Source organism: Mesoplodon densirostris, chromosome 3 (genome assembly GCF_025265405.1).
Source record: "Mesoplodon densirostris isolate mMesDen1 chromosome 3, mMesDen1 primary haplotype, whole genome shotgun sequence".
Lineage (NCBI taxonomy): Eukaryota > Metazoa > Chordata > Mammalia > Artiodactyla > Ziphiidae > Mesoplodon > Mesoplodon densirostris.
Genome location: NC_082663.1, coordinates 2,633,983 through 2,706,071, shown reverse-complemented (window position 1 = coordinate 2,706,071; position 72,089 = coordinate 2,633,983).

The following is a 72,089-nucleotide window of genomic DNA, read 5'->3' as shown; positions in this document are numbered from 1 at the left end:
AAAAAAAGAAGAAAAATGTGCAAATTATCAATATCAAGAATGAAAGAAGTGATACCATGTCACAAGATTAAAGGGATAATAAGGGAAAATTGCAAATAACTCTACACTAAGAATATCAACAACTTACAAAATAGGGTCTAATTATTGAAAAAAATGACAGAAGTGACTTCATCAAAATTAAAAACGTTGTTCTCTGAAAGACAAGATTAAGTTAGGAGACTCACATATAAATTACATATTGAGAAAACACATATCTGAATATGGACTTGTGTCCATAATATATCTATATCTATATCTATCTCTCTATCTTATCCATCTATCTATATCCAGAAAATATAGGAAATAATATATATACCTTCAAAACTAAACAGTAAAAATAATCCAGTTAAATTGGGCAAAATATTTGGACAGACATTTCACAAAAGAGGAAGTAAATAGCACATAAAAAGATGTACACTATCATTAGCCATTACAGAATGCAAAATAAAACCATGATGAGCTAGTATTCCATACCTATTAACATGCCTAGAATAAAAAAAAACACTATTTCAAGTGCTAGTGAAGATGTGGAGAAACCAGGACATATATTGCTGAGTGCAATGGATAATGAATACTACTCAGGCATAAAAAGAATGAAACAATCCTAATTGCAGCAACATGGATGGACCTAGAGATCATCATACTAAGTAAGCCAGACAGAGAAAGACAAGTATCATATGATATCACTTATATGTGGAACTTAAAGAAAATGATACAAATGATCTTTTATACAAAACAAAAAGAGACCCACAGACATAGAAAATAAACTTACGGTTACCAAAGGGGAAAGGAGGGAAGGGATAAGTTAGGAGTTTGGGATGAACATATGCACACTACTGTGTATAAAATATATAAACAACAAGGACCTACTGTATTGCACAGGGTACTATATTCAATATTTTGTAATAACCTTTAAGGGAAAAGAATCTGAAAAAAATATATATGTATGTATATATAACTGAATCACTTTGCTGTACACCTGAAACTAATACAACATAGTGAATCAACTATAATTTTTAAAAAAAAAAGAAGAAGAAAAATGATACAGCTTTTCTGGAAAACAACTTGGCATTTTCTAATAAACTTAACTATATATTTACCCCTTGAGCCAGCAACTCCACTCGTGGGTATTTATTCCAGTTAAATGAAGATTTATGTCCACACAAAAACCTGTGTATAAATATAGATATAGCAACTCTATTTGTAATAGGCAAACAATGGAAGCATCCAAGCGCCCTTCACCAGGTGGATGGATTCACAGACTCTGGTGCAGTCACACCCTGATTCCTGCTCAGCAATAAAGAGGAGGGTACTCCTGATACACACAACTTGGGTGAGTCTCGGAGACATTGTTCTGAGTGAAAGAAGCCAGTTTCAAGATGACATACTGTATGATCCCATTTATATTCATCTGACATTCTCAAGTAGGCAAAACCATCATGATGGAGAAGAGATGAGGATTGCTGAGGGTCAGAGTGAAGAGAAGATCCAACTAGAAAGGGATAGAGAGATAGCCTCGCGAGATTTTTGATGTGATCTAACTGTTCTGTATCACGATTGTGATAATGTTTGCACAGATCTATACACAGAAAAAAGAGCAATCTACTGTAAGGTAATTTAAAAATTAAAATCAAGGGAAAAAAGCCAAGTGGCCAGTAATAACAGAATAGCTAGGTCTATTATGAAAATTTCACTTGCTAGAATATTAAAAGGATAATCATAAAAATTGCAGCAACATGAAAAAGCAGATTTGTAATAATGTTAAGTGAAATGAGTTATACTGCAAAACTATATTTAATCTTATAAAAAAATTTGTCATGAAAAAATAAAAGGTAATAGATGAAGTGATAAAAATGTTTGTTTTGCAGAACTATGGGTGATTTTCTCTCATGTATTTTTCTCGAACTCTTATAATAATGGTATATAACATTTATTGGTGAATATAAGTTATTAAATGTTGCTGTTATTGATAGAATACATATAAACCACATAGAGGGATACATAAAGATACAGAGTGTGTCCTATATTTAAAAAAAATTGTCAGCTATGTATAGTCTGGCTTGATCATCTTCATTTTTCCTTTTAGGGTGGATTTTATAACTTTTTGCACATTAGTGGTAGAGTTAAGGATTTACCAACGAAGTGCCTTCTAAAGGAACTTCACTTGGAACAAAAATGAAGACATTTGTACAAGGTGAGATATTGTGTCTGAATTAATAATTTTACAAAGGTACACTGTTAACAATTGTGAAATTAATATCAGGTAAAACTGAAGTCTTTTCAAATCTAAGGATTATGTGACAAAAGCAAACTTGCTTTATTTTTTTAATTTTTTTTTCAAATTAGATAGGAGGTGGAATCAAATGCCTCCTTTATCCCACTGGATGTTTATTTTTTCTGGTAAAAGACAAAGGCATATAGATAGTCTAGAGCCAGTTTTCAATCATTTGTTTATCAATTCAGATTACACAGTGTCTCAAAACCTCACATAGCCAAGAGTTTCCCACTTGCAGGCTTTGGGAGATGATGCAGTTAGTCTTAGTCAAATGCACTTGAGAATCAGGGCAGACTTGTGATTAAAACATCTTCTAAGTCGCAAAACCAGCGGTGGCCGCAGGGGTTTATTTCTCGTTAGAAGAATAAATCATCCTGGCTAGTGTGACTAAGTTGTGCTTGGAGAGGTTTGTGTGTGTGAGCATGGACTCACGTGCACACACACACACGCACACAGCATGTTTGCAATGAGCAAACGCACGGCCACTTCTGCTGCTCACTTATCAGGCCCAGAGCTGGGGACTGAGACACAGAAATCAAATTAATTCTAGCGGAATCAAAGAAAGCAGAATAAAGCATCTGTTTGGGCTAGAGGCTAAGTCTATAAAAACAAAACAGAGCAAACCCCCAAATCGACCAACCAACCTCCCGCCTGAGCCTGAGCACCCCAGGAGCTCTGGGCCCAGTGAAGGGACTCTCCAGGTGACGGCTTCTTGGTGGCCGGGCTGCTGTTCTGGGAACAGGGCAGTATTTGACCCATAATTGCAGCAGATCCGCAGCAGGTTTCGAGTAGCTTCTGAGCAGCGGCGCCCAGGCAGCCTCCATCTGCTGCGGGCTCCTGCGCCTCCCAAGGGGGGGACCTGGCTGATTTTTCAGTCAATTAGCAGAGGGCTGCTTTTGTTCTGCTGCGCACGCCCTGGGCTCTGCTTACCCTGGGAGCTGGCGTTCAGACGGGGTGGGTTTGGAGAAGCATATTGTGTTGGTTTTTTCCATGACCTTGTGACACTGTTGGGCAAACGTTATCTCAATCATCTCAGCGATTTGCTAAAAAGCCGGCGAGCTTCCCTTTCTCTGTTGTGGTGTCTGAATGAGTGTGTGTGTGTGTGTGTGTGTGTGTGTGTGTGTGTGTGTTAGGGCGGAGGTGGGCGAGCCCGCCGTGAATGGGCTGGTTTAAATACATCACATATTTGAGTTTTGTGTCCCTAGAGGTCTGGTCTCAACTTTATTTATTTATTTACTTTTTAAATCAGTCACCTTAATGAGGACAAGGCAGGGATTGAATTGATGTAGAAAGAGATTTATTGGGTGAAACAGAGTTTATTCCATTGAACCCTGCCAGAGGTGGTTTAGCCTCCATCCATCTTGGAGGGATTGCTGTCGTAGCCTTAGAAAGTTCTGGACAAGCGGTATCTCAGATTATAAATCCTCTTGGTCCACGAACCTTGGTCACTCTTGACTCAGTTTCCCCGGGTGAGATGAGAGAGAGCAGGACGTGGGAAGGGACAGGTCATTCCCCAGATGTGAGGTCCTGACTAACCCAGGCCGGTGAGGGACCTGCAGTGCTGTTATTTGGGGATTTTGCGATGACCTTGACTCCTGGTCCTTCTGTGGTCATCACGCACAGCCAGCAGCGAGTCTTTATCTTAGGGCCCGTGACTCTGAATCACACGTTGTTTTCCTCCAAAATAAAAACCTTTACTTTCTGTTATAATTAAAAATGGTCAAAGTCCAATATACAGCATGGCTTTCCATTTTTCAAAGAAGAAATTTGTAAAGAGAATCTGTCTCCCTCCAGCTCGGGAGGTACCTGGCTTTTCCAGCACAAGACACTGGTGTTGTCCCTCCCCTAAGTGTCCTTTATATGAGACAGGCTGGGGGGACCCTGAGGGCCCTCCCGAGCTTCCCTATGCCCAGCCCCCTGTGGTTTCCAGTCCCCCAACTCTGAGCTTCCTAGAGGCCCAACCTCCCGTCGGTCCCGTCCACAACCTTCCGGCTATTTTTCCTGTGGGGCGTTGAGCACATCCTCCTCTCCCCTTTCATCTGCCCAGACTCTCAGTTCTGTCTTTCTGTAGTTAATAAATATACCTTTTTTCTCAGTGTCAAGCAATCAAATATTCACCGAGTCTGAGCTGGGGTTAACAGATTTCTGAAAATTTTATTACGTGACAGCCTGTCCTGCATAATCCCCTCAGCTGTCTCAGGTTCTGGGGCAGAAATGATCTTGTGTGTCACTCTAATAGTCTAGAATTACACTTGTATCGCTGTCGCCAGCATATGGGGCTGTGTATACCCCTAGGCCAGTTCCCTCTCTTTCACGGCTCTTAAAACGATAACATTTGGCAAAGCCAGCTCTGACCAGCATGCACCATCCTTCCCGAGCGGCGACAAAGGGGCCACCAGAGGCCTGACTGCGGTGGCCAATCAGGGCGCTCTTTACCGCTAATGAGAGGGCCCCCGTGCCCTGGGAGCTGGGAGCAAGTTTCCACTTAATTATACAGTCTTCATCTTAAGTGCCTGCTCACAAGGGCTCACAAGGGCTTCAGCTGTGCAGGTCTCTTCAGGGGTCTCCCCCGGCCCGGACCAGACATATTGATCGCTGGGCAGTCGATGGGCTGGAGGGCTTGGGTACATCATGCAGGGGAAGCAACCAGCTGGGGGCACGAGTGAGAGGTGGCAGGAGGGAGGGCAACGGAGGGGGCGCCCCATGCCTGTCGCTGCCAAAAGCCATTCATACTAACTGGGTAGTGGGGTGGTGACAGTGATATCACTTACGTGAGGAGTCTTAAAGATGACCCAGGTGAACTTATTTACAGAACAGAAACAGACTCACAGACATAGAGAACAAACTTATGGCTACGGAAGGGAGTGGAGGGATAAATTAGGAGTCTGGGAGTAACAGATACACACTAGTATGTATGAAATAGGTAACCAACAAGGGCCTACTGTAGACCACAGGGAACAATATTCAATGCCTGTAATAAACTACAATGGAAAATAATCTGAAAAAGAAGACACGTGTGTATAACTGAATCACTTTGATATACATCTGAAGCTAACACAACATTGTAAATCAACTACACTTCAATTACAAAATTTAGGGCAGGAGAGTAAATAGACAGCAGTGGAAGCAGCACACTCCATTAGAAGACAGAAAGGAGAGATCCTGCAGAGGAAACAGAGTCCAGGCTGGTCTGATGATGCCCGATTCTGCAAGGAGAGGCTGGCAGTTGAGGCCCATCCAGCGCCCTGTTGCAAGCACACATGGACAAGCTGTGGGAGGGTGGAGAAAGTGTTGTGGCTGCAGCCCAGGTGTCACAGTTGAGGGTAACGTGCAAGGGCAGCTGGCTGGAGCACACTGAGGGTTCATGGATCCTACCTGTTCCTTTTTGGGGGTCACCTCTGTGTTCCTGTCCAGGGAAGGCTGGATGTGCCGAAAGTCACTGCTGGGTGTACCGTGTCATTCTGAGTGAGCCCATGGTCATTCTTACAGAGAGGCTGCTCCTGGATTTGAGGATCATATGCCAGCTGCCCTAACGGAGCAGGAAAGGCTGTAGTTATCTATCACTCTGGCCCAGAGAGAAGCGAGGCACCCTGGGCATTCACCCTGGGTATTAGGAGAGACTGTCTGGGTGACTATTTATAGTTCAAGTTCAAGTTTAAGCAGGTTCTCAGTGACCTCTCTTTGCAGGAGGCAGTAACGTTTGGATTACTGCCTGTTGAGCTGTCTTCTGGCTGCATCTCTGCCACCATGGCTCCATGCGTTCTGGTGGCATTTGCTTTGCTGTCTCATCCTTGGCTCATTCAGCTTGTGGTAATTTCTGGGGGTCCTCAACAAGCCTCAGTTTGGACACGCTGCTCCCATCCTCTGCTTCTATGTCCATAGATGTGCATGTCGTCCTTTGGAAAGTTAGTCTCAGGTCCATGCTGGCTGTGGTGCATGCCTTTGCTTCCCGAACCTCTAAAGGTGTGCTGTCCAGGGACAGTGTGAGCTGTATGAAGCCAGTGCTGGTGTTTCCTAGAGCCTCAAGATTCCATAAAACAAAGACAAAGGCAAAGACATAAACAAAAAACAACAAAGTAAGCAACAGCAAAAGGCTTTAGCAGGACAGGACCAACTCCAGGGTCAGCACTTGGTGGTGAAGGCTGGGAGCCTCGTCTGTGACTCTCTCTGCCTTAGTTGTGGAGGCTCTACACTGGAAACAGATTTCTTTTTTAGTGGAAGTGAAATTCACACAACATAAAACTAACTACTAAAAGTGTACAATTCGGTGGCATTTCATACATTCACAGTGTTGTATAATTATCACCTATATCAAATTCCAAAGCATTTTTCATCATTCCCAAACAAACCCCGTACCCATTAAGCAGTTTGTCTTCATTTTCCCCTCCTCTAATCCTCTGGCAACCACTAATCTCCTTTCTGTTTCTATGGATTTACCTATACTGGACATTTTACATAAATGGAAGCATACAATATGTGCTCTTCTGTGTCTTGCTACTTTCACGTAGCACCATGTTTTTGAGGTTTGTCTGTTTTGTAGCATGTTTCAGTGCAGTATCCCTTTTTATGGCTGCATAATATTCCATTGTGAGGATAGACCACTTTTTTTTTATTCACCAGTTAACAGACATTTGGGTGCTTCACCATTTTGGCTATTATAAAAAATGTTGCTATAAACATCTGCATACACATATTTGACTATATGTTTTCAACTCTTTTGGGTGTGTACCTAGCAATTGAAGTCCCAGGTGATATGGTAATTCTATGTTTAACTTTTTGAGGAAACTGAAATAGAATATTGAGACGCTCACATTTTGCCAGCTCTTAGTAAGGAGGGACTTGCCCCAGTGATTCTCCTGATGCTTTGAGGTTAGCAGACAATCCCACCCACTGGGGCTGCCCAGGTACAGAGTGGGTGATGGCTGTTTGCTTTATTCGGTAACAGCAGGACTTAGTGAGGGGTTCTCTGGTTCACTGCAGGATTAAATTCCATCACTGTAGTTCTAGGGGCCTGAGAAGATAGTTGTTTGTGCAGTGGCATATTCATCACCTCTTCATGGTAATGTTTTAACAGCAGTGTGACGAGGGTGGGATCATGGGCGGACTCTTTATGGCCTGTGCATCACTAGGAGATGGCGTGGCTGTGTTTGGGAACCTGTAAGAATAATACAGTACCCACAGGAAAATCATAGCAGGGATGCTCACTCTTCAAACCGTGTTCATTTATATTTATCTTAAATCTGAATAGTCCCGAGTTTTAAACATTTTTGCATAAAGCATGATTGTTCACACTTTTGAAACAAAACAGATTTATAATTAATACTTTGCATTATGTTCTAATTTTTGATACAGCCTGGAGGTCAATTTGCAAGGTCCTTTGGTATAGCTGTTCAATCTGAATTCAAGTTTAAATAATACACCTAAACCCAAGAGTTCTGAGGTCTAGAAGGCATGACTCATCAGTTCTGTGCACAGTGAAATCCCTGTGGCTTCCGGGATTGATACCCCACTCTACCAGGACTACCAGTATCACACTATAGTTCTTCAGTCACTTAAAAATTTCCCACCATCTGAAGTATTTTGTATTCTGGTTTACTTAGTTGATTTCCCCTCCTGATGGATGGAATTATACCAGTTTATCATAAAAATGGCAACTCTAGCCAATGTAATTTCTTGTGCTGTGATTAGATTTTAACAGGTGTCTGTAAAATTTAAACTTTCATGCTGAAGATTAAACTGTGGTGCTTCACCTTCTTGTCAAACAAGATGCTGCTCTCATAGCCGTTGGAGAGAGCCCTCTGTTCTGGGGCTGTGCCCTGCTCGAGCAAGGTGGCATTCTTCTGCATAAAAAGGTGATGAGCTACATATGAGGTGTGACGACACTGTCACAAGGATGATTTCTAAGCAACAAGCTGAATTTCCACTTCCAAATGCATGCCTGCCCTTCTGAGACGGCCCCTTGGATGGTTCCTGCCTTGTCCGGTGTTGCTGCTGAGGCTGCTCAGAACAGCTCCCAGTTACCCTCTTGGAACTGCATATCATTTCATCCACAGTACATCATCTGGCAAGCATTTCTCCTCAGAGGATATTTTGATGGTGGACAAAACTTTCAGATTTAAGATGGATGAAGTGGAAGATGGAGCCACGGGATGGAAGGGGTAAGTGTGTGTGCGTGCGTGTGTGTGTGCGTCTGTAGGATAAAAGAACAATGTATGAAGTCATGGCCCTGACTTTCAAGAGATCTCCTATGGGCGGAGTCATCCCCAGGTGTCACTTGGGTATTGTCACTCGGATATGGATGGGGATGCTGTTGGTCAGGGGAAGCACCCTGATAGCTGCATCCTAGGTCCATGAGGATGGGGGCCCGGCACACAATGGGCAACCCACAAACACCTGCTGAGCCAATGCATGAATGAACATATGAGTGTGAATGAATGAAAGGCATCTGAAACACAACAAACACATGTCGTTAAGTAACGCCAGGATGTTATTTCTTGAAAGCCATCTCTATACCTCACAGCCAAAGCCCAGTTACCTGTAAACGCTGGTCAGCCTCAGGTCATCGAAGGAACTAAGGCAGACTCAGTGATGAGCAGAATAATGACAGTAAGGTAAACTGGTTGCTTTACTCAAATTTTGGATTCAGGTTTATAAGATAAGGACATTAAACTAAAATATATGGTTAGCTCTTTTCCTTTCATTTTTAGTGTACCTTTATTATTTTTTTAGGATTATGGGGTTTTGGCTTGTTTTTTGTGTTTTTGTAGGATTTTTCTTTTTTTAATGAAGTATAGTTAATTTACAATGTGTTCATTTCAAATGTACAGCAAAGTGATTCAGTTATACATATATATGTATATGTATATGTATATATTATTTTTCTAAGAATTCTTAAAAAACAAAAGTCTAGCAATCCTCCTTCAAGGATTATTCAGCTTTCCTGGGGAAACTGCACACCATCTCCAGCACCAAGGAACCCTCACAGATCCGCATGTGTGGGGACATGTTTGCCCTGTTGACCTTCCCATGGGCATGACTGTATACAGTGGGTTCCTCACAAAGTAACTGAAGATATGCTGCCTAGAAAAGGACCATCCAGAAATAAGGAAAACATGGAGGCTGGGAGATTTCCAGAATGAGTGGTGTCAATCTGAGTCAGAACTGCCAGAATTCTCATGGTCCTTTTGGGAAAAATTCATATTTTAATCACAATTTTTTGTAACCTGCTACTATGGAATAATGATGTGAGGCACCATGAGATTAGAAATAGGTGAAGACTATAGGAGGATCCCTATTTTAGCTCCTCCTTCCTGTTGGATTTATTAAGGATGATTTTTATATTTTGTTTATGAAGGTCATTCCTCTTAAAGTGGCCCTGCCTGGGGATCGGTTTTGTCTCAAAAAGGAAGGGTCAGGGGGAAGGGTAAATTAGGAGTTTGAGATTAACATATACACACTACTATATATAAAATAGATAATCAACAAGGACCTACTTATAGCACAGGGAACTCTACTCAATGATCTGTAATAACCTATATGGGAAGAGAATCTGAAAAAGAATGATACATGTATATGTGTAACTGAACCACATTGTTGTACACCTGAAACTAACACAACACTGTAAATCAAGTATACTCCAATATAAAATAAAAATTAAATTTAAATAACTAAAGAAACGAACAGAAAAACACATGTCATTCTCAGATTCACTCTTGTTGTAATCACAGAGCAGGAGAATCAAAGGGCTGAGCAGAGCACAGGACAAGGGGCTCTATGAGGAGGGTGTGCCGTGACATCTGTGACTGCGTGTGTGCCTGTTTGTGCATGTGTGCATGCATGTGTGTGCATGTGTCTGCATGTGTGTGTGTGTGTGTGTGCGTGTGTGCATGAGTGTGTGTGCCTGTGTATGTGTGCCTGTGTGTGTGGCGAGGGAGCCCTGCAATTTAAAGTAACTCCGGGCCCACAAGAGTGGAAATGATGAACAATACAGGAATTTGCCAAGGACTGTGTGGCAAATTCCTGTACAGTTTAATCCAAACATCACTGGAGGTCATTGCTGTGGATTGAATTGTGTCTCCCCCTAAACACGTGTTGAGGCCCTGACACCCCACAGAAGTAAGTTCTTTAGGGAGGTGATTAAGGTTAAATAAAGTCATAAGCACAGAGCCCTGATTCTGTAGGATTAGAGTCCTTATAAAGGAGGTAGAGACACCAGAGCTCTCTCTCCAGAACTGTGAGAAAATAAATTATTTGAGCCCCTCAATCTGCAGTATGTTGTCACGGAAGCCCCAAAAGATGAAGACAGTCAGATTTGGGGAAGGCATGATCTACATATAGCATCTCTAGCTGCTATAGATGGCCCAGGTGCTTCCATGAAGTGTCAGCCTCACCTGCGGATGGACTTCCACCTGCACCCTGGGAGCTGCACTTGACAGCTCCATGTGTCTGTACCTCTGGGGATAGCACGTTATGTAAATGCATATCCAGGCAGCACTCTTGCTTCCTGAACCTCATTAGACAAGCACTGGCCCCTGCAGGCGTGAACACAGGGTGATGTATGACTGAACTCATTCTCACTCCTCCCACCTGGACAGCAGACAGCTGCCATCTGTGTGGTGGGCTGGGCCATTGGTGTGGAGGCCAGGTGAGTCTTGGGTTGGTATGTGTGCATCAACATGGTGAAGCTTTGTATGGGTCTCTCGGAAAAAAATTTTCCCAGTTATTTTAACGTTGAAAATATACATTTAACCACAAAAAGCATGAACTGTCCTTGCATGCATTTCCTGGGTTTGAGAAAGCAGAATTACAGACCCCAAGTAGTCAATGCATAGTAAGTGAATGGAAAACCCCTCAGAGATGCATCCTGGCTGTCATAGATGCACCTTTACTGTCATAGATGAGAAGCCCGTGGCTGAGCACAGCTAAGTGTGTTGGCTCCCGTCCTGTCCCAGTGAATTGGGGAGGTAGACATCCAGCTCTCAGTGGGAGTTTCCCACCTTTTAGGACTGTGCGAACCTGGGCTCCCCCAGCGCCTGCCCTACGAATCTGCTGTAGCCCCCTCTTTACTAACACCTGTCCCCTGGCTCATCAATACCAGCTTCCTGAAATCAGAAGGTTGTGCCCTTAGATACATTTCTCCTATTGAATTTATTCAAATTCTGATTACACAGATTCTTTTTGCTGCCTAATGGTCAATTCACACCCAGGAATGGACTTGAATCAGGCTAGCAACTACATTTAAATGTGAGGACAGGTTCACACGAAGCTGAGGGGTCAGGATGCAAACGTCTGGTGGGAAGTAGGAAGGGGTACACCTGGCTGCAAGCTATGGGGGTTGGAGGTGAGGCTTAAGGTGAGAATGTGAGCTGGTTGAGTGAGGAGTCTGGTCCAGGCTGATCACAGGAAGCCAAGTGCTGGCTCGGGATGAAGTTATCGTTCACCTGGCAGAAGCCTGTTGTGCATTAAACTAAAGGGCTGGAGTAAGGAAGACTAAAGACAGAGGGCTGAGTAAGACATTCCTGCAAGATGAAGCATACCTGGAGTAGAGGTGTGGCCGCTGGAATGGGGAGCACAGAGAAGCTTCGACAGATTAACTGGTAGACCAGGAAGTCTGGATTGGAGGGGAAAGGCACAGAGGTTACCGAGTGCTCAAAATTTGCCTGGAGATGCTTCTAGTGTAATAAATGGGAAAGTGGGTAGGATGAGCTCCCAGCAGGACCTGGTAATAATTTGGGTTTATTCGCTTTGGTGTATGGTGGGGAGTGGGGGAGACATTTGATGAGAGGAAGGGAGAAAAGACATTCAGATAAAACACCCGTGGGCCACGTGGACACGTACGTGAGCACCTCGCAGGGACAGTTGAAATTCTAAGAGTAGATAAGAAGGGCAGTGTTGACCGGACAAGTTCCCGCAGGAAAGCCTGGTTGAGAAGCTCCTTCCTTTCGCCAGGACACAGAGGCCTTTCCAAACAAGGGTTGGCTCAGCTCCATTCTCACGTTCACTCTGCAAAACACCTTCCACTCTGGGAAAATGAGTCACAGAAGAGACCGCAGTAGATTCTGTCCACACACGGTCAGCCCAGTTGCGGTCCCCTCACCCCATTAAGTGCACCACCGCCGTTCATCTTGAAACAAATGTGTGGTGTGTATAATTATTCCCGTTTTACGGGTGAGGAATCTGAGGCTTGCAGAAGCAAAGGGGTTGTTCTCAACACCGCGTAGGTGGGAGAAGAAGGCAATGACCATTCTAAATCTAGTGCTTTCTGCAAACAGCTTCTGTGAGAAGGGGCCCAGCACATAGGCTCCTCTAAACCCCTGGTGTCTTTGCAGTTCCGTAAAACTCCATTTGACCAAACCCCACATGTTTCTAGAAGAAGGAGGAAGTGCAGAGGGAATGACAGTGCTCCCCTGAGCAGCCAGGGGACCCATCATCACCGTGGAGCATTGACTCAGGGGGGAAGGGCCAGGCGGCCATGGCAGAGAGTCATCTGGTGACAGGAAAGGATGAACTGGGTTTATTCTGAGTCACCGCACCCTCCCTCCACACACACAGACATACACATACACAGTTACCAGCCGTGGTCCCCAGGAGCATGACCCACCCAGTGCAATGATTAGTTTTCACAATTTTAACAAACAGGAAACAACTTTCACATTTTTGTCCAGAAAAAACATTACAGATAAGACTTGGCAATCTGCTTTTAAATGCATGAGCAGACTCAAGAATTGGGGGAGAAAGAGGAAGTCAGATGAACTGGGAGCCCACAGGCCACATGTGGTTGTCTATGGGGACGTTTCTAGCTGTTGTGTATGTGAGGGTGAAGTTGGAGGTGTGCTCTTTTTAAAAATATTTATTGATTTATTTATTATTTTGGCTGTACCGGGTCTTTCTTGTGGCATGCGGGATCTAGTTCCCTGACCAGGGATTGAACCCGGTCCCCCTGCATTGGGAGTGCATAGTCTTTACCCACTGGACTACCAGGGAAGTCCCTGGAGGTATACTCTTACAATTAAAAAATTTAGATTTAATTTAACTTAGATAATGTTGGGAGACTAAACATGCTACTTGGATCTTAAGATCATGAAGACATAAAGCACATTTTCAAAATTTATTTATTATTTATTTAAATTGAAGTATAGTTGATTTACAATGTTGTGTTAATTTCTGTTGTACAAGCAAAATGATTACATTATACATATATACACATTCTTTTTAAAAAACATTATGCCTTATCAGAAAATATTCTGACTGTAGTTCCCTGTGCTATACAGTAGGATCTTGTTGTTTATCCGTCCTATATATAATGTTTCCAACTCCTGAGATATGAAGCCCTAAAGAGACCTTGACAGGTCATGTGTTTTTATGATACCAATCAAATTCTTATGGGTTTTAAAAACTGTACTGATAGCCACGTGAGAGAATAGAAAATGAGAGCCTGTGACAATTGACATTGATTGTTTGCTTTTATTTTTAAAAAGAAGGCATTAATACTATAGAACATGAAACTATTCTTACCATTAATAAGTCATTGGAAATTGTGAATTAACTTAATTGTTTGTTATATGAATACTTTGGAAGAGTTGCATAAAATATCTAGCCCCTGGGCTACTCTGCACAGTCAAAATAACAATGAAATAATGTTAAAGAGGAAAAAAGTAAGTCAACCTTATTCAACACACACTTGAAAGCTGCACAGACCCCTTCGAAAGTGTTCAAAATAACCTGCCATTTCAAGTACATGGTAATTAAGGGAAAAACACAATTTGTATTCTATTCCCAGGTATGTAAATCTGGATTTTCTTTGGATTTTTGTAGTTACCTTATGAGGTAAAGGGGCATGTGTCTAGGAGTTGGGAAATAAATGAGGATTATAGGAAGCTAAAATGATTTTATAGAAAGCTTTCTGATTAAAAAACATCAACCTTAAAAATACACTGAAGATTATAATAAACTGACCAGGTTAACACCAATGCAATACCCTCTGTTTGCCCCTTCCTGAGGCCGAGCGCTGCGTTTATGTGTGCGATGGATTGCACGAGGGCTCTCAGCACCAGGTGATGACATACAGCACCAGGCAGGAGGACACCACGGGACCATGGGTGGACATTTGAGAGAAGCCGGACTGTCAGTAACAAATAGGCACAGGATACGACACTCAGAACACGGAGACTCACAGTAAGGATTTCCCACAGGCGCAGACTCCCATGTGTGCTGTGGAGAAGCCAGGATTGGAACACAGCGCTGTCCAAGGTCCACACCAGCCATGCGTGATGTGCTTGGTGCTGGCGCCCTCAGAGATCTGTGTCCACGGAGGCTGTGGGACAGTGGCAGGCCCGTACCTGAAAGCACTTTCTCATCAACCACAAAGGAGGTTGTGAAGAGGTAAATTGGAAGGACAGCTAACGGAGTCATCAGACTGTGTTTCCTTATTGCATTTTCCCCCCCTTTGATTTGAGAACAAAGAAAACAAGGCAGTCAGCTACTGCATTCCTTTATAGCAACTATTCGAATTTCACTGTCGAAGCAGAAGTTTCCTGAAGGCACCTTCAACCTTTCTCAGTGCTTGTTTTCTAAACCACGATTCAGCCAGTTGGGTGGATAGGGGGTGGGACCAGGGAGTGCTGTTGTGGGGATGGTTTATGGGGGTGGGTTATGGGAAGCCTGAGAGGGAGGAAGGGGAATATGAGATGTCCCTGAGACCAGCTCCAGGACAATGGCTTGTGGCCCTCAGGGCAGCAGGGCCCTGGTCTTCGGTTCCCTGATGGGACTCAGATGTGAGTCTAGGGACCTGGGGATAGGAAACCCTTATCATAGGCACTCCAGCTCTGGCAGGAGCTCCAGGCAAGCAAGGTTAAGACAGACAGAGCCAGCTGCCCTCAGGGCCCCATGGGCTGAGCAAGACCACACTCCCTTTGACCACCTAGGACCACATGCTGGGCAGCCCATCCTTCCCCTCAAGTCCTAGTGGGAGTGTGGGCCCTGAGCTTTCCCAGGAATCTGAGATGGGAGACAGTCCCAGGAATACCTGGAAAGAATTTCCTTCCATCTAGATAATATAAATTCAGAAATAGATTTTTCTATGTGAAAAACAATGAGCCAAAAAGTTTGAGTGAACTTTTACACACACAAATATATATATATATATATATATGTGTGTGTGTGTGTGCACATATATATACATATACATATGCATACAGTATACATATACACATCATATACATATGCATATAAATAAATAAATGTGCATGTGTGTAGTAAAATACACAAGTCTTAATCATACAACTTAATGGGTTTTATACAGCATCCAAATCAAGAGCTACAACTTTACTGAGATCTCGGGAGAATTTCCCGCTAATAAAACACTGTAAACCCCCCCGCCCCAGGTATCCTGATTCTGACTCTTCATCCTGGGAACTTCATAGAAAGGTTCCCATACAATGTATATTTCTTTGTGTTCATGTTTTGGCCAATGTCTGTTTTTTCTGATAGCAGTGGTTCATTCTCTTTGTATTTATTGTATACATATGACAAAATGTATTAATTTACCCTATTGTTGGTGAACATAGTGTTGTTTCCATGTTGGGTTGTTATAAGTACAGTTAAGGGGTGAAGGATATGATTGTTTCACGCTTTGGTGCACACGTATACTCATTTCTCTTGGGTGTGTCTAGGAGTGTGTTCTGTGGTAGGTACACATTTATCTTTGGTTGACACAGCCAAACCAAATTTGTTGTGCAATTTACACTCCAACCAAGATTGTACAAGAGTGCCAGGTGCAGCCCATTCTTGGCCTTCATTTTATTTTAGTCATTCTGGTGGGTGTGGATCTGTTAGTACCACATTGTGGTTTAATTTGCGTATCACTGATAGGTAATTACATTGAGCTTTTCATAGCTTATTTGCCATGGAATATTATCTTTTGTGAATTGACAGCTGTTCATTCTTGTGTCAATTAAATAAATTGGTAGTTGTTTTTGGCAGTTGATTTCCAGGTGGTTTTATATATTCTGGATAAGAATCTTTTGCTGTATTTCAAATGCCTTATCCTGGTCTGCGGCTTGCCTTTTCATTCTTCTTAATGGAGTGTTAGATGAATAGAAGTTTTTTGTTTTAATGAAGTTTTAATTATCAGTATTTTATTATTGTTTGTGTTTGTGCGTTTGTATGTGTCTTGTGTAAGAAGCCTCTACCTGCCCCAAGGACACAAAGGTAATATCTTATGTTTTCTTCATGAGGTTTTAATATTTTACCCTTACAATTTGTTCTATCATTTTTATAAAATTATGTTGTATGTTGTGCCAGAAAGGGGTAAGCATTCATTTTTCCCCTCATGGATATACAGTAGCTTCAGCACTATTTAGTGAAGAGGGTATCCTTTCCCCAGTGAAATGCATTGGTGCCTTTCTCGCAAATCAGTTGATCTGCATATGTGTGTGCTATTTCTATAATCTCTGCTCTGTGCTAATGATCTATTTGTCTACCCCTTGGCAATCTCTCTCTCTTGATTTCTGTAGCTTCATAATAAGCCCCAATCTCTGTTAGTATAAATTCACTAGCATTTTTGTTCTTTCAGGTTGTATTGTACCTGAGATCCTTTACATTTTTATATAAATTTTAGAATCAGTTTGTCAATTTACTCAATCATTCCTGCTGAGATTTTGATTGTGATTGTATTGAACGTATTGAATTTTGTTATTTTAGGAAGAATTGACATCTGAATACGACTGAGACTTCTAATCCAAGATCATGGACTATCTCTCTTTTTTTTAATATTCTTTAGTTTCTCATCAATATTTTGTATTTTATACACATAGAGGCCTTGCAATATTTTGTTAGGCTTATTCCTAAACATTTGATTATTATTTTTTTTATATTTTAATTTCCAGTTGTTTGTTACTAGTACAATTGGGTTTTGGATATGAACTTTGTAGCCAGCAAACCTGCTAAAATTCACATTCTAATTTCAATAGTTTATTTGCACATCCTTTGGTATTTTCTATATATACAATTGAGCCACCTATAAAAATGACACTTTTGTTTCTTGCTTCCCATCTTTTTACATTTTAATTTCATTTCCTTTCATTATTGATCTGGTTGGGATCTCCAGTATCATGTGGAATATGAGGGTGTTAGTGGACATAATTGTCTTTTACCTGACCTCAGAGAAAAGTGTTTAATAATTTACCTTTAGGGATTATGTTACTTATTGATGTTTTATAGATTCTTCTTATGAGGTTGAGGAAGTTCCATTCTATTCTGAGGTTGAGGAAGTTCCATTCTATTTTAAATTTGGTGAGATATTTTCATTTTACTTAATTTCATTTCATTGTATTGTTTTTTGTGAATGGGTGTTTAATTCTCTCTAATAGCTTTTTGCATATATTCAGTTGAACAGATGCTTTTTGCTTTCCCCTTTTTGCTAACAAGAGCAATTTCATTGTTTGATGTTCAAATGTTAAACCAACCTTGCATTCTTAGAATAAACTTCTTTTGGTCATAATGCATTATTCATTATATAATTGAATTCAATTTGCTTATATATTTTTTAGCATTATTATATCTGTGCTCATGAGAGACACTGGCTTCTAATTTTCTTTTCCTATAGTGTCTTTGACAAGTTTTAGTGTCAAGCTTATGCTGGCCTCACAAAAGAAGTTGCAAAGTGTTTTCTCTTTCTTTATTTTCCAAACAAATTTGTATAAATGTGATATTATTTCCTTCTTAATAAGTAGAAGAATTTTGCAGTAAGAACATCTGGCCCTATAGCATTTTTTATGGGAATTTTGAAATTATGTTGTCAGTCAAAAAATAGAGGATTTTTCTTTCTAATTTTTGTTTTTATTTTGGTAAATTATGGTTTATTTATTTATTCATTTTCTTTTCTTCCAGTTTTATTGACATATAGTTGACATATCGCACTGTATAGGTTTAAGGTGTACAGCATAATGATTGGACTTACATAAATCATGAAAGACTATCACAATAAGCTTAGTGAACATTCATCATCTCATATAGATATGAAATTAAAGTAATAGAAAAAAAAGTTTCCCTTTTTAGGAGAACTCTTAGGATTTACCCTCTTAATAATACTCATGTATAGCATACAGCAGTGTTAGTTATAATCTACCATGTTGTACATGACATGTCAAGTACTTATTTATCTTAAGACTAGAAGTGTATACCTGTTCAGTGCCCTCATCTAATTCCTCCTCCCACCAGCCCTTACCTCTGGCAACCACAAATTCAATTTCTTTTCCTATGCATTTGTTTATTCACTTTTGACATATAATTGACCTACAGTGCTGTGTTAGTTCCTGTTATGTAACATAGTGATTTGATATTTCTATACACTTCAAAATGATCTCCATGCTAAGTCTAGTTACAATATGTCACCATAGAAAGATACTACTTAGTTATTGACTGTATTCCCCACACTGTACATTTTATACTCCTGATTCATTTATTTTGCAAATGGAAGTCTGTACCTCTTAATCTCTCTCATCCATCATTTCCTCCCCCTCCCCCTTCCCCTCTGGCAACCACCTGTTTGTTTTCCATTTCTATAACTCTGTTCCTGCTTTTTGTTGTTTGTTCATTTGTTTTGCTTTTTAGGTCCCACAGTAAGCAAAATCATACAGCACTTTTTTTTTTTTTTTTGTCAAACTTACTTCACTTAGCATAATACCCTCAAGGTCATGTTGTCACTAATGGCAAAATTTCATTCTTTTTTATGGCTGAGTGAATTTCATTGTATATATGTACTACATCTTCTTTATCCATTCATCTGTTGATGGACATTTAGGTTGCTTTCATATCTTGGCTGTTGTAAATAATGCTGCCATGAACATAGGGGTGCATATAAGTTTTCTAATTAGTCTTTTTGTTTTCTTCAGATAAATACCCAGGAGTAGAATTGCTGGGTAATGTGGTAGTTCTATTTTTAATTTTTTGAGGAATTTTTTGGGGTAAGTTATGTTTTTTTTTAAAGGAATTTCTTCATTTCCTCCAAGTTATCCAATATATTGGCATAAATTGTTTCATAATATCCTATTATTATTATTATTATTACATTTTTCTAGTATCTAGGAAATCTGTAATGGTACTTCCTTTTTCATTCCTGATACTTCTAACTTGGTTTTTCTCCTTTGCAAAAATTATGGTATTATGGGTTATTGACTTATTCATTTTTTTTTCAAACAGCCACCTTTAGGTTTTGTTGATTTACTCTATTATATGCCAGTTTTCCATTTCATTGACTTTTGCTTGTATCTTTCATTTAATTATCTAAATAATTCTAGATTTATTAGTTGGTAGCTTACATCAATAATTTTATACATGTAATCTTTTCTTATATATGCATTTAAAACTATCAATTTCTAAGTGCCAGTTTAGCACATCCAAAAAGTTTTGATAATGTACATATATCAATTCAAAATATTTTTAATTTTCCATTGTGATTTCTTCTTTGATCCATACATTATTTATAAAAGTGTTGCTTAATTTATAAATAGTTGTGGACTTTTTGGTTATATTTTAGTTATTGATTTCTAGTTTATTTCCACTGTTTTCAAATAGCCTAACTTGATGCTTTCAGTCTTTTGTAAGGTGTTGACCCTTGCTTTATGGCCCAGAATATTCTCTGTTTTGGAAAATCTCCCATGTGTACTTAAAAAGAAAGTCTCCCTGCAATTGTTAAGCTTAGAGAGGATACTAGCCAGGCCAAGTCATTTTCTTGGGTTGTATAAACCTCCTTTGTACTGATTTTTTGTTGTTGCTGTATCAATCAGTGAGAAAGGTGTTAAAATCTCCAAATCAAAATGGTGTATTTGTCTCTTTCTCCGTTTAGTTCTGTCAATTGTTGTGTTAAATAATTTGAAGGCATGCAGAAATGAGGAATTTAAGGTTATTGTGTGTTTTTCTTGGCCTGACCTATTATCACCTGGAAATATGCCTATTTTTCTCTAGTAAAATTTTGTTTCATAAAATTTCCTTTGTCTATTTTTAGTGATCCTGCATCAATTTATTTTCTAATATATAAGATATGTCTTTCTCCATTTTCAATGTCAACATAACTGTGTTATTATATTTAAAGTGCATTTTTTAATGAAGAACATATATCTGCATCTTGTTTCTTTTATTAAAACTATTTTTTTTTCTGGGCTTCCCTGGTGGCGCAGTGGTTGAAAGTCCGCCTGCTGATGCGAGAGACACGGGTTTGTGCCCTGGTCCAGGAGGATCCCACATGCCGCGGAGCAGCTGGGCCTGTGAGCTATGGCCTCTGAGCCTGCACGTCCAGAGCCTGTGTTCCGCAGTGGGAGAGACCACACCAGAGAGAGGCCCGCGTACTGCAAAAAAAACAACAACAACAACAAAAAAAACCCAAAAAAACTATTTTTTTTCTTTTAAATAGGATCTAGTACATTTATATTAAAAATAATTATTGATATATTTGGACCTAAATCTACCATCTCATCATTTATTTATAATTTTCCTGTTTGTCCCTTTATTCCTCTTATTTTTCTTCTTTTGCGTTTAATCAAATATTACTTCTCCATTTATTCTCCTCTATTACATATTATGTAACACAGTCTTATATTACTTTTTGTATTTCAATATGCATCCTTAAGTTAGTTTTTGTTTTTAAAACATCCTAAATAATATGACAAACTTTCAACAGTTTACCATCATGTATCAATGTCCTCCTTTTTAAAAAAATCTCTTACCATATATTTTTACTTTTATATATATATCAACCACCCACAAAATATTATTATTTCTGTATAAAACACTCAACATTCTTTTATATGTACCCACACTTTGTCTTTTCCAGTCCACTTTGTTCCTTCTGTGCTCCCACCTAGAATCATCTTCTATAGCTGGAACATTTTTCTTTCTTTTTCTTTTATTCTTCTTTAGTTTTTACTATAGTTTAGGTCTGCTGACAATGAATTTACTCAATGCTTACCTAAATGCATGTTATTTCACCTTTTTACCTAAGTCAGCTTTATTTAGGAATAAAATAAGTTCAAAAAAATTCACCAATTTTAAGTGAAATCATGGTGTAGAACTTTTCCATTGCCCCCTGAAATTCCCTTGTGCCTGTTTTCAGTTTATCCCTTTCTTTTTCTTCCAGCCCTTGATAACCTCTGATCTACTTTTGTCAGTATAGTTTTGTCTAGAATTTCATATAGTCTCTCTCTTGAGCATAAAACATTTGACATTCATCTATGTTGCTTGTATTACAGTACTCTGGTCTCTTTATTGATGACTGGTATTTTGATGTATGGGTTTACCTCACTTTGTTTGTCTGTTCACAAGCTAAATTACATTTGAGTTGTTTTAAATTTGGGGGCTTTAAGAATAAAATTGTTATGAATATTCATGATAAATTCTTCGTGGTCATATGCTTTTATTTTTCTTGGATGAATACCTAAAAGTGGAATTGTTTGGTCATTGGATAGATGTTATATTAAGTTTTCTAAAAAAATAAAGAAAAAAATAGTTTCCCAAGCGGATATACAATTTTATATCTCCAGCAGAAAGTTATGGAAATTATAGCTGCTCTTCGTTCTCACCAATTATTTGTGTCAGTCTTTTTAATTTAGCCATTAATTTAGCAAAAAGGAGAAGTAACTTGTTATGGTTTTCATAGGCTTTTATCTAATGATTAATGATACTGAATATCTTTTCATGTGAGTCCTTTTTCTTTTTTTTTTTGTGGTACGCAGACCTCTCACTGTTGTGGCCTCTCCCATTGCAGAGCACAGGCTCCAGATGCACAGGCTCAGCGGCCATGGCTCACGGGCCTTGCTGATTTGCAGCATGTGGGATCTTCCTGGACCAGGACACGAACCCGTGTCCCCTGCATCGGCAGGAGGACTCTCAACCACTATGCCACCAGGGAAGCCCTCATCTGATTACTTTTAATTCCCATATCTTTTTTGATGGCGTATCTATTCAAAATTTTTGTCCTTTAAAATTTAGATTATTTGTCTTATTATTATTTTAATGTAAGAGATTTTTAAAGTATTCTGAATATAATTCCTTTATCAGTTATCAATTTTGCAATTTCTTTTACTAGTTTTTGCTTTCCCTTTTCCTTTACTTAAAAGTGTCTTTGTAAGGGCTTCCCTGGTGGCGCAGTGGTTGAGAGTCCGCCTGCCAATGCAGGGGACATGGGTTCATGCCCCAGTCTGGGAAGATCCCACATGCTGCAGAGCGGCTGGGCCCATGAGCCATGGCTGCTGAGCCTGCGCGTCTGGAGCCTGTGCTTCACAATGGGAGAGGCCACAACAGTGAGAGGCCCGTGTACCACAAAAAAAAAAAAAAAGTGTCTCTGTAAAAGCAAAAATGTTTTAATTTTGATTAAGTCCAATCCATTGATTTTTTTCATTTATGGTTTATGTTTGTCAAACCCAAAGTCATAAAGATTTTTTTCTATGTTTTCTTCTAGAACTTCTATTGTTTAGCTTTTACAGTTAGGTACATTATTTATTCCTAATTAATTTTGTGAATGTTATGGGGAGATGATGTTTATTTTTTTCTGACATAATTATCCAGTTTTTCTAAAACCATCTATTTAAAAGAGTATCATTTCTCTGCTGAATTACTTTGATATCTTTGTCAAAAACTGATCAGATATATGTAGATATATTTCTAAACTCTTTATTATGTTTCATTAATTTATGTCTCTTTATGTCAGTACTGCACTGTCTTAATTACTTACTTTAAAATAATGCTTGAAATTATGTATAATAAGTCCTACAATTTTTTTTTCTTACTTTCACATTTTGATTTGGCTATTCTATATCCTTTGCTTGCTACATAAATTTTAAAATCCTCTTGTTGAGTTCTACTAAAAGTTTGCTGGGATTTTGATTGGGATTACAATTAACATATAAATCAATACATTAAGAATGAATATATTAACAATATTGAATCTTGCATTTATGTTGTTAAATTCTCCTTATGTACTTCATATTTTTATGTTATTGTAAATGGTACTTTTAAAACTTTTAATTTCTAATTTTTCTTTCCAATTTGTGTGCCTTTATTTCTTTTTCTTGCCTTGTTGCGTTGGCTAGAATCATCAGTATAATACTAAATAAGATAGGATGAGAGCAAATATTTTTGTCTTGTTTCACCTAAAGGTGAAAATCATTATGTTTTGCTGTCAAGTATGGTGTTTGTTGTAGGTTTTCATAGATGCTTTTATGGGCTGAGGAAGTTCCCCTCTATCCCTAGATCCCTGGAAGATTTTATTAGTATGAGGAAGTCCTCTTTTGTTTCTATTTCCTAAGAGCTTCTTAAAAAAAAATCATAAGTGGATGTTGAATTTTGTCAACTTATGTTCTTCATCTATTGAGGTGATCATATGGTTTTAGTTATTTTAGTTTGCTATATAGTCAGTTACACTAATAGATGTACAAATGTTAAAACAACATGGCCTCCCTGAAATGAGTCCCTCTTGGTTATTATCTTTTTAATACACTTCTGGAATCAATTAGCCAAAAGCTTTATTAAATTTTTTTCTGTGGCTTTATGTTCTTGTAATGCCTTTGCCTGGTTTGGACAACATTGTCATACTAGCTTCAGAGAATGAGTTTGGAAATATTTATACCTGTTTTATTTTCTGAAAGTGTTTGAGTGGGATCATTATTATTTTTTCCCTTTAACATTTGATGTAATTCACTACTATAGCCACCAGAACATGGATTTTCTTTATGGGAAGGCTTTTAAATAAACATTCAATTTATTTAATCATTATAGGGCTATCCATATAATCTGTTTCTTTTTAGTGAACTTTGGTATTTTATGTTGTTCAAGAAATTTTTCAATTTCTTGTTAGTTGTCAAATTTATAGGCAAAAATTTGTTCCTAGTGTTCCTTAATATTCTTTTATTTTTCTGTTGGATCTATAATGATGTCTTCTCTTTCATTTCTGATGTTGGTGATTTGTAACATCATTTTTTTTCCCTTTCAGGTTTGCCTAATGTTTATCAAAATTTTGTTGGTTTTCAAAGAATTAAATTTGATTCCATTGAGGTTTTTAAAAATGTATTTATGTTTTCAACTTCATTGATTTCTGCTCTTATTTTTAGTATTTTATTTCTTCTGCTTACTTTGGGTTTATTTGCTCTTTTTTTTCCCCCAAGATCTTTAGGGTGGAAGGTGAAGTCATTCATTTTAGACATTTTTTATTATCTAATATAAGCATCTGATTGCATAAAATTATCTCTATTCATTGTTTTAGCTGTGTTCCACAAATCTGATATCTTGTTTTTTCATTTTTATTCATTTTAAATATTTTCTAATTTCTCTTATGATTTTTTCTTTGACCCATCTTTATATCATTGTGTTGTTTAATTTCCAAATATTTGTGTATTTTTTCAAATATCTTTCTGTTATTTATTTCCAGTTTAATAGCATTATGATCAGACAACCTACTTGGCTTCATTTCAGTCTTCTTAAATTTAGAGGTTTGTTTGTATTTTTCCTTAGAATATGACTTATCTTGGTCAGTGTAAAATGGACACTTAGAAAGAATATACATTCTGCTATTTCTTGGTGAAGTATGCTATAAATATCAATTAGATCAAGTTGATTGATACTTGAATACTTACACCCTCATGCTGTTTTTGTCACAAATTTTAATTCTACATATTCTATAAACCCCACAATGCAGTGTTTTCTGGGGGAAAACACTGGACTACCAGTCCAGTGGTAATAAATGGACTACCAATTATCTTTAAAATATACTAAAATATAATAATGACTGCCATATACATTTATCTATATGGTCATCATTTCTGGTGCTCTTTATAGTTTACATTAATTCAGATCTCTATCTGGAACCATTTCCCTTCTGCCTGAATAAATCATTTTAATTATTTTTATTGTGCATGTCTACTGTTTATAAACTCTCCCAGCTTCTGCTTATTTAATCTTAATTACTCTTTTTTTTTATTAGTTTCTGCTTTATAACAAAGTGAATCAGTCATACATATACATCTGTTCCCACATCCCTTCCCTCCTGCATCTCCCTCCCTCCCACCCTCCCCATCCCACCCCTCCAGGTGATCACAAAGCACCGAGCTGATCTCCCTGTGCTATGCGGCTGCTTCCCACTATCTATCTACCTTACGTTTGGTACTGTATATATGTCCATGCCTCTCTTTCGCTTTGTCACAGCTTACCCTTCCCCCTCCCCATATCCTCAAGTCCATTCTCAAGTAGGTCTGTGTCCTTATTCCTGTTTTACCCCTAGGTTCTTCATGACATTTTTTTTTCTTAAATTCTATATATATGTGTTAGCATATGGTATTTGTCTTTCTCTTTCTGACTTACTTCACTCCGTATGACAGACTCTATGTCTATCCACCTCATTACAAATAGCTCAGTTTCATTTCTTTTTATGGCTGAGTAATATTCCATTGTATATATGTGCCACATCTTCTTTATCCATTCATCCGATGATGGACACTTAGGTTGTTTCCATCTCCGGGCTATTGTGAGTAGAGCTGCTATGAACATTTTGGTACATGTCTCTTTCTGAATTATGGTTTTATTTATTGAAGATGTTTGTGCTAGCTAATGAATTTTCAGTTGACTGCCTTTTTTTTTCCTTTGAGTTCCAAAAGATATCCTTACTGTCTCTGATACATGCTGGTTTTTTTTTTTTTAGTTTGTTTGTTTTGTTTTTGTTTTTTAACAAAATCTGCTGTTTTCCTTATGTTTGCCCCTCTTTATGCAGTGTGTCTTTTCCCCTCCTCTAGTTACTTTTAAGATTTATTTCATATTCCAGAATTTCAATTATGATATTCTGCAGTGTGGTTTTTCTTTAAGTTTATTTTTCTTAAGGTTCATAAAGATTGTTGGATCAGTGGATTTTTGGTTCTCATCCAATGTACAACAATTTGAGTACTATATTTTCAAGTATTTTTCTTCATTTTTTCTTATTTCTGAGATTATATATATATATATATATATATATATATATATACCTGAATATATATATATATATATATATATATATATATATATATATATATATATATATATATACCTGATATTGTCATCCCACAGATTACCCTTACTATGTCTATTTTATTTTACTAATTTTAGTCTCTTTGCTTCATGTTGTACAGTTTCTAGCACCATGTCTTCAAGTTTATGGTCTTTCCTTTTGCTTTGTCTATTATGCTTGTATTTCCACCCAACATATTTTTTTTATTCAGATGTTTTTCTATCTATAGCAGTTTCATTTGTCTTTTAGAGATATTCTATTGTTCTATCATATTTATGTTTTCTTTACTTTTGTGATCATATTTTTTATAGCTGTTTCAAACTCCTTTGTCTTCTAGTTCCATGATGTGTGTCATTTCTGAGTTTGTTTTATTGATAAATTAGTCTCCTAGTTAGTAGTCATACTTTCCTATTTCTTTGTATGTATGGTGATTATTTATAGATTTCCAGATATTGTTAATTTTTTCTTTTGGATTGCTGGATTTTGTTGTATTCCTTTAAATAGTGGTGAGTTTCCTTCTGGTACACAGTAAAATATGGAATCAGTTGGATTATTCTGATGCTTCTTGTTGGATTTTGGTGGGGGGTGGCTGCTTAAGTTGTGCTCTGAGAAGCTGTTGCTACAGTGTTAAGTTAGCACCATTACTAAGGTGATAACCCCTGAACTTTCCTTCCAATGCCTTGTCCATTATGAGAGCTGTTGTTGGGAAAGAAACAATTCCCAGCTCTGTGTGAATTCCAAAACGTGTTTCACCTACTCCTTTTCAGGGAATACCAAATGATACAGATTTCTCTTCATTCCAGTATAGTCTTCTGCTTTGGCCCAACCTACACTGGTCCTAGAGAAGAAAAAAGACAGTGTGTAACAAATCACCAGGGTGGTTCCTTCACTCTCTGGGAATGTAGATCATCTTATTCTTAGTGTGTTCACTGCTCTCGGATGTCTTCAAATTATGATTTTCACATTTACCATGTTATTTCTGATTGTTATAAAGAAGTATTAACTGTCATGACTTACTCCCACTGACTTAGAAAAATCAACTAATTCCTATAGACACAAGTCTGTAGAAAAAAATTGTACTCAATACATAGATGTATCCTCACTAAATGTGCCAGGTATTCACCAAAGTGGAGTTTATCTATTAATTCTCATAAAAATAACAGTGCTAGTGAGGTTTCCTGTTATACCCCTGGAGGAGTCAGTTTCCACCTTTGTGGAGCTTACAATCTATTGAAACATTAAGTAAAAGAGGAAGACTTTGCCAGCTTGACACTGCCTGCAAAGCAGGAGGACCCATTAATGGGATACCCAGTTAGAAATGTTTGGTCGACAGACGGACACAAGGCTGCATGCAGGGAAAGGACTAGAGGTACAGATTGAGAGCTGCCTGCACAGGTCACATTTTGAACTACAGTCTTGAGTAAGATGATATGGTCCTAGCTAGAGATTAATAAATGGATATATATTTCCTAGGAGCCTTGGGAGACTGGTCAGCTTTATCTTGGCCATAGTAGACCATCTAAATTATGTTACTTAGATCATGGCAGGTATGAGCCAAGCTGTAGTCCCATCTCATCCTGTAACAGCTCTTGATCTCATTGTCCTCAGTGAGGATTCTTGTTAGGGATGGTTGTGACCTTGCTGATCCTGGTCTGGTATGATCTTAATCACCCTAAGGGATTTAGTGCATTCCTGGAATGAACATATCAGTGTGAGAACAAAGCCAAGGACTCCTGATCACCTTCCAAACACCATCCATGTACTGAAGTGCTGACCTGGGAAACCAACCAACCCTTAACATTAACCAAAGGTGTTTGAGTTTGGCTCCTCTGGGGAACAAGTCATAATTCCAATTTTATTTAATTGGAATGGTAAAGAGAATAATGTAATAATGTTTTATGTGCACAAAACAGTACTTCTCAATACTTCATTATGTATGTATAATTCACTAAGATCCCTGTCATGCTTTACTTATTATTTGCATTTTTCCCCCCTGGAAATTTACACAATTTATTTTTATAACATTTTAATGTAAAACTAACACCATATTGTGAGCAAGACTTCATAGTTTATATAATTTCCTTGGATTTATTGCTTGCGGTTCCATGTATAAATCCCTGCCATATCATAAATTAGAAATTGCTTCTCTACCTTGTCCATTATATTTATAGATAGGGTCATAATTACCAAAGTATTCATTTTCAAAGTCTCTTGGTTTGACTCCAAACTCATTTATTATGGTTGCATTATTTCTGTAATGCTGTTTATTAGTTGGTGCCAGTCAATATGATAATACATACCCTGTGCTGGAGCCAAGTGGTAGAACAGATATGAAATTCTGTGAGTCACATACTTTACTATCTTGTCAGTTGTCTGTGAATGAAACTAATTAAATATTTTTTTTCTTATCTGTTTATAAGATGCACCTATTTGCCATGGTCTGGACAGAGAAATAACTCAGCGACTTGGATATATAGAGAAGGTTGTTGACGTATGCTGAACATTGCTTTCTCATTAGTAAGATAAGATTCACCTCATTGAGGGGTTTTTAGTCCATAATTTGGAGAGTCCTGAGTTTTCTTGGAGGTGACCTAAGGGATGTCTCTGAGAATTTGAGGGCTTCCTCTCATATCTTGACAACAGTGGCTGCATTTTTGTCCCGTGCTTTGGGTATCCATTCATAATTACGTTAGGGTAAAAGTTTCTATAGGCCTATATAATCTGTGCTGTCATGAGGCAACTACTTAGATTACTATGGATGTGGCATAAAGAATAGTTAAATCATGAGCCCACGAAGCTCTTTGCCTACATGTGTGGAGGACCCAGGGTGAGGGTGAAAGGAAGGGACCTCGTTAAATGAGTCTTAGCTCATTCCCCAAGCCTAGCTCCTGGGGGAATGGTTCCCAGTCTCAACAATCTCATGCTTTAGAGAGGACAGACACGAGGACCCCAGGCAGGTCGAAGTAAGCTGAAGTTGGTGTGGGAACACAGAAGAAGTCTCCTGACTCAACAGGTCCATGGTGCTGGGGGTAGGGGAGGATGGAGGGGAGTTGAGGCAGGCTCCCCACTGAACTGTGGTGGAAGTTCGCTGTGGACTTCTTAGCTTAGGGTGCAAATTACTTCATTTTAAGATCCCAAATGACTAAAAACCTACCTGCTTGTCATTTCTGCCCCAACACTTCAATTACTCAAGTCCATGCATCTTCCTCCTTATCCCCAGTGTGACAAGCCCAAGTGTCTCCAGAAATGGCCACATGTCCCCATGAAGTGGCAAAGTCATCCCGGGTAGAGAACCACTGATCTAAGATTAGGTGCTAATTAAGGACAGGTGTCCAATGCCAACATACAGAAAAAAGAACACTTAGAAATGAAAGGAGTTTTGTGTCTGGCATGTTGACGACTGTCAGAATACATTAAATACATCACATTATTCCAATACAAAACATTCCTTTTGAGTGATTTTGGTATGTGTCTGCCTAACAGCAATTTCAAAGGAAAACAGTTTTGCTTGAAGTGAGAATTTATCCAAAGGTGAAATAAGAGGATCACATCCACCATTTGCCCTGGAAAGATTTAGAATACTTTTTCTCTAGACAGTAGAGGGAGGATTTTTTCCCTTCCTCTTTATTATTATTATTATTATTATTATTATTATTATTATTATTATTATTTATTTATTTATTTTTTGCGGTATGCGGGCCTCTCACTGTTGTGGCCTCTCCCGTTGCGGAGCACAGGCTCCGGATGTGCAGGCTCAGCGGCCATGGATCACGGGCCCAGCCGCTCCGCGGCATATGGGATCCTCCCGGACCGGGGCACGAACCCGTATCCCCTGCATCGGCAGGCGGACTCTCAACCACTGCGCCACCAGGGAGGCCCTATTATTATTATTATTATTTTCACTTTTGGTCCACCAGGGATTTTTCAGATTCAGAAGAGAGTATTGATATTTCACAAAAGACAAGTAAAAAGGACTAATACTCAAGCTCTTGGTTGCAGATGGTGTGCAGAAAGATGTCCCAGAGCACCAAGAAGACATTTTTTCTTCTCAACAAAAAGTGCAGAAACCTCAATTAACTTGCAGAAATAAAAGGGATGCATGAACCTGCCTGTCACTCAAAAATAGTGGCAAAGGGCTTCCCTGGTGGTGCAGTGGTTGAGAATCTGCCTGCCAATGCAGGGGACGTGGGTTCGAGCCCTGGTCTGGGAAGATCCCACATGCCACGGAGCAACTAGGCCCGTGAGCCACAACTACTGAGCCTGTGCATCTGGAGCCCGTGCTCCGCAACAAGAGAGGCCACGACAGTGAGAGGCCCGTGCACTGCGATGAAGAGTGGCCCCCGCTGGCCGCAACTAGAGAAAGCCCTCGCACAGAAACAAAAAAAACCCAACACACCCAAAAATAAATAAACAAATAAATAAATTTATTAAAAAAAATAGTGGTAAAGATATCAGGGGTCTATCGCCAGAACCATGTTTAAATAACTCGCTCTGCTTGGTCCCAGACTCCCCAGGTCTTCAGTGATCACTGGACAGGGCTCCACTGGCTCCGGGTCCGAGGCTCCTGGACGGCAGATGTCACCTGGCATCGCTGACCCCACATGGGCACTCACCATGCTTTCAGCCTTCTGCTCATTGATTCTGCCTTTTAATCTGATACAGTTGGTGGAAAACTTGTCCTCAGAGCCATCCTTGTTCAGAACCTGTGGTGAGAAAAAATCACCACACATGCAGCCTGAGCACAGTGGAATGAAGTTATCTGGATTCTGAAGCTGGCAGAACTTTGTCCACCGCCAGGGCCCTACAGCAGCCTGATCCTTCCGTCTGCAAATGCCAATTCCCACCAGCTCTGCCCCCAGGCCTCTAATTTTGCCCTCCATCTTAACTGATAACTTGAAGACTTTTTCCTGCTTAAAGAAATCTCTGTTCATCACTTAGAAAGAACAACCCAGAGCTGAGGGATCATCTAGGTTTCATCCTACACCATGGATCTCACTTCTCCCACTTTGGAAAATTAATTACATTGTCCGAGGCATAGAGAGAATTTCTAATCAGAGCTCCTTGTTATAGGCCACAGTGCAAAGCCTCACCCAGCCAGGACAGAACCCGTGCACCAGCCACAGCTGTGCTGTCCCGGAGCCTTGCTGATATGCATGTTCTGGTTTTGTTCCTGATGCTCTGACTCTCTGACCTGAAGCTGTGATCCCAGGGTACACGTCTGAGTTCCCCTCATTGGCGCATGCCAGGTGGTGCAGAAATGGAGCTCTCCCCCGCACCCCCTGTGGCTGGAGCCCCGAGCAAGCCCACACTCTGTGCCTTTGCCCCCTGTGGCATCTGGGGGAGGGGAGCCTTCCTCACACACATGTGTCATGATAACGACCAAACCAGGAACGGGTGCTGGCACACAATACAAAAGGCAGCCCTGGGCCACAACAGCCTCTACAGCAGCAGCCATCAGCATCGATGTATTGATATTCGATTCCAGAAAAGCACACCTAGAAAGCTGAACTCACGATGGCCACCCAGCAATTGTGGAAAAGGGTGACCTTTCTGGTCTGAGCCTGGCTTGTCTTTATTCGACTATCATTCAGCAAAAATTTGCTGATGACCACTATGTGTCCCGTGAAAAACTGGGGGAACATAACGATGAAAAAGACGCAGAGCCCTGTTATCAAGATGCTCAGAGATTGCTGAGCCAAATTCTCGTGTGGTTAAGGTACCTGCCTTCCAGGAGGGCCGAGGCCGACAAAGCCAGCCTGCTGGGGGGACAGGAGAGAACTGACCCGACTGAGGTGGGGAGTCCAGGATGGCAGCGTCAGGAGAGGTTGGTGGAGGAGATAAGGTCAAACTGACTCTCATTTGATGACTAAGTGTTTTCCTAAAGGGTTTAAGTCCACAGAATTCTGTGTTTAGCCAGCACCCTGCCCTGCAGAGGGCTTTGCCAGACGGGTGTGAGCTTACATGACTTCCTGGTTCTGTAGGCATCGGAAGAACAAATCCTGACCAGGGGTGAGGGGATCCTTTTCCAGCAGCCCCACTACTATCTCCTGGATGTGAGGCACATGACCAGGAAGGGGTCCCTGCACACCTGCTGCCCCAGAAGCAGGTATTGACAGCTTTTCCTTTACTGGGAATGTGCACCCCCTCCTCCATCAACTCTGGACCCCCCTTTACTCCTGGCCTGATAGCTCGTACCTGAGCAGCTGATGCTCCAGACAGTGCCTTCTGGAGTCTTGCCTATGAAGTAGATCCTGATTCCTTTTAAAGAATAGTCTTCCTTACACACAGAACACAATAATGTTCCCCAATATGGAGTCCTGCTTTCCCCTCCAGGAGGCCTGTTAACTCACACAAACCTACAGGAGGCGGCTGACTTGATGAGCAATCCTCCCACTGCCAGGCCGCCTATGGCTGGTGGCTGGTCTAATGTCACTCTTGCTTCTCCGTGGCCTTGCATTGCCCACCGTGGATCCTCTAGTTAAAACATCAGCTTTGCCACATGCTTTTCAAAGCCTTTAAGACTTCTCCTCAAAGGCTTTATCCTGACCACTTTCTTGGGATTCCACAGAGACCTCAGGACCCCTGGCTGCTGGCTTCCATCACACCTGGGGCCGACAGGTGGTCCACTCAATATGGGCTCTGACAACACGTGGGCACTGAACTGCCTTTCTTCCACCCGACAGCAGCTCTTGCTCTTTCCAGCCTCAGCTTTTCTTTGCTATGGAGCCTTTGGAAGTCTGCTGTCATTCATCCTCAAAACATCCAGGGGGCACAGGTCACTATAATTGTCCGAGGTCACAGAGGGACTGGCCAAGGTGATGGGAGGTGAGTGATTTGCCCCAAATTACCTGGTGGGAGTGTGGACACTGGCGTAAGATTGTTCCCCTGAATTAGATTAAGCATCATGGTTGAGTGTACCCTACCTTCACCTCCTCACCTGGGGCTGGCTCCTTTCTAATTGATAAGATGACTTTCTATCTGCCCTACATTTAATCCATTTTTAAAAAGAAAAAGAATAAAACAGGAATAGATTGGGTGTACACCTTATTTTGGCTTTATTTGTAGTCTTACTTTTTAAGATCTTTGCTCTAGGCACTGTAATTGGAGAGGGACTTACTACCTTCCATTTGTAATTCTTATTATTTTAAAATCTTCGAGGCAGGAAAAGCCCAGATCATTATCAATATTCTAACACCCACAGAAAAATTAGTCCGGCACCTACCAGTTATAAATCCTCTACTCGAGGAGATACTTGTTGTTGGCAAAGATGATCCTGATGTGATGGAAGCATTTAATGTAGAAAATGTTGCTCTATTTCTCTTCATGATGGCACAAGACAACCAGGGCTCAGGGTGGGGGGAGAAGCTGGAGAGGAAGGCTGCTCAAGAAAAGCAATATGTTGGCTGGGCTGATCAATAAGAAGATTAAGTTAACCCGGTAGAGGACTTATCAATCTTCTTATTGATCAGTTTAGCAAACATATTAGTATGCTGGTGCAGCATTGCAGGGCTGTCCTGGTGGCATTTCATCGGGTCCGGGGTAGACCAGCTATTCCAGCTTGGCTGGGGCACCTCTCCTTACAGCTCATTCACCAACAAAAGGCCACCTCTCCTCTGTTCCTGGGCATGATTGTCCCCAGAGAAAGAGGCTGATGGAGAAACTCAAGTGGGATTAGGTAGGCAGCTCTTAGAAGCTGGCTTCAAATTCAATCAACAAGTTCTTATTTGGTAAGAATTCCGGTGACTCAACTGTTTTTTTTTTTTAAAGGATACAGTGAGCTTTTATTCATTGAATATCTAGTGAAAGCTCAAAGAAAATTATGTTAAGTCTTCACATTTGTGAGAGATCCAGTTGTGGTCATTTAACATTCCTTATACGGGCATCAGAGAAACAGATTAATGTTCATCTTCAGCGTAAACACTTTCACATTTTATTCTTTAAAAAAATAACATTTTGAAATTATTTGGACAAATGTCAAATAGTTTATTTTGAATCACTTGTATGAAATAATTAAGAGGTTTTGAAGTGATATTTATGTAGCTTAAAATTTGTTATTTATCATTCAATAAATATTTACTGTACATAAAGTCCAAATCTTTCATCTTCTGCTGTAAGGCCATCTATTCTGTATGGCTGATGGTCAACCCCTCCAAGGAGAGGAGAATGGAACAGAGTCCGATGACATCATTTCCCTGAGCTGCAGTGGAGCTTTGTTCTGTACTCATTCACCACAGTAAGAAAACAGCAAATCCTGAGCCTAAATATTCCCAATTAAGAATATCTGCCGGGCTTCCCTGGTGGCGCAGTGGTTGAGAATCTGCCTGCTAATGCAGGGGACACGGGTTTGATCCCTGGTCTGGGAAGATCCCACATGCCATGGAGCAACTAGGCCCGTGAGCCACAACTACTGATCCTGCGCGTCTGGAGCCTGTGCTCCGCAATAAAAGAGGCCGCGATAGCGAGAGGCCCGCGCACCGCGATGAAGAGTGGCCCCCGCTTGCCACAACTAGAGAAAGCCCTCACACAGAAACGAAGACCCAACACAGCCAAAAAATAAATAAACAAATGTGGGTTTAAGAATATCTGCCACTTGAGTAATTTTATTGTAAAAATAAGTTCCCTTTCTAACAAATTCCATAATTGTTTGCCTCATTTCACCACATTTCATAAAGGATAAATACTTGCCCAAGATCAGTTACCTCTTATTTCCCTTCAAAATGTTTAGAACTGGAGTTCCATTCCAGAGGGACTTGGATGCCATCACATCTTAATGTATTAGAGACGGGATAAATGTACAGTGCACCTGGCAGGGGGAAATGTGCTTAGTTACAAGGAAGAAAGAAATGTTGTCTATTTCTCTGAGGAACTCTTGGCCCCTCTGGGGAATTCTTCTGAAAATCCTGGGGAGAAGAGTCAAATGCCAAAGGGTGTCGACAGTGACGTTTTGGAGAGAACCCCGGATGGAGACGGGGACAGCCACCTGTGATTATTACGTCTTCATCTCCCGTAATTTTATAGGCTTCAGTGGAGAAAATGGGGTGGGGGTGTCATTTATAGGTTAACTTATCCAAAAATAGTTATGGAAAGCTTCATATTTTGCCAAGAATTGGAGCTGAAAGACGAAAATACATGTTTTGTGCCTTCCCCAAATCCAGAGTCTAGACAGAGTAGGCGTGTGATGCTGTGCCCATTTTTGGGAAACAGGAGCCTCTTTAAGGTGTGTCGCTTCTTTGTGTGGGTGTAGGGACCATCAAACACCTTGCAGCAAGTTGTCCTTATGAGAGACCTCACTGCAGTGCCCTCCATTGGTTGTGTGAGAGCAAGGCAGAAATCATCCTTTTTCTAGAGAAAGGGAAAAACAATGTAACTTTGTCTGGTTTTGGGAAATGGACCATTTGATGTGCTGGCCTGTGCAGGAAGGTAGATTTGGGACAGGCAAGCAGGAGGGATGCTGGCCTTCCAGGACCATCCCAGGACTCTGATCCTCCCCAAGTCTATTTTAGTGTGTGTAGTATAGATGGCCACAACATACTCAGTTTGCCTAAATAGAAAAGCAAGATGAAAGATTCCTGGCCACACACCTCTCTGGGCAGGACTGGGCCTGGTCTGGTTGAAGTGACTCTGAGATCTGCAGTAATGTTGGATCCTGGCTCATCTATGGAGACTGTGCATGGCTCTTTTCTTCAGGACAACTCAACTCTAATTCAAATCTTAACGGACACTGTCCAGCTAACCCAGAAACCAGGTGGAGTCCTCATATGCAGCAAGCAGTTTTCAAGACACAGCAAGAAATAGTACTTTCCTCAGTTTCTTATACCAGAAATTATGAATTAGTTTCCATCTTAAGATATAGCATTTAGGAGCATTTAGGGGAAACATAATCATTTTAGGGTTTCCTGATCCAGATTGTTAATTTTGTAAAGCTGGTTATACACAGCAAATTTTTAGCAAAGAAAAGCATGAACTTGAATCATAGAGCACGGCTTATCAAAGGGTGGTTTGCAAGACTACTATGATCAGATTCAAATAATGAACTAGCTACAAATTTTGATTTCTAGGCCCTGCCCCAGAAATAACGAATAAAATATCTAGGGTTAGGGCCCAGAAATACTGAATTTTAACAAGTCCTCATAGTAATTCTTATGCCCCTTAAAATCTTAGGGGTAATTTGTTTAACAGGCTTGCTTTAAATTTGTTGACCATTATCAATATATTATCAAAGTTTATATATAACTTGTATATATCATTATAAAGTGTATATATACACACACATATGTCAGTTTAGAACATACAACCTTCATGTGAATTGCATGGAAATGATGTCTTGGAGCTTGAGTTCTAGATGTCTTTAACCCAACACTGACCTGCAGTAAGTATATAGTTAAAACCTCAGACAATTTTCATGGAGGTCTGGTGGAGACTAAAGAGTTAAGTCTGAGCCCCAGTTTTACATTACTTAGAATCCGAACATGATTTGTGCCCTGGTGGATGGGGACTAAACACTCAGATAGAAGGAAGTGAAATATCTGAGAGGACCTTGTAGGCATCACAATGGGTCCACCTGCACTGGGAGATTCTACATAGAACTCACTACCTATGATGAAACCCAGATGTCCTTGTGAAGCTGAGGTCATGTGTCTTTCGTGTAGGGCATGTCCCTGGAAATGGGTGGACATAGAGTTTGGGAAAGCGCGTGCCTGGGAAAAGGGCATTGCAGAGGCATCCTAGGGTGGCTTCTGTGAAATGAAAATTCTGTTTCCATTTGTAGATTTGACATGTAAAAATTAATCCAAGGAGGACACCCACACATATGAGATACATTAGTTTCTGAATGAGGTGGAGCTTTCTAACAGTTTCTCCAGGATGGGAGGCCCTGCCTTCCTGTCTGAGAATAGAGTGAGCAGCTGCCTACCTCCAGGCAATTAAGCTTGGGTGGGTTCGCTGAAGGCCGTGACCTTTGTGGTTCCTTCTAAAGCTAAGAGTAATCTGGGTCTGTTCAATGATAGGTGGATAAAAGCAAAATTTCATCCAAAAGCCCCTGTTTACATCGTGGGTAGCCAACAAAGCAGTGAAATCAGTGGCTCAAGAAAGCCGAAGGTTTAGAAATGTCATCTCCAAAGCCACTTCTTACTGAAATACCTGGACCTGAAAAAACAAAACATTTGTTTCCGGCTCAGGAGATTTCCATCTGTCATTCCGACCGTGATGCAATCCCAACCTGCAGACAAAGCTTGTGGGCTGTCAGCTGCTTTCCCAAGCTGGGATGGCATCGAGCATTGAAGCTCCCCTGCTCTTTCCCTCTGTTCCCCTTTGGGGTCAGCATCACACATTTATGGAATCGCTAACTGCGTTGAAAAGGGTAGCTTTTGACCAGGGAATGGAGTTTTTTGCTTTGCTCAGAGTTAACTGGCCATAAGGGGCCCAGGTCTGCATTGTGATCTCATTAGTGCCAAGTTTTAGCTAAACGACCTAACTGACCCACATTCAGAGCCACCGTCCTTATTCACCAGGCAGAGGAGCGTTGTCTGCAGGCCCATCGTCTGGTAACATCTACATCGTGGTGGCTGGAACTCAGGAGGCCATTGGTCTGAGGAGAACGTGGTCCTTTCCAAATTGGCTCCAGCCTTTGTAAGACTGTGGTGCTACCTGCATTGACTTGAGCTTCTCACCTGTGGGCTTAATCCAGGTGACTCTCCTGTGGCTTCCCAGCAGCCCTTGAGAACATGGACATGCAATGTGTGGATGTGAGGACGGCAGTGATCATCACTGGCTCTGTGCTCACACACCTGAAACAGCCAAGGGGTGAGAAATAAGTTGTGACTTATCTATAAGTGCTCTTCATTTAGAAAGAAGAAATGGTAAGATTATAAACACCCACAAGTAGCTAAGTGTCAGGAGGGGCCATCTCAGCCTGGGCTCCTTGGAGACCCAGGGCCAGTGGAATTGTGTGCAGATGTTTGCTGGGGTGAACTGGGGGCCAGGTCAGTAGGGAAAGAGGAGACAGGACAGTGCGGGGAGAAGTGACCTGCTCTGTGGTGCAAGCCGAGGTCTCACCGGTGCTGGAGATGGATGACCCTCAGAGTCCTCTGAGCAGCTGGGTCTTGTCTTCATTCACGGCAGGCGATTGGTGGCCCCTGGAAGGGGCAAGGCCTTGGGGCGGGCAATCCTCTAGGCTGTTTTTTAGCAAGTGATATTCCCAGCATCCAGGGGGATAGATGTCTCAGCCATGAAGAGAGGTCTGGGTGGAGGATCCTAGGATCCACTATGGGCATCACCCAGTCCAATATTCCATCGGATAGAGGAGTCCTCGTTCCATCCCTCTGACAGACGGTCACCCAACATCTACTGGAAACTTTCCAGTCCCCTTGGCCACTCAGCTTATTCCCTTTTAGCCTAATTATGGAGCTATCAAACATTGTCTTCCTTTTATCCAGCAAAATATACCTTTTTATAACTTTCACCTATTACTGATATACATACAAGAAGGGGCAATTAAAAAGCCGCCTCTTGGTCTTCTTTCTCTCATAAAAAAAAATCTATTTCTTCTTTCCATCCAGAGGTCTTTAAATAATCAGGGAGAGTCATCACGGCCCTTGACTAACTTTCTTTTCTTCTCTCAGCTAAGCAGATACTACGGTGTCCTCAGAGCAGACGCAAAGGAGTGATGACAAACTAAGGAAGAAAAGGCCTTTGAGAAATCTTCAGAATCACTCAACCCAGGAAAACTCTGGGGAGAAAGAGAGAGTGATGGTTGAAGTTGGGCTCCCATCTGGGGAGGACACGTTCCTCGGGTGTGCTTCTGACCTAATGCCCTGGTGCTTGGCGGGGCGGGGAGGGGGGCAGCCGGGGTTCCCCAGACCGATATCAGACTCGCCTCGCAGCTGTTTGCCAGAAGCTAGTTCCATGACAAGCCATTCCTTCCTGCCTTAACCAAGGCGGTCTCCTCTCAATGCTGCCCTACTTTCCTTGCTGAGGCTCACAAGGCAGCTGGGCGTGTTCACACTCATTCTGGCTGAGACATCCGCTCTGCAAAGCAGGTATCCTGGGAAGCAGGGGACATAAAACTGGAAAACTCAAAAAAGAAAAAAAGAAATGATAGATTCTACCTCCAAGGCACAGGATAAAGCCCTCTTCCTCCAGGCCAGTATGAACAAGGTCCCCCAAAGAGAGGGTCTGGGGTGTCCCCTGCCACCCCCAGGCTGACCCTGTGTAGCAATCTGCCCTTAACACAGGCGGAAACCATCTGGGAACATCGGTCGTTAAAGGTTTGATTTCCATGGAAAAATAAAAATGCAGGTAGCATACCTGACCTAAGTTTCCTCATCTGTACGATAAGGTGATCCTCAGGACTTCCACTCATATAGAGAGAAGTATAAAACTATTTAAAAATAGGTCACTAGTATCAAGTAGGAAAAGAAAGTAAACCCTTGAACAGACCACAACTAAACCCAGAAGTAACATAGTATTATTAAGCAAAATAACTTATTTCTGGCTATTAAATAATGGTTTCATTTTTGAGACGTGTGCTTTTTAAATTTTATTTATTATTTTTAAGTTTATTTATTTCTTTATTCCAATTTGGAGGCATGAGCCCCGTCCTGTTCTTTAGGCTGGCTGCCACCTCCTCTGTGAAGCCAGTGAGAGAACCACTCTCTTTTCTACTTACAGATCCCGAGGGAAGGGTTCTGACTGGCCAGCTTGAGTCAAGCATCCAGCCAGGGAAGGCATGAGCCGACCTGTGCCAGGCTTCCCTCGGGGCCCCTCACTCATCTATGCAGAGGAGCATCCTCCTGGTTGGGGTGCAGGTGGGCCCTGGCCAGCACACACTGGTACTTAAATTTTTGAAGCACTTCTATGACAGTTGGCAGATAGCAACTGCCATGAGGCCCGGGATGTCACATCTCAGCCGGTGGGACCTCCAAAGCCCCCAGACCTCCTCACCATCTAGCAACCAAAGGGATACATGATCTGTTGTCCAGGCAGCATCCCTTTGGTTGATCAGTGGCCAACATGTAGGACATTTGTTTGTTTACTGCTCCCCCAGGAATAGGGGTGTTGTGGGGAGGGAGTTTAGGTGGATAGGGTGGCTGTCAGTTTCTAGAAGAGCCGAGTTGGGGTGAAGCAGCAGACAAACAACTGTTTCCAGGACACCCATCCAGCTGACCTTATGTGACCAGTGGGGTCTCCAACAAGCTTTTTGCCTCTCTAAACCTCTGCTTCATCATGGGTCAGGGGGCAGAATTCCGTTCAAACCTGTGGTATGTACAGCACTTGGCATACAATAGGCTAAAATAAGTGATCATCAGGAATGTGGGTTTTAGCAACCAGGAACTCCCTCCAAAGAAAACCACATGGAAAATATGTCTCTCTGCTGTCCCATTATTATTGGAAAATGGGAGCACTAATTCTATCAGAAACTTGAAATAATTGAGAATGTTATCAATAACCCAAAACGATTGGAGTGATATGAATTCATTCATTTAATTTAACAAATTATCTTCAATCTAGAAATAGAAGCTCTGACTCTTTTTACATGTTTGATCACATGAATAAAGATACATTGATATCTTCTAATGCTCCAAAGTATATGGCTAATGTTTAAATAAATGGGTCATTTTAGTGGCACATTTAAACACTTTTGGATATAGTTGTTTGTTCAAATTGTAAAGTATGGTATACGTAGATTGTATTAAATTTTATAATGCAAACAACAACCACGCTTTCATCATGACAAACAAGTCCATAAATTCAAGACAAAACTCAACGTAAGTCAATATAGCAGTGATTGTGCTACCCCCACTGGGTAGAGCCATAGTGAGGATGCCCATTTTTACTGCTGCTCCAGTAAATGGCACCACCACTGCCCCAGGGACTCAAGCCAGAACCGTTGGTCCTCCCCCTTCCTCCCCACCCACATTCATTACACCTCTCTGTTGTGTTGCCACCGCCATTGATCAGGGTAACATCTTCTCATTTAAATCAGGGAACAACCTCTTAACTACACTTCCTGTATTCACATCAAGCCCCGCGATCTCCTCTCATACATAAAACATGTGTCAGACCATGATGCTCCCACATTTGCGTTTCTTTTGCATTTTGGATTAAGTCCATCTCCCTGCTGTGACCTGCAGAGCATGGGAGGTGTGACCACCATGGGAGGTGTAACTGCTCTCTCCCCTGTGACACCCTTGGCCCTCCAGCCCAGAGCAGCCTCTTCCTGCCATGCCCCACCTCACCACCTTCCCTCTTGTGGGCAAGGCAAGCTCCTTCTCCATCCCAGCGCCGAGCCCCAGCGTAGCTCCCAGGAGCTGCCTGCCTGAACTGGCTCCCATGGCTAGGCCATCTCTACACCCTGGCTGTGTTGTCCTCAGCACTCATCACAAGGCACATCGGCATCTGGGTTGGCTGCTTCATGGGCTTGTTCTCTGTCTCTCTCACTAGAATCTAAATGTCTTGGGGACAGAGTTTGCCTGTTTAGCTACTACCAAATATTCGATTACTTTCACAGCAGTTGGAACCTGGTAGGGAATTAATGACTCTTTACCAAAAGAATGATTTCAAAAGCTGAGTGCAAAAGAAGCACATAATTACAATTTCTACAAGTGCAACGAAGGAAGAATGCTTGATCTTATAAGGAGGTGTAGCAGACACTTTGTGCTCAAAAGCTTGAAATGTTATTGCTTACTTACATGTATTAAAAAAAAGCACATTTTAACAAGCTAACCCTGATAATTAAGTAACCGATGTTTGCCAAACATGGTTGTAGATCAACAAGACGTAATAATAAGTAAATTCATACAAAGCATATGTGGGCCACAGACACCCATTCTGGTGTAGGTTCTCCAGAGATGTATGGATGTTTCTCATTTAAATGAGTGCACTCCAGCAAACTATCTTCAAATTCTTCTTGAATCTTGTGACCACTTTTTGGTTTAGGGAAGATCTGCCCTATATAAACAGTGAGAGATTTTTGTAGTATTCTAGACACAAACAGAAATAGCACTAAGAGAAGACCATAATAATATTAATTTGCTAGAGTATCGCACAGTCATAAAGAGGTTCTTCATGGCCATCTCCTTCAAATTTCTTACTACAAATCTAGAGACCCAGGTAATATTATCCCAGATGTTAACCAGCCGTACTGTCTGGACTAAGTTGGTCGCAACACTCTTGTTAGTAGTATAATGAGGATTCTAAAAATTAAGTCCAGCCATTAGGGAAGTATTATAAATAAACTAACATTTTAAAAACACATCTAACTAGTTAAATGCAAATTCATATTAGAGGAACAGAAAACATAGGCGTATGCATTTGTAAAGTATTTTATTTTTCTTTTGTAAATAAAACGTTATTTCAGAGATAACATCTACCACTTTTACAGAAGATACCAGAAACATAAGGCAAAATTAAGCACACATTATTTTTGTTGAGCAAATAATGAGGCTTCAGACTTGTAAGGGATACAACTAGCTTTCTCCCTGAAAAATTGAGCTCTTTTTAAATTAGGACATCAGCTGAGGAATTCTTTAATCATAGACTAATGAGGGTGTTTTAATAATATGCAACGTTATTCATTCACAAGTGTTCATGGATTGTGTACAATGTGTTAGACATCGGTCTTGATGCTGGGGATGCAGTAGTGGATGAAAGTAGCAGATTCTCCTGCCCTGCCCATCAGGGGCTGACATCCACATGGAGAACTGTAAGAGCAAGCAGTCCTGGGCACTTCCATTGCACCAAGAACTTTACATGGCTAGATCATTTGTATGTGCAAGTACTCTTTTATTTTCCCCAGCTTTTAGATGAGACACTATGGCACAGAGATATCAATAACTTACCTGTGGTCACAGAGTTTGTATCCAATCCAGGACTCTGCCCCCAGCTGATACTCCTTTGTTTAGTTAACCAATATTTACTGAGCTCCTGCTATGTGCCAAGCACTGTACTAGACACTTGGAGATGCCTGGTGAATTAGACAGAGAACAATTCTGCTTCCACTTGGTCTTATGGCATTTTAGAGCCACTACTCTGCATTGCTCTCATCATGGTGATATCAACTGACAACTCAGTGGATGCTTTGCTTATGCATGGAAGTGGGTGCCTAACCCAGGGGTAAAGTGATGTTTTTGAAACCAAATTGCAATTAGGATATTGACATAGTATAATGACCTCATTTTCAAATTCTCCTTTACCTAACTGACAAAATCCTTATGATCATATAGAATGTACTAGAAGACTCTAATGATCCCAAATAACTCAGTCTTCTCCTCACTAGTAGGAGTTTATGAGGATTTTATCCCTCTGACTCCTGAGGAAGTAGAGGATGGTAAATTAGGAAGTTGGAGTCTACTTCAGGGGATGGTAGACAGAATAATGGCCCCCAAAGACATCTACATTCTAATACTTGGAAATGTGAATATGTTATGTCACGTGGCAAAAGGGATTAGGTTGCAGATGGAATTAAGGTTGCTAATCGAATAACCTGGACATCCTGGGTTATCCGAGTGCGCTGGATATAGTCACAAGGGTCCTTATAAGTGAAAGAGGATAGCAGGATGGTGAGACTGAGAGAAGGAGATGCGACAGAAGAAGAGGCTGGAGATGAGATTGCTGGCTTTGAAGACGGAGGGGCCATGAGCCAAGGAATACAGATGCTATGATCTAAATATCTATGTCTCCCTCCCAAATTTACATGTTGAAATCCCAAACCCAAAGTGATTGTATTAGGAGATGGGGCCTTTGGAAAGTGATTAGGTCATGAGGGTGGATCCCTCCATGAATGGGATTAGTGCCCTTGTATATGACACCTCATAGGTCTCCCTTGCCCTTTCCACCATGTGAAAATACAAGAAGTCTACAACCCAGAGGAGAACCCTCCCCTGACCCTGCTGGCATCCTGATCTCAGACTCCATCTTCCAGAACTGAACAATACATTTCTGCTCCTTATAAGCCATCTCGTCTGATCATTTTACTCCCCTTTGCATACTTTCTTCTGTATTTTGGGGTCATATTTTTCCTCTTTAGTGGTTTAGGGTAAATTTGCTTCTGTTCTAATCTCTCATGCTTCACTGACTACTGTCAGTCAGCTGCTTATTTAGACTTTATAGGACAGTCACCATCTTCACTCTACAAATTGACTCTCCAGCAATTGCTAGCACAACAAATTGAGAGAAATCTTGGATGTTTTCTGTGGGACTAAGAGATCATTGCAACTGTATGACTCTCAGTTACCTTTGGTGGACTGTGTCTTTCTAAACAGAGTCTCCAGAGAGAAGAGAATCCCTGGGTGTACAGATAACCTGGGTGTGTATTCAGGGGACTGACCCCTGGAAAGAATGATCCCATTTATAGGAGCTGCACAAGGTGAGGTGGCCATCAAAAATGCACCTTTCATTTTGGCACAGATAGCAAACTAGTTTACACTCTTCAGCCCAAGTAGTTAGGGATAATACTTCAGTCTTGGATTCTCTCTTGGCCAACCCAAGCGTAATTTAAGCCATTGCTACCACAACATACTGTACCAGGATTAACACCCAAATCTCCCCCTTATTATAATATTTAAAGTATTTTAATATCTGATGAATACTTCTGTATAGCTACTGCTCTATCAGATATTTCAACAAATGATTCAAAGGCCAAACAAGAGTAACATTAGGCTGATGGGCACATAAACTGAAACTCACACTATTTCAAATGGAATATCATCTTCAGGGAAAAAAACATAACACTGGTGGAGATTTGGACATTTCTTGGCGGTCTCTTCAGCACTCCAGGGAAGAGATGTGCTTCTGTAGTATGGTAAACAGAGGTGCCACAGTCCCAGATACACAGCCCAACGAACGTCCCCCAGATTCTGTTTAAACCTTGTGATCAACTGTTGATGAATTGGCACCAGTACGTACACTTCCACAAACTAAACCACCTTCTTACTTCTGGAAGTCAGCCAGCTGGGAAGAGCCTTGCTCCAATAAACTCACCTCTGAGCACCAGTTAAATCACTGGGGGACCCCCTCCCTGCAGCCTCTGTTAATGCTCTAACCCCCGAGCCCTATACCATGAAGAGATCAGTCCACTTTGCTCAGGTGTCCTGTGTCTGAGAGGCACATCACCCCCTACTTATGTAATAAATTCAGCTTTCTGCTCCAGCTTCTGAGTGTGGTCTCTCCCTTGAAGCTAGAACTCAGCAGGCCTTCTGGCGCTTTTCCCTTCACAGAACAAGAACTAAGGTGAATCTGTGAATAAATGAGGTAAAAGGAGAAGAATCCAGTAATCAGAAATGTAAGATGATAGTTACAATAGAACTTCAGTCACTTAAGAATATCCCATCTTAAATCCCAGCATGAAATTCAACAACTTTTTCTAGTGACAATACTAGAGGAAATAAAATTCTTCAACTGTATATTTATATAATCTTGAATTATGAAGTCCTGAGAAAAATAATGTGAGAAATTTCTTATTTCTTATACTAAGCTTTATAATCAAATGGGCAGATTACCTTGCCAAAGTTCAGTTTGGCTTTGGATAAATTTTGGTTTTTTATCCATTCATTTAAAAATAAGAATTGAATTTATACTTCTTTTTTCAATGAATGGGCACTGCCTTGATTAGTTCCTTGAGATCACAGAGTACCAGGCTGCAAGAGGTCTGAATATGGGGCTGGACTTGCTGACCTGATTAATATACATTTAGTAGAAAGACATTTTAAAACCATTTTCAGGGAATATTTTGGGCTGTGTACCTAACAGAAACATCAGAAAATGTCCAGCTGTGACTCCTTCATCTTCTGCTGTGATATAGCTATAATGTGGCAGTATGCTACCTTCTTCTTGGTACATGGAAAGCACAGCGATTTCTAGATGCACTGGAGCAGTGGAGAGACCATTAAGAAATAAAAGGTGAAATACTATGTTACAAGTATGGGCAAGGTTTTAAAGTTTGTGACTGTGCATCATTTAAAAACATAAGGAATGATTTTAAGCAGAATAGATTTGTTTACTTTCTCATAACAGTACAACTGATTGACTGATTTATTTCAGTTAATAGTAGTAAGAATTAGTTTAGTTTTGTTTTTTTTTTAGAGAAGAGAAAAAAATAGAATTACAGAAATCCAATGATTTTCCAGATCGATCTGATTCTCCCAATGATTAGATTTTCCTGCATTTTCCTTTTCTAATTGATCTTTAAACATCAGCCATGAATTCTTCTATGTAGAAATAAATTATTTTATGAGTCCTGAATTTATACACTATATCAATCAATGTGGAAAAGGAAAGTCAACCAGACAAGAAAAACAGTAAACAACACACAGCCTAAGGAAGGCAGACACTTTCTACATTTTAAAATAGTTAATTTATTTTTAATTACATTTTCTACATTTTTTTTTTTTCAGTACGTGGGCCTCTCACTGTTGTGGCCTCTCCCATTGTGGAGCACAGGCTCTGGATGCACAGGCTCAGTGACCATGGCTCACGGGCCCAGCCACTCCACAGCCTGTGGGATCTTCCCGGACCGGGGCACAAACCCGTGTCCCCTGAATCGGCAGGCGGACTCTCAACCACTGTGCCACCAGAGAAGCCCCTACATTTCCTACATTTTAAAATCAAATTAATTTTATTGAAGGGAGCGCAGGATTCCTGACTGTCCATATGCTCTTTGGTGGGGGCTGGGTTGGGCGAGGCAGTGAGATTTGAAGGAACAGTGAGGCATTTAAGCGGCCTTTATTGTTAGGTTGACTGTTATTAGGAAGGCAAGACAGGATGGTGGAGTAGAAAGACCCTGAGCTCACCTGCTCTCACATCAAAATTACAACTATTCACAGAACATTTATCAATGGAAAAGACCAGAACCTACCAGAAAAGATCTTCTACAACTAAAGATATAAAGAAAGAACTATAAGGGGCAGAGTCGTTGTATAGTCAAGACCCACAAACAGGAGAATAATTACATTGCAGAGGTTCTCACCAGGGAGTGAGGGGTCTGAGCCCCACCTCAGGCTCCCCAGCCCTGGGGTCCTGTGACTGGGGGACAAACCCCCAGAACGCTGGCCTTGAGGGCCAGTGGGGCTACTTTTGGGAGACCCAGAGGGCTGTGAGAAACAGACTCCTCTCCTAACGGGTGCACACAAAATCTCAACCACTCTGCAACTCAGGGAAGAAGCAGTAATTTGATAGAAGCTTGTGTCAGACCCCCTGCTGATCTTGTAGAGCCTCCTGGAGAGACAGGAGGCACTGCAGGTCACCCTAGGGACACAGACACTGGCAGCAGCCATTTGGGGAACTCCTTCTACTACCTGGATGCTGGTACTGACAAGAGCCATTTTGGAATCTTCCCCCCTCCTAGCTTATTAGCTTCAGGACCCAGACCTGCCTATGTCCACCAGACTGTAGGAACCAATACTGGCCAAGCAACCAACTGGACAGAGACACAGCCCCACCCAGCAGGAGAAAGCCTTTCTTAAGACCCCCTGAGTTCACAGCCACCCCTGGACACTGCCCTGCCCACCAGAGGGCCTAGTGCACAGACACTAGACCTGGGACCCCCAAGGCTCTACAGTCAGAGACCCCAGGACCCAGCTCCACCCACCAGTGGATAGGCACCAGCCCCAGAATACCCTGGGCTGCTGCCCCAACCACCAGCCATCCTGCTTCAGCCTCTGGACCAGGCTCAACCTCCAGAAGGTGGACACCAGCCCCAGGAAAATCATAGCCCTACAACCTGCTGTGGCAGGACCCATTCCACCTACCAGCAGGTCAGCATCAGCTTCAGGACACCCTGGACAGTGCAGCCAGCTGTGTCAGGAACTGGATTTACCCACTGGCGATCCAATACTAGTTCTGGGACCCTTGTTCCCTGTAGCCAGACCCCTGGACCCAGCTATACCCATTAGTGGACCAGCACTAGACCCAGGACCTGGCTTCACCCACTGGTGGGTAAGCACCAGTTTAAGGATGTTTTGAACCCCAACTCCACCCACCAGTGATCCATCACTAGCCCCAGGTCCCCTGGGTTTCTACAGCCAGCCATCTGTGACCTGGCCCCTCCAACCAGTGGCCAGAAGCCTCCACACAAGGCAGGGCCTGGCAACCAACCTGACCTGGGACTTGACAAGCCTATCAGACCACACATAGTGGTCAACCTACCACAACAGAAGTACATGTGCAGCTCACATAGGGGGAACCCCTGGAGCATATGGCACTGGTGATGAGATGAGAGTGGTTTACCTCAAGAAACAAGAAAAATCTCAAATTAACAAATTAACCTTACACCTAATGGAGCTAGAAAAAGAGGAACAAACAAAACCAAAGGTAGCAGAAGGAAAGAAATCATAAAGCAGAAATAAGTGAAATAGATACTTTAAAACATTGAAAAGCTCAATGAAATTAAGAGCTGGTTCTTTAAAAAAATAAACAAAATTGATAAACCTTTGGCCAGACTCATCAATCAGAAGTAGAGAGGGCTCAAATCAACAAAATCAGAAATGAAAAAGACTAAGTTACAACCAATATCACAGAAATACAAAGGATCATAAAAGATTACTACAAACAAATATATGTCAATGAAATGGCCAACCTAGAAGAAATGGACAAATTCCTAGAAATGTACATTCTCCCAAGAATGAACCAGGAAGAAATAGAAATTGTGAATGGGCCCATTACCAGTACTGAAACTGAATCAGTAATTTCAAAACTCTCAACAAACAAAACCCCAGGACCTGATGGCTTCATAGGTGAGTTCTACCAAACATTTAGAGAAAAGTTAACACCTATTCTTCTCAAACTATTCCAAAAATTTCAGAGGAAGGAACTCTTCCAAATTAATTCTATGAGGCCAAGATCACCCTGATACGAAAATCAGGCAAAGCTATTACAAAAAGAGAAAATCACAGGCCAATATCATTGATAAACATAAATGCAGAAATCCTCAACAAAATATTAACAAACTGAATCCAATGATACATTAAAGGGATCACACCATGATCAAGTGGGAGTCATCCCAGAGATGCAAGGATGGTTCAATACAGTAAGTCCCCTACATATGAATGAGTTCCATTCCAAGAGTGCATTTGTAGGTTCCATTCCAAGAGTGCATTTTTAAGTCCAATTTGTTTGTAAGTCCAAGAGAGCTAACAGATCATCAGCAATAGGAGATAGAGGGTGAGTTGCAATTTCACTCACACCTGACATTGATGGAACACATGTTCACATGTTTGAAAGTTCACAACTTGAAGGTTAGTATGTAGGAGACTTCCTGTACATGCAAATCAATCATTGTAATACACCACATTAACAAACTGAAGAATAAAGCTATATGATCATCAAGTCATCAAGGATGACTGCTTTTGCCACTTTTATTCTACATATTGTTGGAAGTCCTAGCCACAGCAATCAGAGAAGAAAAATAAATAAACAGAATCAAAATTAGAAGGGAAGAAGTAAAACTATTACTGTTTGCAGATGACATGATTCCATACATAGAAAATCCTAAAAATGCTACCAAAAAACTACTAGATCTCATCGATAAATTCAGTAAAGTAGCAGTATACAAAATTAATAAATGGAAATCTGTTGCATTTCTATACACTAACAACAAATTATCAGAAACCAAAAGAAAGAGACATTAAAGAGAGACAATTCCATTTACAATTGCATCAAAAAGAATAAAATACTAGGAGGTGAAAGACCTGTACTCAGAGATCTATAAGACACTGATGAGAGAAATTGAAGATAACACAAACAGATGGAAAGACATACCATGTTCATTGATTGGAAGAATTACTATTGCTAAAATGACCATACTACAGATGGTCAATGCAGTCTACAGATTCAATGTAATCTCTATCAAAATACCAATGGCATTTTTCACAGAACTAGAACAAAGGATTTTAAAATTTGTATGGAAATACAAAAGACCCTGAAAAGCCAAAACAATCTTGAGGAAGAACAGAGTTGGAGGAATTGCAATCCCTGACTTCAGACTATACTACAAAGCTATAGTAATCAAAGCAGTACAGTAGTGGCACAAAAATAGACAAATAGAGCAATGAAACATAATAGAGAGCCCAGAAATAAACCTACAAACTTAAGGTCAATTAAATGTATGACAAAAGAGTCAAGGATATACAATGGGGAAAAGACAGTCTCTTCAATGAGTGGTGCTGGTAAAACTGGACAGCTACATGTAAAATAACAAAATTAGAACATTTTCTCACATCATATACAAAAATAAACTCAAAATGGGCTAAAGATGTAAATATAAGTCTTGAGACCATAAAACTCTTAGAATAAAACATAGACAGAACACTTTGACATAATTTGTAGCAGTATTTTTTTGGATCTGTTGCCTAAGGCAAAGGAAACAAAAGAAAAAATAAACAAATGGGACACAATTAAACTTAAATCATTTTGCACAGCAAAAGAAACCACTGACAAAATAAAAAGACAGCATATACTGAATGGGACAAAATATTTGCAAATGATATGACTGACAAGGGGTTAATATCCAGAGTTTATAAACAGCTCATACAACTCAATAGACAAAAAAAGTAAATAACCCATCATTAGTGGGAATGTAAATTGGTGTAGCCACTATGGAAAACCATACTGAGATTCCTTAAGAGAGTAAAAATGGAACTAACACACACACACACATGCACACACACACAATGGACTACTACTCAGCCATAAAAAAGAATGAAGTTTTGCCACCTGCATAAGTATAGATGGACCTTGAGGGTATTATTCTAAGTGAGATAAGTCAGACAAAGACAGACAAATATTGTATGATTTCACTAAAAGGTGGAATCTAAAAGAGCCAAACTCATAAATACAGAGAGCAAAATGGTGGTTACCAAGGGCTGAGGGCTGGAAGTGAGAAGATAATATTTAAGGATACAAACTTGCAACTAGTTCTGGAAAGCTAATGCACAGCATACAGTCAATGATACTGCATTAAGAAACTTCAAAATTGTGAAGAGACTAGATCTTAATTGTTCTCACCACAGAAAAAGAAATGATAATTAGGTGACATGGTAGAGAAGTTATCTAGCACTGCAGTGGTAACTGTATTGCAATGTATAAATGTATGAAATCAACGCATTGTACATCTTAAACTTACACACTGTTATGTGTCAATTACATCTCAATAAAAAATAAATAATATAAAATGCAGTAAGATATAGTTCATAAAGGAGATAACATGTGTGGGAAGAATATATATTTAATTTTAAAGCCTTAGGAAATTGCTAACTCTTATGGGACATGTGCATCCAAAGTCCAGTCTTGAAGGATGCTCCCAGTACCTGACTACTCTTTTCCCTGCTCAATAAATGTCCCTGACTTCATCTATTTACAACAGCTCTTGGGAAAGAGGAACTTTGCTTATTAACTAGAAGGAAAGAGCTTTCTTGTAAGTATTTAAAATACTACTGGTAGTTAAAGGGGAGTAAATGGTGATGATTACGTCATTGCAAATGCAGACTCTGTATTCAAAGACTTAAATTTGCCAGCTCCCAAGGCTGATGGCCATGGTATCTGGACTCTAGGTTTTCAGGATGGCAGATGCATATGTCAGTGCAATTATATATTTGTGTAGCTCTAAAGGCGGCTGAGCATCCATATTTATGCACACTCTCAGGAAGGAATAAATAATAAAAAGCCAAAAAAGAAAAAAATGGCCATGGAGACAACAAAATGTCAAGTGAGGAATTTGGTGCAAGAGAGATTACATCTTCCCAATAGCAAAAAAAGCCACCAAACCGGGCACAGGATGGGCCAGACATAGGATTTCCCTTAAACTAAGCAATTAATAAAAGTAGCTATTACATATATTGATTTCGTAAATGTCTCTGTAATTCTGAGGTGGCTACATTTATAATAGGTTTGTAGAAGCCTCTAAAATCTTGAAAAAGGGAAGAGATGCAAAGTGTAAATATGTAAAGAACACATGGAAAATTGCAAACACCGCAGCCTTGCATGTGGCCAACTGAGACTGCGTGCCCGGCTGGGTCTCCACTTCTGCCTCTTTTCTGCAAGAGGCCATGTGATTTCTGTCCTTCTTGGAAACCTTGAGAAGCCCTGACTGGTCATGTCACATTGTACACACATGCCTGGCACATTCAGAGGAGATAGCCTGACCCTGCTTTACATGCAATAAAATACTCAAAAATTAGATCAGTATGTCTATCTTTGCATTGATTTTTCTGGGCATGTTTAAAAGGATGTTGCCTGTTAACTTGCTTGTAGCAATAGGCAAAGAAAATCTCCCTAAATCACTCCACGTGGTTGAGGATTTATGAAATATGCGACCTGGCTAAATATTTCCTCTTTAAAAAAAAAATCAAGCAACTTATAAATTGCCACTACAACACACTAAGGCAGTTTAACTCAATTTAGCAACAAAGTCAATGTTTAGTGCAGCCGTCATGTGGGGGCCTTATTAAAATCCCCGAGGCTCTGGAGTGTCTGAGGTGGGGAGAAAGGTTAAACTGCACATCAGCTACTGAAGGGGGCTGAAAGCAGAGCGAGTCCAATTAAACTTTCAGCCTTGCTCTCCTGCATAAACACTTGCTACTTTATTCCCTCTGGATCGCACCACAAGGCGGCTGGAGAGAGGACCAGCAAGAACCTTTCATGCCGCGTTGCGCTGGCCGGGGGTCTGGCCGAGCCCTTCTGGGTGAGAGACGCCTCCATCCCACTCTATTAATCATCATCTCACTCCCAGCACCTGGGACTGACTCCAAGTCCCCCGGTTGCTATATTGACAATATTCCCTGTTGATTTCCTCATTTTCTCAGCCAAGGCTAGACTGACCTCTTTAAAATTCTTTATAAACGTCAGTAATTGCTGCATCCAACTTCAATTCATTACTTTCCCAGGCCTCATGTATTTTGATGATATGAAAGTTGACCACATTTACATGCAAATTGAAGTTTTATATTAATAAGGGCCAGTGAAAGGAGATCGCATGGTAATGCTCCATTATGACTTTTAAATACATTTGCCCATGTCTCGGCTGGCATTAGCATGGTCAGACCACGAGGAAATCATGTTGGTCTGATTGCAATTTTGTTTTCCAATTGAAAGTACAATTTCATCAGGTTTCCCTGTCATTTCTAATAATGACTTAAGTTTGCTTGCTAAATTGGAGAATTTCTCAGGCCTGCGGATGAGCTGGCAAACAGGTGAGGTGGCAGCTGCTCTGGGATGAAGTGCCTCATTATGGGTACGGCCAACCGTCAGTCCCAGGGGTCTCCTTTGGTGACGGGGGCAAAATCACTCAGGGCTGCACGAGCAGAGATGGATTATCTTAAGCACATAAACTTTCATCCGAAAACTTCGCAAGCCCAACAATAGTTTGTTTGCTTGTCACCTTCGAATAGCATGACCAATGACTGCTTCATCTTCCCAAGTGTAAGTCCGGTGGTTTCCATCACAGTCTGTATATTTGTATTCGGCAACACGGTGGGGAGCTGATTCTTCTTCCTTCCCTCGGAGTGAATTATCTGCCTAAATCAACAACACTGTTATGCATCTATGTCACGAATAAGACTCAAAGATCCGGGACTCCACCAGAAATAGCTCTTTAATAGGGACATTTTTCTGACTTACCCCCATTACAGTGAATGTGGGTTGTATGCCTACAAACAAACCCAGATGAGTCAGGAGGCTGCAAGGAAGTTACTGATAACATCCTCGCAGCGGGACAGTAGAAGCAGCTAAATGACAAGGCTGTCTACCAGAAAGAACTGAAACATAGTAATTTTCCTGTGAATTTGAAAGAATTGTGGAGCTTCTGCATGGCTCAATTTACCCAGTGGTAAATTGTGAGAGGATAAATGTTGCTCATCTCTAAACTTGCTCTCGGTTCCACTAGTTTATGAGTTTGTGAGTGAGGATTTGGGAACTGGATGATATTGGGAATAAAAGTTTACATTTGCCCAATTAGATGCCACTTGCCTTCATTTCTATGTTCTTCCCCATTAAATAGACCTATTGTGTGTCACTTGATTTAGATAATACAATAGCCTTTTAGTCAACAAATCCTTAAGGCATTCAACTTTGATCTGATTTGTTTTATCTTTGAGTAGATAAGATGCTGATGGCAGATTGGAGGCGAGAAAGGCCACTGGGTGTACAATAGGGTTCCATTGTCTCTGACCAGTACAGGATTTACCCAGAGAATTGCCAAAATTAGCACATTCTGTTCTCAGTTCCTCCCTCTGGAGTCTCAAGGTAAGCATTATACATTTAATAAATAAGTCTAGGGTTTGTGGAGACCCATGGACACGCACATAAAATGACTATGTGAAAACAGAGAGGATGGCTTGTCAGTTGACCAGTTTCTGGTTTCAAAGCCACATCAAACCCAATACATACAGAGTGATTTGTTTGTTTTAATCTTTGTCATTACAGGAAGTTCTAAAGAAAATATAAGGTAGGTGGTAATATGGCAATGATACTTGATCTGGGAAAAGATGGAGTCTTGCCTTTGTTGCAGAAGGGAAAGGAAAGCTCGGACTCTGGTTTGCTTTGTTAATCGATGTTTGATTGATGATAAGCGTTTGAGGATTAATAAAATAAGTGGTGGAGACCCCCACCCTGCTGGTGTGTGGACAAGTGTCTTTTGTGTGTTTGTTCAAACAGTGGTTCTAACCTTTGCCTTGGGCCACTAACTCCTTTGAAATTTGATGAAACCTATGGATTCTCTCCCAGGAAAAAAGAACTTCAAACTCACATACCCAGTAAGTTTTGCACACAAGTCCAAGATTGTGGCAGAAAGAATAAGGCCCACGAAAAAATGTCTACCTCCCAGTCCTGGCACCTGTAAATATACTTGGTACATGGCAAAGGAGAGTAAATATTGCGGATGGAATTAAGGTTGTTAATCAGATGACCTTGATGTGGGGGGGATTACCTTGGATTACCCAGGTGAGTCCGATGTCATCACAAGAGTCTTTCAAAGTGGAAGAGAAGGCAGAAAAGAGAGTCTGAGGAAGAGATGTGATGACAAGCATGTTAGAGTGATGTCGTACAAGAAGGACTTGGCTGGCCATTGCTGGCTTTGACTACAGAGGAAGGGGCCCTGAGCCAAGAAATGTGGGTGGCCTAGAAAACAGCATGAAAATAGATTTTCCCCCAGATCTTCCAGAAAAGAGTACAGCCCTGCTGGCAACTTGATTTACACCCATTGAGACCTATGCTGGATTTCTAAGCTGCAGAGCTGCAAGATAATACACTTGTGCTGTTAATTTAAGGCACTAAGTTGGTGGTAATTCATTGCAGCACCAAAGGAAAAATAATACAGCTCCTTGAAACCCATCTAATACACGCTTTCCTAAGCTTTCAGTAAAGCATAGATATGGTGGCTCCAAACATACAACAGAGTGGGATAAGCAAGAGCACTTTGCTTATTTTCCAAGAGCACCAAGAATTTTTGATGGAAGACAGCAGTGTGCTTCCTGCAGCAGATTATTTTAATGCCTAACCTGAGGCTGAATCTACATGGGAAAAGTGGGCCACCTGGGTGGGGAAACAGGCACCTGGAACACAAGGATGAATAATACTTTAGCTCACCCAGTCAACTGAAGATACAAGTGATGTAAAGAAAGGTGGACCAGGACACAGTCATAATTGCCTGCACCGTGTAGAGACACCCCGCCATGGTGTCCACACTGTGCCTTTCCAGTGCTTCACGTTCAGTGTCTGCTCATGGCTCATAACATTTTGAAGTTTGTATAGTTGTGTAGGCTGAATTAGAAAAATCTCACTTGAGACCCCATACTGATGGCTGGAGGGGCTGGGTTGAAACCCAGGCAGTTTTACCTTCTTCTTTGCTTCTCCGCACACCACACTCCTGGTTTCATGTCGTGGCACCAGCCGCTCCTTCTTGCTTCTGTTTCCTCACCACCTTCTCTCTTCCTAATGTCTAAAGTCTGGAAGGACTGAAGCTTGGTGGCAGGCTCTTCACTGTGCAAGATTTCTGCCCTCGGGATTTGACCCACTCCCTGGTTTCATCACCATCTCTGCAATGAGCTCCAGAGTCAAAGCCAACTTGACCTGGGAGTCTCCATCTGGGCATCCCTTGGATGACTTGAGTGGAGCCCTCGACCTCCATCCTTATCCCAGACCGGTTCCTGCCCTGGAATCCCCCATTCCACTGTCTCCCACCAACTGCTTATCTCAAAAGCCTTGGAGATGCCCTGTTTTTCCACATGCTATCTCAACACAAATCCTTCCAAAGATTATTCTGACTCCTTCCACTGCCCACGCTCTCCTTTGGACACTCTTGTCTGGATCACAGTGCCTTCTCACCTGAACTCCTGGGACGATGCCCCCATCCTGTCCATTCTCCACTCAGCATCAGAGTAGTCATCTGAACATGCAGTAGAATCATGTGACTCCTCTCCTAAAACCCTCCAAAGACTAGCCCCTCTGACCTGTGACTTCCCCTTCCCATGACCGCTCAACCTCCTCTTGGGTCAAGTGCACTTTCACGGGCTCCCAGGCACCCTCACCTCCAGCACACCCTGCTCACTCTCACTCAGGGTCCTAGCACAGTGGTCCCTCTGCATGGAGAGCCATTTCCCTCGGTTCTGGGCTTCCTCACTCCCTCTCTGAATTTCAGACTCTCTTCAGATGTGCTCTCCCTGGAGAAGCTGTCCCCAGTTCCTCCAACTCAAAGAGCCCTGCTCACCTCATGACTCTCCCTGCTAGTACTTGGCTTGTTTTCCTTTGTTGCACAAATGAGACCAGTTCACCTCATTCCTTCATTCACCTCCTTGTTGGTTTACAGTTGGCTCCTCCATATCTCTAGTTCTTTGAGGGAGAAACTTGGTCTTGCTCTTCTCTAAATCCCCAAAGCCTAGTTCACAGCAAGGATGCAATCAATGTTGTACAATGTTGCTGGGGCATTGTTAGCACATGTGTACACCTGCATATGCCTCTGACAGCACCACAGTCCCTTGGAAGAGTGTGTGTGGGTCTCTGCGTGTCCAACAAAAGGGGGTCCCATAGGAGAGTGTGTGAAGGGTTTGGAAAGTGGTGTTTTGGAATAAAAGTGATGACAGATTGGTCAGTATTCTCTATACCTTTGTCCACACTCTTTCTTCATTGGGACCACCTCCATTCCTGGCTGTACATGGTCCAGCACTGGCCATTCTGAGTCCAGTCGCCATGGGGTTTCCTCTGTTTCTCCCTGGTGGCAATTGATTTCCCTAACTCCCAGACTTGTGGATACATGAGTCCTCAGAGGTTTTAATCACTCCCTGGCTTTGTAGTTATTCTAGGCAGCTAATACTACATGTGAAATCCATCTCACCCTGTGAACCCTTGGGTTGGTTAGGTGCCCAGGGGTCATTCACTGAATACTTCAGGAACGAATGAATCAATGAGTTGATGAGACATTTAAGGTGACATGCAATAGATAAACAAGGACTTGCTGTATAGCACAGGGAACTATATTTAATATCTTGTAATAACCTATAATGGAAAAGAATCTGAAAAAGAATATATATATGTGTATATATATATATTTGTGTGTATATATATGTGTGTGTGTGTGTGTGTGTGTGTGTGTGTACAACTGAATCAATTGGCTATATACCTGAAACATTGTAACTCACCTATACTTCAATAAAAAAAAAAAAAGATAATGTGCAGCCACAAGACACAAAGTGTGACCTGTTAACAGCCCCAGTTTACCTGGGACTGCCCAGTTTTATCAATGGTAGTACCACATCCCCGAATTCCCCTCATTCTGGGGAAACTGAAACTGTGGGTCACCCTAAAGATACATCATCTTAATAACAACAACTATGTACTGTATATACTCAGAAGGTTACAGTTATTGTTCTGTCATTTAAAAAGATTCAGAAATAGGATGCTCTGCCTATTTGAAATGATTTGCTAACTGATGATCAATTTTTACAGAAATGGAAAGGGTACTCCCCTTGGAAGAATGGGATTTCACCCTTCCCAAGTCCAAACAAACCTGTACCAACAAACTGTACTTTGTAGTAAGTCTAATAACAGAGGAGTCACCCTGGGAATGGGTAGCTTATTATACATATTTTGGTTTGTGCCGGAGATAAAAAGGGAGGCCTGGTTGCTTGTAAAGAGACTTTCCGTTGCTGTTGGGTTTATGTCAGTTTCACCCACCCATTTCAGTCATGGTCAGGTGCTCAGGAGATGACTTTCCTAGTGAGCGTAGAAGCAAACAATTGACACCAGTGGAGACCAATCATCATCTACATCTCTCTCTCCACCGTTTTTCTCCCTAAAGCAGTGTAACCCTTTATTTAAATGAAAAAATTTCTTAATCAGATGCCCAATATGTAAAAACAAAAGCAGTAGCTCTGGCTGAGGCCGGGGGTGGGAGGAGGTGTGAGGTGAGCTCAAGCTCCCAGCCTGGCTCCTCACCAAGTAGTGCCTGGTGGACGTGGGGAGGAAGGAGCTTAGACCCCAGTGTGAGGATCCTCATCCAGTTTAAGCCCTAACAGGAACACTCTGGGGGAGGGGCAGAGCTGAGCGTGGTGAAATCAGGGTCTTTGCTGGCATCAAAATCACGTGTGCTTTCTTCACCATATGGCAGAATCAAAGGGCACTGTAAGCAGAAACACCCCACAGCACATATATACTTTGACCATGTTTCTTGTGTCTATTTCCTTACCATTAACCCCCACCCACTCACACAGAAAAATCTAAAACCTATTTTATGGGTTAAGGCATGATGGCGAATAACAATTGTCTAAGAGAATAATGTCAGCTTAATTCCCCTGACAAACTTATATTTTCTTTTATTGTTGATATAGTTTAGGAGATAGAAAGACACTGAAGAACCATCCTGCTTGATGAGATACATCATTCAGGAATAAAACTAATAACCCGTTGTGCATCACTTTTAAACTTTTAAGTGTTTTCTTGTCCATTCTCTCATGTTGCTTTTATGGCACCCCAGTGAAATGTGCCATGTTGCTGTAATTAGCCTCATTTTCCCCCCTGTTTTTTTTTTTTTTTTTTTTTTTTTAACACGAGGCAATTAAGAACAGCAACAGGCACGGACAAGCCTGAAAGTCTGGATTTTTTGGTTTATGACTCTTTTTACCTCAGGACAAAGTGAATAACTGCAGGACAGGGATTGTTTCATTTTTGGCTCTACTGTCAGGACACTTCTGTGCCTCCTTACATGATCTGCTGTCCTATAGACCCTAAGAGAAAGCGAGACTTTGATTTTGGGGTTTTAATTTACTCCTGCTGCCCAATGACCTTGACCATGGCAATTGGGGAGTCTGGTTAACTCTCTATGCCTTTATCTGTGCAAGAAGAAGCTGACTGGAATACTTTACTTGAGTCAGATGATTTAACTTATTCAAAATCATTCAATTCCACAAAAAAGTAAGACAAAATATTCTAACAACTGGAAACAACTCACAGAATGGGAGAAAATACAATATCTGATGAGGTGTTAATATTCAAGTACACAAAGAACTCCTACAACTCCATAACAAAAATAAACCTAATTAAAAAAATAGGCAAATGACTTGAATAGACATTTCTCCAAAGATATACAGATAGCCCCTAGCACATAAAAATATGTTCAAAAACAACTGTTTTTCTAACAATGGAAAAATTGATTCTTGGAAGATTACACACAACTGTGACTTATCCCCTCCCACAGAGCATCCATCTCGACTTACTTGTCCACTTTCTTCTTTTTGGGTGTAAAGCCAGACATGGAAGTGCTGAATCCCATGGTAAGAGGAACCACCATATTGTTTTCCACTCTACATTCTCACCTGCAGTGCACAAGGGCTCCAATTTCTCCACATCCTCACCAGAACTTTTTTTTTTTTTTGATAATAGCTATCCTGGTGGGTGTGATCTGGTATCTCATTGTGGTTTGGTTAGCATTCCCTAATGATTAATGATACTGAGCATATTTTTATGTGCTGGGCTATTTGAATATCTTTGGAGAAATGTTTCCCCAAGCCCTTTGCCTATTTTTTAATTGGGTTGATTTTTGTTATTGAATTATAGGAGTACTTTATATACTTGAATATTAACACCTTATCAGATATTATACATATTTTCTCCCATTCTGTGAGGTGACTTTTCACTCTGTTGACTGTATCCTTTGATCCACAAAAGTTTTTTTTTTTTAATTTTGATGATAAAGTCCTGAAATCCAATTTATCTAAGTTTTTTTTCTTTTGTTATATGTACTTCTGGGGTCATATCCAAGAAATCATTGCTAAGTCCAAAGTCATGAAGCTTTTCCCCTGGCTTTTCTCCTAAGAACTTTATAGTTGTTATCCTCTCATTGAGGCCCCTGACCCATTATGAGTTAATTTTCATATATGGTATACGATAAAGGTCTAATTTCACTTTTTTTCTGCATGTGGATATGCAATTTTCCCAACACCATTCCTTGAAAATACTTTCATTTCCTCATTGAATGGTTTGACACCCTTGTTGAAAATCATTTGATCTTATACCTGAGGGCTTATTTCTGGGTTCTCTATTGGTCTATATATCTGTCTTTATGCCAGTACCACACTGTTTTGATTTCTATAGCTTTGTAGTAAGTTTTGAAATCAGGACACGTGAGACTTTTAATTTTGTACTTCATTTTCAAGATTGTTTTGGCTCTTTAGTGTCACTTGAAATTCCATATGAAATTTAGGAATAGGATTTTCTCATTCTACAAAAACTGTTGGGATTTTGATAGGAATTTTACTGACTTTGAAGATCACTTTGGATAGTATTGACATCTTAATATTAATATTAAGTCTTCTAATCCATGAAAAAGACATGTCTTTCCATTTATATCTTTAATTTATTTCAGGAATGTTTTGTAGTTTTCAATGTAAATAGAATTTTAAAAAATTCCTTTTTGATTGCTCATTGTCAGTATAGAAATGCAACTGATCTTTGTGTGTTGCTTTTACATTCTGCAGTTTCACTGGATTCATTTATTGGTCTGCCAGTGTTTTGTTTTGTTTTGTTTTGTTTTTCATAGAATCTTTTGAGTTTTCCCCATATCAGATCATGTTATCTGTGAGCAAGTTTGTTCTTAGAGCTATGCACAAGTATACTTATGTATTGAAAATAATCACCAGCCTGTTTTAAAAGAAGTAAAAGGGCACAGACACCCCCTTGCTCCTGGTGGTAGATAATTCACCATCTCAGAGATCCCCCCCTATATTTATCCATAACAGGTCATTTTCAAACAATTTTACAGTTTAATTTACAGGTTCATTTCATTCATGGCTTGGATTTATGTGTTTGTTTTTCTAATAACAGCAGCAAAAAGACCACCACACACAAACGTATTTTAAGCCACTTTAAATACTGAGTGATCCTCCTTGGCTTTACTTTCCAGAGCCAGGGGCCATCAGGGCATGCGTCCCGCTCTGTGAGCTCACGGCCCCCACTTTGCTGACCCAGTTGGAATTATTTTTATTGACTCTGTCTGCTTTCTCCTCTCCCTCTTGGCAACGACGACGAACTTTGTGCAGCCGACAATGGCTTCTGTATTCACAGCTCCCCTCGGAGACAGGGGCTGTTACATCAAAGGTCTGCAGTGAGCTGCCCTTCCTATAATATTTCAATTTAGACACTGCCTCACTGCAGTGGCGTCACATCTCATTTACGCCGTGGCCTTTGTAGGAGACAGGGATCATTACAGAGCGAGCACTGAGAAAAAACATATTACAGGCCGGCCAGGTAGCGGAAGAGAAGGAGACGGATGAAACACAGAGGAGCAGCGAGAGGAAGGGAGGGTCTCCCTGGGAAATGGAAGGGCCTTAGGTGGACAGGACCCCCGGCCCTCCAGGTTGTCAGGCTGGAATCAAATGATGTTGCTGCTGATTCCTCTGGCTGTACCACGTTCCTCGAAGATGCTGTTTCTCTACTTTTCTCTGGTTGTTGCAGTAAAGGCAATTCCCCTGTGCTTCCAGGGCCGAGATTATCCTCTTTTATATAGATTTTCCCTTTTTTTTTTCTTATTTTTAGTCTTTTGTGCCCACACGGAATGGGTCTCAGCGTGTATTATGTGGACTACACTTTCCCAGGCCCTGCCTTTAAATTGCATTCACTGGTTTGGACAGACCATCCAGCAAGGAAATAGAAATAATCTTTTGTTTGTTTGTTTGATTTGCTCTCCAGCCTCTGCAATTCACAGTCTAATAATTTCATTTTAAAAGGAACAACTGTCAGGAAGGCTTGCTCTATTTACTATTAAAACGGGAAGAAGAAATATTGAATCTCAAGCAGAACAAGCCTCGTTCCTTTCTTCCTTTTTCTTCCTTTCTCTCTTTTATTCCCTCTTCTTCCCCTCCCCACCATCATTTCCCTAAATAATATATGCAGAAATGTCACCAGGGTGCAGCACAGCCCCTTTAGGAAAGGTCCAGATTCATGTTCTGCCGGACCCTGGGCTGGTTTGCCTTCAGATGTCGATAGCCATGTCCAGACACAGGAAGGTACTGCCGGGTGTCTGGGTGGATGCATTGATGGATGTGTGAGTTTATTTCTGTAAAACTGTCAGTGGTGAGGGTGGAAGAAGTCACGTGACCTCGCCCTTCCAGCCAAAGCACCACTGAAACTACCCAGGGACAAACCTGGTCTCACGCTACATCACATTTTTTAGCCCATTTGCTGATCACATTTCTCAACTTTCCAAATATTGCAGGCAATTCTCAGGCTCCCCAAGTGCTGTGGGTCACAGCACTAGTGGCTGCAGAGAGGGGCCATTCAGCCCTGTGCCCAGGAGCTGGGCTTTCTCACGGAGACAGGGCTGGAATTCACCCCATCCGTCTGCTGCTCTGAGCATGTGAAGGACTTGCCCAGCTGTCCACACATCAGGGTTCTCATGGGCACCAGGAAGGCCCTTCTCCCAGCCCACGATAAGTACTGATAAACACTGAGTTGTTTTTGGTTTTTTTAACCATATTTTTTAATGAAGTATAGTTGATTTACATTGTTATGTTAATTACTGTTGTGCAGCAATGATACTGTGATATATACACACACACACACACACACATATACACATATATTCTTTTTCATATTCTTTTCCATGATGGTTTATCACAGTATATCGAATATAGTTTCTTGTGCTATAGAGTAGGACCTTGCTGTTTATCCATTCTATATGTAATAGTTTGCATCTAATAACCCCAAACTCCCAATCCATCCCTCCCTCACCCCATCCCCCTTGGTCACCACAAATCTGTTCTCTATGTCTGTGAGTCTGTTTCTGTTTCACAGATAGGTTCATTTGTGTCATATTTTAGATTCCACATATAAGTGATATCATATGGTACATATATACAATGGAATACTACTCAGCCATAAAAAAAGAATGAAATAATGCCACTTGCAGCAACATGGATGCAACTGGAGATTATCATACTAACTGAAGTGAGTCAGAAAGAGAACGACAAATATCATATAATACTGAGTTGTTTTGAATCACTTGTCTCCTTTAAAGGATACCTTGTGAGCTCCATGTGGTTTGTTGTAGTTTGGATTGATGGAGCTGCTGGAGAAATCTAGAAATACACTTATTTATTCTGTAGCACATGCACGGTGGGCTCTGTCTACACCATCACATGTGTGATCCATCGCCTGCCTGCAGCCTGATCCCTTGCCCAACCCTCTGGCTGAAGGTTGACCCTGCCATGTTCCTGAGGAGGCCCAGATGTCAAGAGGTTTGCTTCAGCTACACCCCGTCATCCCAGCTCTCTCCCCCTCCATCTCCTGTGTCTTCAGCCCCCTTTCTCTGACAGTATTAGGAAAAACCCCATAGAAATTCAAGGCAGTCCCTGGGCTCACGAGCTAGCTCTTCCCTGTGTCTTGGGAGCCTGTGTGTCCCCAGCTGCCCTTCTCTGAGTCTCCTTCTCCCCCTCCTCCACCTGAGGCATCCTTCCCATCTCCCCCTCCATCCAACCTCCCTCCAGAGAGAAGGGACATAAACACTGTCCTCTAGAAAGAAGGGGATTTGGGCTTTTCTTGGAACTTTTAAGAGACTGGTGTGTTTGATGTGCAGAACACACATCAGGATATTTTATTTTAGGGAACCTGAAGTCTCTTTACCAAAAGCATCCCCTCTGTGTGTCTTGGCCTCTCTCTCTGGCCTGCGTCTTGGGTGGACTGTTGTAGGTGTGAGGCCCATGCTGCAGCCCTACAGGCAATCTTGTGTTAGTTTCACGTGGTTACTCAGGTGAAAACATTTCATTAAGCAGAATCACCAGTGGGCACAACGACTCTACGTGTTGTGGACATGACTTCTGGCCACACCAACCTTAGCAATCAGAGGTGGACATCAGGCCAGTGCATCAGACAATTCCTGCCAAAACAAATACTCCCATTCATTACTTGAAAGTTTTGATTTTTTTCTTGACCAGCGGTAGGTTATTATCTTCAAGTGTCTGTGTTCATGCCCCCCCTGAAAGCATGTACCTGATTCCATGGCCACTTTCTCTGCAATGGTGTGGTTCAAGGACAGAGGCCAGGCATCCACCCATGGGTTCTCACATGAATCCTCTTTGTGCGGACTCTTAAACCATTCTAGTTTTGTCATCCCTGTGTTGAGAAGGCAACTCTGCTCACCCTGCACAATCAGCGCTGTGGTCTTTGTCCTCAGAGTAAAACCTCAGGAGTGGATACATCCTCTCCTCACATGTAGTTTTGCCTGGCAAGTATCAGGAGGGGCCCCGCTGACATTCTTTGTCTTGACCGCTGTCCGTCTGGAAGCGCCAGCCTCACACCTGGAAACCATGCATGCTTCCATTCCACCTCCCACCAATGTGGGCACATTTTGGGTTGAGAAGGTGCCCCATGGATTGTGCTTCACCCAGGATGATGTTGGGCTGTGGTCTTGGATGCTCTGGCCCTGACGATGGCCCCAGAGCAAATCCCATTACTGAGAAGCCAGGTAGTGGTGGCCTCTTTTGATGAGCTCAGAATACAAGTTCAAGAAAAGAATCAGGCAACAGAGAGAACACTGACCTGGGGCTGGAGAGGCCTGGGTTCCAGGCTGATGACTGTTTTTAGTCATCATATCCTCACAAGTCACTTAATCTCTCTGAGTCTCACTTACTTGTTAATGGTAAAGGGTTGGGTGGAATTATCTTTCTCGTCCTCAGGAGATCAGAAATGTGTGGTTCTCACCTAAGCCTCTGGGTCAACACAGAGGTCCCACTGCCTCAAGCTCCACATCCTCATGTCCTGGTGGGGGGGGTGCTGGTCTCCTCGGGCTGCCTTAACAAAGGGTCACATACCACGGGGCCTAAACAACAGGCATTTATTGTCTCTCAGTCTGGAGGCGGGATGCCCTGGACCCAGGTGTGTACAGGGCCATGCTCCTTTTGAAAGCAGAGGGGTGGGATCTGCTCCAGGCCACTCTCCAAGCTTCTGGAAGGTCCTTGGCGGTGGCTGCGAAACTCCAGTCTCTACCGGGTCTTTTCCCTGTGTGTGTCTCTGTCCAAATGTCTCCTTTCATGACACCCGTCCTATTGGATGAGGGGTTCTGCTCCACTATGACCTCTCTTCACCGAGTTACATCTGCAATGACCCTATTTCCAAGCAAGGTGACATTCTGAGGTCCAGGGGGGCGGGGGGCGAGGACTTCACATATGACTTTCTTGGGAGGGCGGTGAGTCTGGCATGAGGATGCGTCAAGGCGAGGGGGACAGCGGGGGCAAATACACCCCTTTAGTAAGCACAGTGCTAGGCCCCACTTGGTGACCTGGGTGTGGCCAGTGATAAAGAGCTCAGGTGCAGGTCAGGGGCTCTGCGGAACTGGAGTCACCTCTGCCTTTGTCACCCGTGCCAGTCTGGGAGGGTGACACCACCCGTTCCCCCACTGCTGCTCTGGCCAGAGCCCATCAGAGGAGAGAAGGCAGCCGGGGTCAAGGACGGGGTCGGGCCGGAAGCAAGAGAAGACAAGAGAGGACTGAGATGCATGCTCACTGGCTGAGGTCGCCACCCCCTCTGGAGCGCAGAACCCCCTGGCTGCCCGCTGTTGGAAACTTGAGCTGGAGTCTGGTGGAGCCTGGAGAGCGGGAAAGGTGTGCGGGGAGTGGGCTCCAGGCCTCAGTGAGAGAGAGTTCCCGGGAGCAGGGCCCCACCTCCAGGGCCCACATCCCAGGGCGCATCTGACCAGCATCCCAGGCCGGCCCTGCCCTGATGTCCTGGGAGGGACGTGAGGAGATGACCGAGGCTCCCTCTCAAGTCCCTACACTAAAGAGCAGCCCCAGTGGGGAGAAGCTACAAGAAGTTTTCATTTGCTTGTTCCTCAGATGAACAATTCGCTGCTACTCCAAACGCCACTCTCGCTGAATCCAAGCTGCCCACCCCTCCCCCTCCCCTCCCCTCCCCCTTCTACCCTTCTCCCTCCACCCCACCCCACTCCTCCCCTCAGCCCCCCTCCTCCCCCACCCCCCCACCCTGAGAAACGCACTGCTTTTCTGTCTCCATGAGGGCCATCCTGCAGGGCCTGCTCCTATCTCAGCTGTTTTAACAGTGAACCATAGAGCTGAGCAGCCACAGAAAAGTTAAAGATCTTCTAGAAGTTCGAAAACGTCGGGTACTTCCCCACATGGGTGACTTGAATGACTTAGTGACACTTAGCCACGTTCTTTGTGCAGAAGTGGCCCAGTGTGAAATCCCCGCTGGTTTTCAGGGCCCATCAGGGACATAGGAGAGAAAGGAGGTGACGTGTGGGCCCTATTGCCTCCAAGTGGGAGGACGGAGGTTTTGTTGTTTGCTTTTTTTGGAAAAAAGGCATCCCTTTGAGAATGTCCTCCATCTGTTACTGGGATATCCCCGAGGGTCTGTCACATCCACCTTGTGTCCTCGGGAGACCCCAAGGACAGGAGCACAGCTGGTGCCCTGGGGAGGGCGATGGGGGCACGCAGGGGAGGGGTCCCCGACATACCCTCCCCAGGAGACATGCATTCAGCCCGTCATGTGCTCGGCAGGGCTGCTCCGCGTCAGGGGTCCCAGGGCATCTGTTTCCCCACCGAGTGCCTTTCCCCCAACGTCCGGAAGCCTCCTGGATGATAGGGTCTCGGGGCGGGTTACAGAGGGAGCATGTGGATTGCACGTGCCCTTGGCCTTCAGCCTGGCGGCCCTGAAAGGCCTAATGACATGTTAAGACTTTATTTATTCAACAAATACTGATTAAGGACCTGCTGCAGGTAAGCCATTCTTACCCTGGATACACAGTGGACAAAATAGGAGAAAAGCCTCCTCGCACTGGAGTGGAAACAGGTGTGTGGGGCAGATAATCAATAACTAACTAAACTATGCCTCCCTGTGTCTGATCAACGCAGGGCCATGGTTTAGGGATGGGGACGGGGGTGCTGCCGCTTTTAACTAGGACTGCGAGAAGGCCTGGCTGCAAGAGACCAGAAGACAGGGAGGGAGAGAGAGTAGGAACGTTCCAGATGGGGGAAAGAGCGGGGTCAGGGCCCCAGGGAGGCCAGCGTGTTTGAAGCCAGTGGGGTGAGTGAGGTGACTGAGAACACCCAGGTAGGGAGCGTGGGCGAGGCCGGGGCCTATGGGCACATCAGGACCATGGTTCTTCTCTGGGTGCCCCAGGGGACACTGAGGGTTTGGGGGGAAGGGCAGATCTGAGGTCCATCTGCAGTGGATTCAGGCCTGAGAATGGACAACAAGGACAAGGACAGACCCAGCTGGGGAGAGAGAGCCACAGTCCAGGGTGTGGGTAGGGCTGGGTGGGAGCAGAGAAGAGGGCAGAGGAGTCCAGTGGCCCTGTTAGGATGGCTCCAATGACCCAGCCCTACCCGCACCCTGGACCGTGGCTCTCTCTCCCCAGCTGGGTCTGTCCTTGTCCTTGCTGTCCATTCTCCGGCCTGAATCCACTGCAGATGGACCTCAGATCTGCCATGTGGGACCCTCAGAGTAGCTCCACTCTGAGCAACTTCACCATGAATATTTGGGGCCTGACTCCTGGGAAATGACGTCCTTCCAGGACACCGCATCTCTTGCTTCCAGTTGCGTCCTGTAAGAGAGGTCAAAGTGATAGCTTTACAAAATGGATTTATCATACAGTAGAAAACACTTTGTAAGTGAAAACAGATAAAGGATGTTGAAAATGCTGGAATCTTAGAATGTGTTCTGTGTTCATACAGGCTATGTGAAAGCATCATTTGAATATTTTAAAGCCTTTTTTTTTCTTTTTGTTAAAAACACACTGTCTTCAAGAATGCAGACCCCATGAATCACCTTTTTAAAAGGGGGGGGGGGCGGTTTAAAGTTCCCATGTAGCCTACGTCATGAATAAGTTGCTACTGAAACATCCTGTGCTCTTGATAAATTTCTAAGACCTTGGCAATTGTCTTTAGCATGAGAATCATACACAAATCCCACACATGAACTGTTTAGACTTCCATTTTTAATTATTCATGAAATGTGCAGAAACATGGTCCAATGCACATTTGAGCAAAATTCGCTAATGCCCGTGAACAAATCATAATCACCTCACCAGGGGGTCGGGGTGCAAGCTCCCCTTGAATCCGTGCCTTATTAGAACCTGCTGCTGCCACACTGACAGCCAGCCCATGGTGACGGGTCCCCAGCTCCCAGAACTGGGGGCCTCAGTTGTGACGTCTCTACTCTCTCAACCCAAAGGGAGCTGCATTCAGCAGGTTTCTCAGATTCAAGGTTGATGTATCTGTGCTGAAGATACAGCACGGCAGAGGGGCATGTTTCAGCTTTGGTACCTGGAGGAAACTTAGTTTCTGGTATGACATCATACATGACGTGGCTTCCCTGTGGGTCCATCTGTGCAGAAGCAGGGGTAACTGCCAGGAGACTCCAACTCTTATGGGATGGAATGAAGGGAGATTACTAACACTGATGGTCTGAAATTAAAAGGAAAAATATCAGGAAGCCAAGATGGACATAAATATGAACAGGTCACCCACATAAGAGGAAAATGTTCAAACTTATTAACTAGCAAAGAGATGTGAGTTACAATGGCACACATCCAATTGCCTTTGGAAGATATTTATTAGCACTAATTATTGTCAGGCATTCTTCCAGACTCTGAGGATACAGAGATCTATGAGATAAGGGTCTGTTCTCCAAGGATCCTACTCCAGTTGAGAGGGATGGACAAACAAACACACAAGACCCCAGGGAATGATGAGTGACGGAGATAAAGCAGAGAGAGGTGTCTGGAGAGGTGGTCTTGGGTAGCAGGCTGGAGTTTAGCAGGGACCAGACCAAAATCAGCTAAGGGAGTGTCTAGGCAGAGGGAGTGCAGGTGGTCTTGGCAGGGTCTTCTGCAAATCCAAAGACAGGGGGAGGTGGTATTGTCGTAGCAGAGTGAGGTGGGGATGATAAGGTGGGGGAGAGTAACAGGTGATAAGACCAGAGAGGAAGCGGGGCCAGGTCTCCACAATCAGGGAGATGGGAAGTCCCGCCAATGGGATTCCACGTTGTAGTTGCAATATGGATATATTTTAAATTAGAAATGACAGAATTTTTTTCTTGAGTTACACATTGAGTGAAAGAGAGAGAGAGAGAGAGAGAGAGAGAGAGAGAGAGAGAGAGAGAGAGGAAGGATCTAATTATGACTCTAAGATCTTAGTTAAAACAAATTGAAGAATGTAGTTGTAATTTACCAGGATGGGGAAAACTATGGGAGAAGAATGTTTGGGGATAAAGATTGAGTTCCTTTTAAAACATGAAGATTGAGATGCTTCTTGAACATATAAGTGGAAATATTGAGAATGTAGCTGGATACAGGACTGTAGTTCAGGAGAGAGGTCTGTATTGGAGGGATAATTTGTGAATCATCTGTGTATAGGTGGAATTTTGAAATGACAGTTGAGTGTTATCCTCTAAGTAGTGCAAGTAAAAGAAACACTCAGTGAGGTAGAAGAACTAGGAGTAACTTTTTAAGAGCCAGTGAAGGAGATTTTATTTTTTTTTTGAAAGAGCCGTTGATCACGTGTCAACTATTATTAACAGCTCAGATAAGCTGAGATCAGAGAATAGCCCACTGGTTTATGTTCTGGGCTGAATTGTGTTCCCCCCAAATTGATATGTTGAAGTTAAACCACTGGTATCTCAGAATATGACTGTATTTGGAGATAAGGCATTTAGAAAGGTAATTAAGGTAAAATGAGGTCACATAGGTGGGGCCCTAATCCAGTATGACTGGTGTCCTTATAAGAATAGGAGATTAGGACACAGACACAGGGAGAAGATGGCCATCTACATGCCAAGGGGAGAGGCCTCAGAAGAAACCAGTCCTCCTGACATCTTGAACTTCCAGCCTCCAGAATTGTGAGAAAATAAATTACTGTTGTTTAGGCCACCAAGTCTGTGTCACTTTATCACAGCAGCTCTGACAAAGGAATACTCACTTGTCATATGAGGTGACTTGGCACAATGTTTGTGGCAGACTTTGCTGGTTAACAGACCAATATTGATTCCTCCTGTCTCTACTGAACTGATCACATTTGGGTGACCATGTACCTGACTCTGAAGGATGGTCCGTGATGGTCCTTTCCTCTTTGCCAGTGATTTAGTCCAGGGACCAAGTTCTGTTAAGAGATGTAAGAGGACATATGCTAGGGCTTCTGGAAAAGGGCCTCCCCCTCGACAATGGAGAGATGCATGAGTAGATGGTCCTGATGCTTCCCCCTCCTTGCTTCCTCTTCCGGGTTCTGACAGCCAAGGACTGAAACTAGAAATTAACAACGAAAAGTGCCTCCATCCCGACCCATTCAGAGTCAAACAACCCACATCCAGTTCACAAGTTAAAGAAATCACAGTGGAGTTATGACCATACATGTAAAAATATAAATATTGTAAAAGGACAGCAAATCAAATTTAACACAAAAAGGCAGAAAAATAAAAAGCAACACTCTTTAGGGGAAGAGAACATAATTCAGAAGCCCTACAATAAATCATACACTAACTCCAGCACATGTTAAAAAATTATATATATAATCAAAAAGCAAGAAAAAATGGCAAAGAACCAAGAGATAAAATATTCAATAGAAGCAAATAAGAGATAAATCAAATATTGTCATTAGTGGTAAAGACTTCAAAATAAGTATGACTAATTGGACAAATGGACAAACAACACTGAGCAAATTATAATCGATAAGCATTCTATAAATACAAACTGCAATATATATATATATATTTTTTTAAAAAAGTATATTGAGTTAATTTTAAAATTAAAGCAGAAGATAGAATTTATAAACTTGAAAATAATCCAGAATATAGTATTTGGGATCGATTTTAAAGATAAGAAAGAATGGAAACAGCAGAACAGAGCATGAGAGAAATATGAGTGAAGATATGAATGAGAGAATGAAACAGAAGCAATATTGAAAAGTAATTACCCAGAACTTTCCAAATGATAAGACATCAACTCACAAACAACTAATGAGCTTACAACTCAGCAAATTCAAAGCACAATGCAGAGATAACTGCAATTAATCACATCATTGTCTGATTGTTTAAAACCAAAGATAAAGGGGAATATTAAAAGCACCAGGGGTGGGGTGGGCATCCATTAACTTCAGGGGAAGAGGAGGGATGACCACCTGAAGCTCTGAAATTCTATCCTCAGTAAAAATATTGCTCCAACATTACAGGAAAATAAAGATTTTTTTCAACAAAGGCTGAGAGTATTTGTTTCCATCAGATTTCACACTATTGAAAATGTGAAAGGGCCTTGTTCAGGAGCAAAGACAAGGA